General features: G+C 39.1%; 2 protein-coding genes and 1 pseudogene across 2 annotated transcripts; all 3 read right to left on the reverse strand.

The window, feature by feature from the left end:
* Positions 1 to 21673: 21673 nt before the first annotated feature.
* On the reverse strand, positions 21674 to 23115 carry LOC139187144 (forkhead box protein N3 pseudogene; annotated as a pseudogene).
* A 12451-nt stretch (positions 23116 to 35566) lies between these two features.
* LOC139187145 (olfactory receptor 6B9-like) lies at positions 35567 to 36888 on the reverse strand. The gene has a single exon (XM_070803149.1). It carries the CDS (start codon positions 36886 to 36888, stop codon positions 35929 to 35931), a length of 960 nt encoding a protein of 319 aa, XP_070659250.1. The 3' UTR covers positions 35567 to 35928.
* Positions 36889 to 49104: 12216 nt separating this feature from the next.
* On the reverse strand, positions 49105 to 50234 carry LOC139187146 (olfactory receptor 226). The gene has a single exon (XM_070803150.1). It carries the CDS (start codon positions 50105 to 50107, stop codon positions 49130 to 49132), a length of 978 nt encoding a protein of 325 aa, XP_070659251.1. The 5' UTR covers positions 50108 to 50234; the 3' UTR covers positions 49105 to 49129.
* Between the last annotated feature and the right edge of the window lie 21855 nt (positions 50235 to 72089).

Genomic DNA, 72089 nt, shown 5'->3' on the forward strand with positions numbered 1-72089 from the left:
TGTGCTGTATACAGTAGGTGCTGTTGGTTATCCATTTAAATATAGCAATGTGTACACGTCCATCCCGAACCAGTGATGGAATCTGCGTCTCCTGTGTCTCTGCATTGGCACACGAATTTTTTACCACTGAGCCAATCAAGACACCTGGATTCAAATTCTGGCCTCATCATTTATTAGCCCTACAATGTTAAACAAGTTATTTAACCTCTCTGGCATCAGTTTCTTTCTATTACAAAAGAGATAAAGACAGTGCTTACGAGTTGTTGTTTTAAGGTATAAGTGAGCTAATACTTCTAATACTCTTTGAATGCTTGGTATACAGTGTGTAAGAGATATATGCCATTGTTATTGTTGTTGCTATTATTATTATTACCATTACAATTACCAACTGAAAAAAATTAAAATAAATGTACATATTAATCTCACTTATAAATAATTGGATCAATATTCGAGTTCCAGTTAGCAAATAGAATCCATAAAAATTACAAAATAAAATACATAATACCAAGTAAGTCTTGTTCACTATTAGAAAATCTACTATCTTCTCCATGGATATAGAAAATGCATTTAATAAAAACATATATCCATTTATGGCTAAAATTTTTAATAAAGTAGGTATAGATAGATACTTCTATTGTATAGTAAAAATACATCCCTCAAATAAGAACCCATGTCATTTTTAATGGCAAAAAAACAAAAATATTTTCACTAAAGCTAAGAAAAGATACTCACCACTTTACTATGATACTATATCCACTTTATTTAACATTTTTATATCTGTTCAAATTAATAAGATGTGATAAGAGCAAAAAGACTAACAAATTGAGAAAGTGGGTGCCAACTTGTTTGCAAATGATAAAATATCAAACCTGGGAATTCAATGTAATCAACTGAGAATAAGAAAGTAAGTAAAATTATTCCATTATTTGGTTATGAGATTAATAATAAAAGGTCAATGTTTTAAAAGCTTTTTATCAATATCAATGATCGAAATCAATATCAATTATCAATAAATTTTTATATGTACAATTTGGAGATAGTTGGATAGTATTATCAACTCAATGGACATGAGTTTGAGCAAATTCCAGGAGATAGTGAAGGACAGGGAAGCCTGGCGTCCTGCAGTCCACGGGGTTGCAAAGAGTCAAACACAACTAAGTGACTGAACAACAACAACAATGTACAAATAATATGTGGTCAGTAAATACAATAGAAAAGATGATTTCATATGCAGTGGCAACTAGAAAGAGGTAACACATTGGATTAGATTTAATAGCCAATGTATACATGATCTCAAGAAAATTCTAAAGCCTTTGTGTGGTACATAAAAGACTTGAAAAGCTGAGAGGATGCATTTTATTGAGGAAGCTTTATTTCTATAAAGAAATATATTGTTCATACATTTAAATATATTCAAGTCAATCTCAGTAAATATAACTTTCTGTTTAGAATTAGTCAATGAGATATATTCAGAAAAATACATGTATGAATAGTCAAGAAAATTTTAAAATAGAAGATATGAGCTTGTACTATTTTTTTTAAGACACACAAAAATAAAAGGAACTTCATATTTAAAAAAGATTTTGGTTCTGGTTTGTAAATAGGAAGACTTAAAAGTCCATAATAGGAAGTCATATTAACTCTGTCTATGATTAAAATGTTATTTAAATCAGTGACAAAAACATAGTAATAAAAACTAATAGCTGTAAGAAAATAATATTTTTTCTTTCCCTTATTTATTTTACCAAAATAATTTGTGGAAGGGTACAATTTCAAACAAGTAAAAAATTGATAAATGTACTAGAAGAAAATGAAATCTGTTATTATTATTCTTATTGATGGTATTATTACTGATATAGAGAATGCCGTTCTAAGCAAGAAACAGCCATACTCCAGAAAGAAAAAATTCTGCACATGTGACTACATAAAACTCATTTCTGTAAGTTAATAAATGCTTTACACAAAGTCAAAAAATATATATATGAACTGTAAAATAAGTATCTGCAAACTTTATGTGAGACAGAGTTCTTAACATGTGAAAGGTCTTACAAATAAATAATTAAAAAAAAACAATTCAATAGAAAAAGAAACAAATGACACCCGCAGTCAGCAGAAAGATTGGTGGTGGTTGGTGGCTTAGTCACTCAGTTGTGTCCAACTCTTGCAACTGCATGGACTGCAGCACGCTGGGCTTCTCTGTCCATGAGATTTCCCAGACAAGAATACTGGAGAGAGTTGTGCTTTCCTACTTCCTGGATCTTCCTGACACAGGGGTCAAGGATGCATCTCCTGTGTCTCCTGCATTAGCAGGCAGATTCTTCACCACTGAGCTACCTGGGAAGCCCCATTTTTGCTATAAAAATTTTAAATTTATTTAAAATCAGATATGTCAATATTTTCCTTAATTATTGCCTGATTTAGGTTTTATTACAAGGTATTTCTCACTGAAATAGTATAAGCTACTGAAAATATTTGTCAATTCTATGGGATTTTTCTACATTTGGATTTTTATTTTATGCAAATTTCTAACAAATATTTTTCTAAATGATATATATCATTTTTTCCAGTCAGATTCATTGAACACTGCTCCTTTCTGTACTTACCTAAAATTCTACTTTATATTATAGCGAATTTCTGTTTTTGTTCTTTTTTTAATTGAAGTTTTTGATTTTTCTAATTTTTGCTTAATAGCCTTTTAGTTGCAGGTGCTCTGTAAATAAGTGTGAAAAGCAAAAGTATTAGTTTCTCAGTCTTGTCCAAGTCTTTGCGACACCATGGACAGTAGTCCACCAGGCTCCTTTGTCCATGGAATTCTCCAGGCAAGAATACTAGTGTGTGTAGCCATTCCCTTCTCCAGAGGATCTTCCTGAGCCTGGGATCAAACCCAGGTGCCCCCATTGCAGGCAAGATTCTTTACCAATCTGAGCCACAGGGAAGCCCCATAAATAATATAGCATAAAATGTGAGCAATCTTCTCAACATTTTTAACCTTTTGATCATCATTTAATCGATATTCTTATATAATTAACCTTTCAGATGATCATTATAATTATTTGGTCAAATTCTCTTATGAATTCTGAATATAATTTTTAGTATCTTCTTCTAGCCTACGATTCACTTGTAGGGAACTATTTAAATATCTCTCTTTCTGTCTCTGATCTGAGCTCTCTTTTTGATGACTTTATATGCGGCTATGTGAATTTTTTTTCTTTTTTAGTGATTTTTGTTTGTTTGTCTTCCCTTTGTCACGCCTACTAAGGGTGCAATGCTCTTGTATTCATTTACATTCTATTTGCAGTTGGCAGAACTCTTGGATTATAATTTGTGGTCAGGAGATAATTTCTGAATGAACTGATAATTTTTCTCTCTGTTCTTCACTAAACTGAAGTTTCTGCAACTGTACAGGGTGAGGGGTGGGATAACAGCAAGCAGTGTCTTCTTTAAAGGAAACAAATAGAATAACAAACTTAATGGGCTTAGCAGAGGACTCTATGAAACAGTTAAGCTTTGCTTTTTGTTTCTGTCTCCTTCCCTGTGACAGCATCATGGTAAGAAAAGAATGAGGATTTTTCAGCCAGACTTACTTAGCTTTGTTATTGAACCTCTCTGGTTAACTTCAATGGGTTAATGCAGATATATCCCTCATTTTATGGTCTATATCTTAGCCTATACTCAAACCAGGTTGTAATCCTGAAGATCAAATCTGGGCAGATAGGATCTCTTGTCTTCCATTTGTCATTTGAACTTCTCTGACCCTCTGGAAGGAAAAGACAACTTAACTTGTTCGTGCCTTTCAGGCTCTTCTTCACTAACTTGCACTTAATTTTGTTTCAGTTTGTGAATATGTCCTTGTTGTCCCTCTGTGCTAGGAGGATGCAGGAGTGGGACCAGAGCAGATTTTGCCCTGCTTCTCATTTTCCCAAAGTGAAACTATACCCTGACTTTGCAAGTAATGTTTTTTGTCTCAATCATTTAAATCATTTAATGGAGAAAATAACCATAGATTCTAAAAGAGTCTTACACACATATTCACATTTCATTAATCATTGTAGATTTTCTGTTTTATTTTTCAATTTCTGGAAATAAGCTGATTCTACTCTCAGTAGGACTTTTTGCTAGAGCAGAAAACACTTGTCTAAAACATAGCTTTGACTGAATAGATGTTTTACTCTGTTTCCTTCCCAATTGAAAAAACCCAGACCATCTGTGAGAAGGACACTTTCAAACATTGATTCAGTGACAGTTGCCTCAAGTTAGAGTTTGGAAAGATGAAGTCTACAACATTTGAAAAGGTGAAGGTTACCTGTTTTATCTAAATATAAAATATAGAAATTGTGATATTTGAGTCACCAGTCTACTCATTTCCCATTTGTAGTATTTGATGTCAGAAAGCTACAACAATGAGCTGTCTCCTGATTAAGTTCTCTGGATGTTCACCTGTCTCTCTTCCTCTATCGTCTCCCCCATCTTTTGCCAGGATGTTGGGGAATAGGAGATTGTGTTGGGGAGAAGATAGAATTCACTTGCGCAATTCCAGACTCCAGGCTTTCTGAGCAAGGGAGCACATTCTTCGTGTCTAGGTTGTCATCAAATTTCTGACTCAGCTGATTCTCTTGTGCAGGCTTGTGTAGGAGTGAATCTATTCATCTTCTATGAGCAGCTTGAGCTGTGGTTCTTACCCTGCCCTGCTATTTCCATTATCAGTCTTCCAACCATTTTCAAAATCTCCTATCCCTTCACAGACCCTCTTCTGTTCTCACCATTATAAATTTATGTTAAAGAGGTTTTTGTGTTTATTTTTTACTATTGTTTTAGCAGAAACTCTGAGGGGAAAGGGAATATGTATGTAAGTTCAATCTGCCATCTTTCCCTGGAACCCTATTGGCTATCAAACAAGCTAACATCAGGAAGTCCCTGGCCATCCAGTGATTAGGATTTAGCACTTCCACTGCCGAGGGCCTGGGGTTCATTCCCTGGTTGGATATCTTAGGGAAGTAAGATCTCATAAGCCATACAGCACAGCCTATATGTATGTATGTATGTATGTATATATATATATATATGTTGTTGCTGTTGTTTAGTCACTAAGTCATGTCTGACTCTGTGCAACCCCATGGACTATAATCCACAAGACTCCTCTATCCTTGGGACTTCCCAAGCGAGAATACTGGAGTGGGTTGCTATTTCCTACTCCAGGGGATCTTCCTGACCCAGGGATCAAACCGATGTCTCCTGCTTTTCCTGCACTGGCAAGCAGATTCTTTACCACTGCCCCACCTGGAAAGCCTTATACATAAATATTCAGATATATGTATATATACATGCACACACAGGCTAACATCTCTCTCTTTTTAAAAAATCTGTTCACCTGCCACTTCATATACTTTCATCTATTGCTCTGCCTTCATCCTTGACTTCTCAGAAACTTTGTGAAAGAATTATCTATGCTAATTCTCTTTACTTTCTCACATTCTATTCTCTCCTTCCCATCCCTGGCTGATATGTGTCAGTGTACTTAAACAACTCTGGATAAGGCCATCAGTAGCTTTCATATTGCTCAAGAAAGCATTTAAAATTTTTTTTTGTAGTGTTCTCCTTATACTTAGGAACTGTTAAAAACAAAATTCAACCGAATAAATTTTAAAGATCCCTTAGGTTTTATTCAATGATTCATGTATGGGTCAGAGTCCAATCTAGTAGACAGAAGGGATCTCTGAAGAGCTATACAGTGAAGTAATTTAAAGACAGAGGGGAAAAGAAACAAAGAAGCTGAACTAGGCAAAAAACCAGATTGGTTATTATGGTCAATTTCCTTATAGGGAATGGCAAAGATTATCAGGCAGATTGCCTAACCAATGCTGATCAGACAATTCCTAATTGACTGGTATTAGACTAAGTTCTGGGAAAGCCAAAACTATAATTAAGTCTCAGTTTTCTATGTGAGGTTAACATGACTGACTCAATTTGGGGCCTGTTGTTTGATTTTTAACAGAGCCTATGATGATGTTCCTGCTTCTTGAAAACATCACTGACTTTCGTGACAGAGTACTTTTCTAGTTTTCCTCCTTTGAAAATCTGGCTGTACTTCTGTTGGTTTTGCAGACTCATCATACTCTGAATAGTTGCACTGCTATAATTCATTACTGTCTCTTTATAAGATCTTCCTCATCTACTCTGTACTCTCACTTTAAATGACCCCTTGGCTTCACTAGTTGAGCATGTGTAAATTATTTTGTGATTTATCTATCAAGCATTGTATCAGAGTTCTATACAAGAAACAGAACTGTTACACTGATAATATGAAATGTAAAATTTGTTACAGGGATTTGGTCTCATGTAATAATATGACTGTTCTGTGATTAGTTCTGGGCCTGAAGTCATCAGGACAGATATTTAGGGAGGAAAGAGGAACATGTATAGAGAAGCTCTACATAATCAGCAAAAACAAGACCAGGACCTGACTGTGGCTCAGATCATGAATTCCTTACTGCAAAATTCAGACTTAAATTGAATAAAGTAGGGAAAACCAATAGACCATTCTGCTGCTGCTGCTGCTAAGTCGCTTCAGTCGTGTCCGACTCTGTGAGACCCCAGAGACGGCAGCCCACCAGGCTCCCCCGTCCCTGGGATTCTTCAAGCAAGGACACTGGAGTGGGCTGCCATTTCCTTCTCCAATGCATGAAAGTGAAAAGTGAAAGTGAAGTCGCTTCAGTCGTGTCCGACTCTTAGCGACCCCATAGACTGCAGCCTACCAGGCTTCTCTGTCCGTGGGATTTTCCAAGCAAAAGTACTGGTGTGGGTTGCCATTTCCTTCTGGTATGACCTAAATCAAATCCCTTACGATTATACAGTGAAAGTGACAAATAGTTTCAAGGGATTAGATCTGATAGATATAGTGTCTGAAGAACTATGGACAGAGGTTCATGACATTGTACAGGAGGCAGGCATCAAGACCATGCCCAAGAAAAAGAAATGAAAAAAAGCAAAATGGTTGTCTGAGGAGGCCTTACGAACAGCTGAAAAAGAAGAGAAGCTAAAGGCAAAGGAGAAAAGGAAAGATATACCCATTTGAATGCAGAATTCCAAAGAACAGCAAGGAGAGAGAAGAAAGTCTTCCTCAGAGATCAATGCAAAGAAATAGAGGAAAACAATAGGATGGGAAAGACTAGAGATCTCTTCAAGAAAATTAAAGATATCAAGGGAACATTTCATGCAAAGATGGGCAAAATAAAGGACAGAAATGGTATGGGCCTAACAGAAGTAGGAGATACTAAGACGAGGTGGTAAGAATTACACAGAAGAACTATACAAAAAAGATCTTCATGACCCAGATAATCACGATGCTGTGATCACTCACCTAGAGCCAGACATCCTGGAGTGTGAAGTCAAGTGGGCCTTAGGAAGCATCACTATGAACAAAGCTAGTAGAGGTGATGGAATTCCAGTTGAGCTATTTCAAATCCTGAAAGATGATGCTATGAAAGTGCTGCACTCAATATGCCAGCAAATTTGGAAAATTCAGCAGTGGCCACAAGGACTGGAAAAGGTCAGTTTTCATTCCAATCCCAAAGAAAGGCAATGCCAAAGAATGCTCAAACTACCTCACAATTGCACTCATCTCACACGCTAGCAAAGTAATGCTCAAAATTCTCCAAGTGAGGCTTCAAAAGTATGTGAACTGAGAACTTCCAGATGTTCAAGCTGGATTTAGAAAAGACAGAGGAACCAGAGATCAAATTGTCAACATCCACTGGATCATAAAAAAAGCAAAAGAATACCAGTAAAACATCTACTTCTGCTTTTTGATTACTCCAAAACCTTTGACTATGTAGATCACAATAAACTGTGGAAAATTCTTCAAGAGATGGGAATACCAGACCACCTGACCTGCCTCCTGAGAAACCTGTATGCAGGTCAAGAAACAACAGTTAGAACCAGACATGGAACAACAGACTGGTTCCAAATTGGGAAAAGGTATATATCAAGGCTGTATATTGTCACCCTGTTTATTTAACTTATATGCAGACCACATCATGTGAGATGCTGGACTGGATGAAGCATAAACTGGAATTAAGATTGCCTGGAGAAATATCAATAACCTCAGATATGCAGATGACACCACCCTTATGGAAGAAAGTGAAGATGAACTAAAGAGCCTCTTGATGAAAGTGAAAGAAGAGAGTGAAAAGCTGGTTTTAAACTCAACATTCAAAAAACTATCATGGCATCCAATCCCATCACCTCATGGCAAATAGATGAGGAAACAATGGAAGCAGTGAGAGACTTCATTTTCTTGGGCTCCAAAATCACTGCAGATGGTGACCGCAGCCATGAAATTAAAAGATACTTGCTCCTTGGAAGAAAAGCTAGGACCAACCTAGACAGCTTATTAAAAAGCAGAGACATTACTTTGCCAACAAAGGTCCATCTAGGCAAAGCTATGGTTTTTCCAGTAGTCATGTATGAATGTGAGAGTTGGACCATAAAGAAAGCTGAGCACTGAAGAATTGATGCTTTTGAACTGTGGTGTTGGAGAAGAATCTTCAGAATCCCTTGGACTGCAAGGAGATCCAACCAGTCAATCCTAAAGGAAATCAGTTCTGAATATTCATTGGAAGGACTGATGCTGAAGCTGAAGCTCCAATACTTTGGTCACCTGATGCAAAGAACTGACTCATTTGAAAAGACCCAGATGCTGGGAAGGCTCGAAGGCAGAGGAGAAGAGTCTAGACGACAGAGGATGAGATGGTTGGATGGCATCATCGATTTGATGGACATGAGATTGAGCAAGCTTCAGGAATTGGTGATGAACAGGGAAGCCTGGCAAGCTGCAGTCCATGGGGTCGCAAAGAGTTTTATACAACTGAGCAAATGAAATGAACTGAACTGAAGAGGAACATGACATGAAGGTGGATGATGATAAACTGGAATCCACAAGGATGAGCTGAAGACTACGTTGGTCTCTTATGGCCTCTAATCATCCAATCATTTAACTTTGAAAATTTAAATGATATGCAAAAGAAGCTGATGTCTTTCATCATTAAACTCCCACCTAGTCCAATAGTCAGAGAAGATGAAGGGGAGCTGATAGAGTTATTGATTCAACAGCTACCCCACATCTACAAGGTCTGGGATCTATGTGCTTGTGGTCAGCATGCAGTTTACTTCTACCTGGTGGTGGTTTCCATATCTGCAAAAGAGCTTAAGGTTATGTCTCAGAATATTATATATAGGTTTTGAAAGAATGTTTTATTTATAGGCTGTATAATATTATGGTCCAATTCTCACATCATACATGACTACTGGAAAAACCATAGCTTTGACTATTCACATCTTTATTGGCAAGATGATGTCTCTGCTTTTGAATACATTGTCTTGGTTTGTCATAACTTTTCTTCCAAAAAGCAAGCATCTTTTTTTTAATATTTATTTTTATTGATTTGTTTAGCTGTGTTGGGTCTTAGTTGCAGCACACAGGATCTTTTAGTGGTGACATGTGGGATCTAGTTCCCTGACCAGGGTTGGTACCTGGGCCCCCTGCATTGGAAGCACAAAGTCTCAGCCACTGGACCACCAGGGAAGTACCAAAGGAGCAATCGTCTTTTAATTTTGTGGCTGTAGTCACTGTCTGCAGTGATTTTGGAGCCTAAGAAAATAAAATTTGTCACTGCTGGTATATGATGCTTTTAATGAGTTGTTGGATTCTGTTTGCTAGCATTTTGTTTTGAGGATTTTTCTTTCTATGTACATCAGGAATATTGCCTTGTAATTTTCTTTTTTGTGATATCTTTTTCTGGTTTTGGTATCAGCATGATGGTGGCCTTGTAAAAGGAGTTTGGGAATGTTCTTCCCTCTGCAATTTTTTGGGAAGATTTTCAGAATGATAGGTGTTAGCTCTCCTATAAATGTTTGATAAAATTCAACTGTGAAGCCAACTGGTCCTAAACTTACGTTTGTTGGAAGATTTTTAATTGTGGTTTCAATTTCCATACTAGTGAACAATCTGTTCATATTTTCTACTTCTTCCTTGTTCATTCTTCAAAGGTTGTACCTTCTACAAATTTGTCCATTTCTTCCAGGTTGTCCATTTTATTGGTATATAGTTGATTGAAGTAGTCTTTTATGATCCTTTGTATTTTGTGGGTGTTAGTTGTAATTTATTGTTTTTTATTTCTAATTTTATTGATTTTAGTCCTCTCCATTTTTTTCATGATGAGTCTGGCTAAAGGTTTATTAATTTTGCTTATCTTCTCAAAGAACCAGCTTTTAGTTTAATTGATCTTTGCTATTGTTTTGTTTTTATTTCGCTTATTTCTGCTCTGATTTTTATGATTTCTTTCATGATTTCTTTCCTTCAATTTCTGATAGCTCAGTTGGTAGAGAATCAGCCTGCAATGCAGGAGACCCTGGTTTGATTCCTGGGTCTGGATGATCCACTGCAGAAGGGATAGATTACTACTCTATTATTTTTGGGCTTCCCTTTTGGCTCAGCTGGTAAAGAATCTGCCTGCAATGCAGGAGACCTGGGTTCAATTCCTGGGTTGGGAAGATCCCCTGGAGAAGGGAAAGGCTACCCACTCCAGTATTCTGGCCTAGAGAATTCCACAGACTGTATAGTCCATGGGGTCACAAAGAGTTGGACATGACTGAGCAACTTTCACTTTTCTTCAACTACCTTTGGGGTTTCTTTTGTTTGTTTGGTTTTCTCTCTCTAGTTGCTTTAGGTGTAAGGTTACTGTTTATTTGAGATTTTTCTTGTTTCTTGAAGTAGGATTGAATTGATAGAAATTTCCCTCTTAGGACTGCTTTTGCTGCATTCCATAGGTTTGGGGTCATTGTGTTTTCACCATCATTTGTTTGTAGGCATTTCTTTATTTCCTCCTTGATTTCTTCAGTGATCTCTTGCTTATTTAGTAGCATATTGTTTAGTCTCCATGTATTTGTGCTTTTTATAATTTTTTTCCTCTGTAATTGATATCTTTTCTCATAGTGTTATGGCCATAAAAGATGCTTGACATTATTTCAGTTTTCTTAACATTACCAAGACTTGATTTGTGACCCAAGATATGACCTATCCTGGAGAATGTTCCATGCGCACTTGAGAAGAAAATGTATTCTGCTGCTTTCAGATGGAACATCCTATCAATATCAATGAATTCTATCTAGTCTATTGAGACATTTAAAACTTTGATTTTGTTATTTATCTTTTCTCTGGATGATCTGTCCACTGGTGTAACTGGGATGTTGAAGTGCCTCACTACTATTGTGTTACTCTCAATTTCCCCTTTTATGAGTATTAACATTTGTCCCACCTCCACTTTTCTTCCCTCCCTCCCTCTTGTGTCCTACATGTTCATGTGAGGTTTCCTCCCATCCCCTTAGGTGTCTGAGGACCCCCTCCAGCATCTAGTAGGTGCCCTGGATGTGAGGATATGTGAACTCTGCATCCTCTTCCTTTGCCATCTTGACCCCCACAAATAATTTATACATACTCAAAGATTTCATTTTCATCAATCAGGCTGATAATTCTTACCTCCTTGGAGCACCATGAGTCTAATACTTAAATCTTTCCAAACTTTTTCTTAACAATTTATTAGTAGACATTTAGTTCAGAGAGTTTTATTAGTGAAATGTAGATTGTTCCCACATCCTTGTAGAAAGCACTAAAGGTAAATATTTCTAGCAGGCTTTTTGGTTGGAAACTTTTTTCCCCTTTTAATCACCATCAGCATCATTGTAATCACTATCATCATTGTTATTGCTGTCCTCCTCATCATCATCACTTGATTTCTTCATCAGTTTCATCATCCTCATCCTCATCTTCATCTGTTTCATCATCATCCTCATCTGTTTCACCATCATCTTTCTGTTCTTTATATATTCACTTTTTGCTGGAAAATTAGACTTACAAAACATCTTATTTTATAACCCTTCTTAAATACTACCACTCTCATTGAGGAAGAAATAAGTTCAGGTGCAAAAGGGACATCTGTAATCCAAATACAGTAATCTCATAGCCTTGAACTTTGTGCCTGACCCTGATTCTTACCACCATTCTTACTCTAATCATAATCTATCACAAATTCATTCTTCTTTGGGCTCCTGTGTATGCCCTTCATTTTGTCTCTACATGTCTCTACATGATACCACCACATTCCCCAAACCATTTTTTATTCTGTATTTTCTTAAAGAGGTGTTCCTTAGTTATTTCTATTACTAATTAAATTACTAACAATGTGTAAAATTATACAATTTATTTAGAAACAAATTGTAATTATAGATACAGCCTTGAGGACAATTTACCATTTAAAATGGATGATAATTGAAAAGTCTAGGCTAATATAATAAACATTTAATCAAAGTTTTTTTTTTTTTTGAAGCAGTCTTTGTTCTATGTGGGCTTCCCTTGTGGCTCAGCTGGTAAAGAATCTGCCTACAATGTGGGAGACCTGGGTTCGATCTCTGGGTTGGGAAGATCCCCTGGAGAAGGGAAAGGCTACCCACTCCAGTATTCTGGCCTGGAGAATTCCATGGACTATACAGTCCATGGGGTCACAAAGAGTCGGACACGACTGGGTGACTTTCACTTTCACTTTTGTTCTATGTGATGAGATATAAAAAGCTACAGTGCTTTGGTGAGTAGATGAAACTAAGTTAGGGGCAATTTAATGAGACAATAGCAAGAGTTGCAGAAAATCTGGGGCTCTGACTCACCTTTGAGGAATTCCTCTAAAAGCATCTCAGTCATACATCTGTGATGAATATTTTTCAGGATTTTTGTGGTAACTGTTACAACATCATCTGGCACATAATGAGCAGGATCTTCAGTATCAGCTTCCATAATTTTCCCCCTGGGAATATTCTTAAAATTTTTTTTTCAAACCAATATATGTGAGTTTACTCTTAAACTTCTTCAATTCTTCATCAAGAAGTTCTTGCAGAGAATTTGTCAATTGCTCACGTGTCAACTTCTTTGAAGACATTGGGCCGAATCTATTAGTGATTTAAAAGCCAAGTAGAATAGGAAAGATTAGTGGCTGAAAGTTAGAAAAAGCTAGAAATTTTGTCTCAAATAATATTGAGACAATATTATTATATAAAGCAATGTGTATAATATATAAAATTAAAATTATATATAAAATTGCTTTATATAATAACGATCAGGTAAAAATAAGAAATACTTAATGATTAGAATAATCCAAGAAATGGAGGCAACCAAATAAGAAACAGCCTAACATTAGAAGACCCCTGATTGAATCAAAAATTGAACCTGTAGTCCATGAATGGAACCAACACACAGAGGAAAATTTCCAATAAGTGGTCTATTCTATAGTATGATTAAGAAACATGTTAGGAATAAGAAGTAATATCTTTACATAGCATTGAGAAGTAGGAAACTTAAATTATAATAAAATACCATTATGAGTTTTTAGAAGTATAAATTATTAGAATGATAAATATTAAAATTAAAATGTAGTTTAAACAATTGATATTCTGAAACCTAAAACTGGAGAGGTCTGATTCCTACCTCTGTGGTCAGGATCCCCAGAATAAACTTGGTCTCCACATACATGGAGTAGAACTTTCTATACTCCTGGCCCCCATGCCTTCCTTCATCTACAGGAGTAAAGAAGGAATACCAGAACTCTGTGTTATCTTGGAACTATCTCTTTACCTCTCCTTAGCTTCCCAAATTCACATTGCCATCATTATCTGCCTTAAACATGAAAAGATTAATCTCAATGTTCTTTATCTCTGCTAATACTCATTACAACAAGAAGCACCTGAGTGCAGTTGAACACAATACCTCTACACATTAACTCTCATACAATTGAAAAGCCTCCTTTTGACTCTATCCCTTATTGCTCTCCAACTTTGAATCCTTTCTGTCTTGCCCTGTGGAACATTAAGTCAGACAATAAAGTGAAATCAGGTTCTTCCCTAAAATTATTGCTTCCTCTATAAACATTTGGCATCTCTCCCAAGGGATTTTAGACTTGCTATTAACTTTGTCTAGAATGCCCTTTATTTAGACAACTAAAAGGCTCCCTCTTTCAACTGCTTTAGGTCTTTCTTCAAATATAGCTTTCTTAGCAAGGTCTTTTTAATCATCTCATTAAAATTGCCAACCCATGTTTGATATTACCTTTTTTTGCTTCCCTTTCTTAATTTTTTACCTTAGCACTTTTTACTATGTAATGTGATAGATAACATATTTATTTTGTTTGGAAGAAAAGATTCAATAAGGTATAGTGTAAAAATGATGAAAATACCTAACAAATAGCACATGGATTAATAAAAATAATAATTTCTGAAATTAGAAAGAATTTACTAGAAAACTATGCTTTCCAAATTAATCTTTTATTTTTAAAATGTCGTTGTTAACCATTATATCAGATCCATTATGTTTGATAAAGGCAGAAATATATAATCGATAAGTAACTTGTTTTAATCAAAGAACTGAGTCTCTTCTGTTACACGTAGAGGTGGCAGAAGTGTAGAATTCATAACAACATAGTTATAATATGGCAGATTTATCAAACATTATTGACTATTTGATGTTGCTTCAAATTCAAGTATCTAATTACTTACCATATTATTTTTCTAGATCTTATCCAACCTGGTGTTTCTACGAATATATGAATCCAATAAAATGACATGCTATCCAATTTGGCAAATGACACAAATCTAGGAAAGAAAGCTAAAACTGGATCACAAGATAAGATTTGAAGGAAAAGTTCCCTTGTTGGTAATGATGAGCAAAGACTAAAAGTATAAATTGAACCAATGTTTATTAAAATATCAAGTATATGATATATAGTAGATTACAGCTTTTTTGTGTGATAGAATTTCTTTGTAAATATCCAGAGACATATAGGAACCACCCTGGTTCCTATATGTCTGGTTCAACCAGGGTGTATATGGATTTACACCCTGAAGCGTATGGATAAAGATATCTCTGGAATGCGTGTGTGTGTGTGTTCATATTGTGGTAAGAAAACATGAGATCTACTCTCTAACAAATTTTTATGTATATTATGCAGCATTATGAACTGCAGGCACAATGTTGAATGGCAGATCTCTAGGACTTATTCATCTTGCCTAAGTTAAATCTTAAACTTGAACAGTAATTCTCCATTTTCTCTTCCCTTTCCCCTGAAAATCATTATCCTGTTCTCTGTTTCTATGAGTTTGTCTATTTTAATTACTTCATATATATATGGGATCATGCAACATTATTTGCAGTAGCAAAGATATGGAAGCAACCTAAATGTCCATCAATAGATAAATGGGTAAAGAAGATATGGTATATGTATACAGTGGAATATTATTCAGCCTTAAAAATGTGGGAAACCTGCCAGAGGTGACAGCATGGATATTATGCTGAGCGAAAGAAGCCAATCACAGAAGGATGAATGCTGTGTGATCCCACTTTTGAGGTATTTAAAATGGAAGGTGTTTTATAGGCAAAAGAAGAACACAGAGATGGAGGATATTAGGACAAGAACAAGGATGTTACTCACCAAAGAATGAGTCCTGGGACTTTATTTAGGTAGGAAAGTATTTCAGGTTAGGTGTTGATGATCAAAATTATTCTCAGAAAGCCAGATTTGGAGCAGCTCTCCAAATTACCTGTGGAGTTTGGGGCTGTTTATATAGCCACTTAAAAAAAATAGCTTGAACTCATATAACCTGTTAAATGTTGATGCTGAAAATTGGAGGTTCTGTATCCCAAAGAAATTAGATTAACAAATGTAATCAGAAGAAATAGAATAAAATGGAGTCAGTTTTGCCTAGAGGCTATAGAGATAATGAAGAAATCTAGCAACTGATACTCCTGATGGTAGAAAGATAAAGGTGGGTAAGAGCAATAATTTAGTTACTTAAATACACACCTTTGAGAAAGAGAGAGATACTAGGTTTGTTTGATATGTGGATAAGAGTGAAAAGATTATGATTTTTTTTAAAATCATTGAACACTTACTATTAGACATAGGAAAAAAATTGTGAACAGAAAAGACTTGTTCCAGCATTTGTGAAACTTAATCTAATGGAAAAACTGACATTAAACAAAATAAATTTCATAAGTAATTGCAACTGAGATAATAGGAATCAAGTCAAACATAGGGAGTGGTATAATAGCATACACCAAAAATAGTCAGAAAATATGAATTTAATTGGATTTATATTGCTTACAAACTGGCAGACATTGAACAAAATACCCATGGTTACATGCATGAATAACAGAGTGTCTCAAAATCTTAATTTCACTTATTCTTGGTCATATGCATACTCCCCTATATAATCAATCACTATCCCTTGAACTTTCACACAAAATGAAAAACAATAATATTCGAACTGTCACAGATTATGGTGTGATGAAATTCCCTTTCTCTAATAAACATTTTTCTCAGTGATTATAGTCAAGTATATTGATTATCTACTTCTACTGTACGCCAAGTGTAGGTACTGGGACAGATAAAAAGAACTACAAAATACAGTGCTTCTCCTGAGCTGCTTACAGTCCAGAGAAAAACATAATAGTAACTAAAATACCATAATGTAATGTGTGAGTACTATTCTTAAGCCAACCATGAAATGTTAAGGTGCTATTGTGGCACAGAGAAAATTGTGTATTTCTTCTGGTGTTTCAATATGGTTTGGCTGTGTCAATGAAACATGTAGATGATGAAGGGCTGGAGTTGCACTGATTTCTCTTAGGATTAGATGGATTGGGAGGTAAAGATACTTATAGAAGGAGATCAGGGGCTACAAAGGCCTTTTTGAGAGTTCGGGAAATCAGAAGGTAGCTGATAGCTGAGTTTCTCTCACAGCATTTCATTTTTTGTTTTTCAGTTGTGCTGGGTCTTCACTGCTGTGCCAGCTTTTGTCTGGTTATGGAGAGTGGGTGCCGCTCTTTAGTTGCAGTGCAGTGGCTTCTCATTGTGGTGGCTTCTCTTATCTTACTGCGGGGCATGGCCTCTAGGGTACAGGGCCTTCAGTAGTTGTGGCACACGGGCTCAGCAGCTGTGGCTCCCGGGCTCCAGAGCACAGGCTCAGGAGTTGTAGCACACAGTCTTAGTTGCTCTGTGGTTTGTGGGATCTTCCCTGACCAGGTATTGAACCTGTGTCTTCCTCATTGGCAGGCAGATTCTTTACCACTAAGCCACCAAAGAAGCCCTCTCATTAGCATTTTAAAATTTTCATCAGACATATCTTTGCCATGGTTTGTTAGATTAATATGTATTTTGTTTTCCTTTGGGACAATTGCGAATGACATTTTATTTTAGATTTCAGATTATACTTGTTTCTTATACATATATAGAAGTAAAATTAATTTCTACTTGATGATTTCCTATAACTGTACTGAACTCATTTATTCTAAGAGGATTTTCTTTTTGTAGATTCTTTCAGATTTCTTGTGTAGATAATCATGTTATCTACACATGTCTATCTACAATAGACACAGTTTTACTTTTCCTTTATAGTTAATATGTTTTTTCTTTCTTCTTTTTTGTTTTGCCTTATTCCAGTGGCTAGAACTTCTAGTAAAAGTTGAATAAAAATGGTTGGAGTGAACATCCTGATCTTGTTTCTGATGTTGGAAGGAATATAATCAGTTTTTTACCACTGGTCATGAGGTTAGCTGTAGATTTTTTTGTAGATGCTTTTTATAAGTTTGAGGACTTCCCCTCTTTTTTTACAATATTGATTTTTTTTTAATGAATGAGGATTTAATTTGTCAAATGCTTTTTGTGTATCAACTGATAAGATTATATAATTTTTCTTTATTGACTTATTCATATGGCAGATTACATTATGGTATATTACTCTTTTATATGCATTATTGGATTTGATTTGCTAAAACTTTGTGGAGTTTTTTTTTTTTGCTTCTAAGCTAATAGAAGATATTGGTATGGAGTTTCCTTTTTATGTGTATGTTTCTGGTTTTATCAGGGTAATATTAACTTCATAAAATGAGAAGTATTCCTTCATCTTCTATTTTCTAAAGACAGTTTGTGAAATTGTTGTTAATTCTTCACTGAATGGTTCTTATTTGTCATATTTTGCTTTATAAATTCATTTAAAACTTATTAGACTATTCAGGTTTTCTAGTTCATCTTTTTAGAGCTTTAGTAGTTCTTAATTTTGGAAGAATTGGTCCATTTCTTCTAAGTTGTCAAATTCATGACAATAAAGCCTTTTCTGTGCTACAAGATCTATTGTGATATCCTATTTCATTCCTGATATTAGTGATTTGTGTCTTCTGTTTTCTATCCTTGTCAATCTTGTTAAATTTTATCAATTTTATTGATTTTTCAAAGAGCCAAATTTTGTTTTATTAATGTAATTTTCTATTGTTCAGTCTTTTACATGCCATTGTTTTTTGCTCTTATTTTATTTTTTCCCTCCTTGTGCTTGGCTTAAGTTTATTTTGAAGTGAAGTGAAGTGAAGTGAAGTTGCTCAGTCATGTCGGATTCTTTGCGACCCCATGGACTGTAGCCTACCAGGCTCCTCCGTCCATGGGATTTTCCGGGCAAGAGAACTGGAGTGGGTTGCCATTTCCTTCTCCAGGGGATCTTCCTGACCCAGGGATTGAACCCGGGTCTTCCGCATTGTAGGCAGACACTTTACTGTCTGAGCCACCATTTACTTTTCTTTTTCTAGTTTCTTAAGAAAGGAAGTTAGATAAATTATTTTAGATATTTTTTCTTTTCTTTATGAGCATTTAGTGCTTTGAATTTCCCTCTGAGAACTGCTTTAGTTATATCTTACAAATTTATATACATTCTGTTTTCAGTTTTATTCTATATATTTTTAAATTTTCTCTGAGATGTCCTCTGCATTCATGCTGTGCATGCTAAGTTGCTTCAGTCATGTCCAACTCTCTGCAACCCTATGGACTGTAGCCAGCCAGGCTCTTCTATTCATGGGATTCTCCATGCAAGAATACTGGAGTGGGTTGTCATGCCCTTCTCCAGGGGATCTTCCTGACGCAGGGATCAAGCCTGGGTCTCTTTATGTCTCCTGCATTGGCAGGTGGGTTCTTTACCACTAGCGCCATCAAGGGAGCCCTCTGATCCATGAGTAATTGCAAAATGTGCTGTTTAATTTCAAAAGGTTTTGATATTTTTCTGATTTCTTTCTATCATTGATTTTTTAGTTTGATTCCATTTTGTACTGTATGACTTGAATTATTATAAATGTTTTAAAGATTGCTTTATGACACGGGATATGGTCTATCTAAATGTTCTATTGGTGCCTAAAAGCTTAATGTATTCTACTGTTGTTTGGTCTTCTATAAATGTCTATAAGATATTGTTGGTTAAATTATTCCATTTTATTGTAGAGTTATTCTATATTATTGATGATTTTCTATCTAGTTATTTCATATACTATCTTCCAGTTAAGAGAGAACCATTGAAAATTTCCAACCTAAATTGTATATTTGTCTACTGGTCCTTTCAACTCTACTACTTTTTCTATAATGATGCTCTGTTTTGAGCATACACATTTAGAATTGCTGTTATCTTCTTGGTTGGCCTTTAGTTCTTATATAATTTCTTTGTTGCATAGTAAATTTTATTATAAATTCAAGTTTCAGTAGTTCAGTCACTTAGTTGCGTCTGACTCTTTGCAACCCCATGGACTGCAGCACGCTGGGCTTCCTTGTCCATCACCAGTTCCCAGAACTTGTTCAAATTCATGTCCATTGAGTCAGTGATGCCATCCAACCATCTCATCCTCTGTCATCCCTCTTCTCCTCCTGCCTTCAATCTTTCCCAACAAAAGGGTCTTTTCCAATGAGTCAGTTCTTTGCATCTGGTGGCCAAAGTATTGGAGCTTCAGCTTCAGCATCAGTCCTTCCAATGAATATTCAGAACTGATTTCCTTTAGGAGAGACTGGTTGGATCTCCTGTCGGGCCAAGGGACTCTCAAGAGCCTTCTCCAACACCACAGTTCAAAAGCATCAGTTCTTCGGCACTCAGCTTTCTTTATAGTCCAACTCTCACATCCATACATGACTACTGGAAAAGCCATAGCTTTGACTAGATGGACCTTTCTCGGCAAAGTAATGTCTCTGCTTTTTACATTATTTTAATATAGACATTCCTACTTTAAAAACATTTAATTCTTACATAATTTATTTTTTTCATCTTTTCTATTTTCAAATTAATTCTGCTGTTATGTTGGGATGAGTTTCTTGTAAACAATATAGTTCTTGCTGTTGTTTTAACTCACATTGCTAATCTCTTTTATTTTTTTTCTTTTCTCTATTTTCTATATTTATATAAAATAATTCATGCTTCATGCTAAATACATTATTTACCTTACAAGAACTTCGTTATTTTTGAGTAAAAAAAAGTTTGTGTTTTTGTGATTTTTTTTTTTTTTTCTTTTTCTTTTTTCAAAGGTATTCCATGCATTGTGGATCAGAAATTTCTTCTGGCTACACGGCTGAATGTGGAAATCATTTTGATTTTTGCAAAGATGAATATTGACTGACGTTAATTGCAAACTCCATTTTGAGGGCAGTAGAGGAGTTTCGTTTTTCTTTTTTTGCCATGTTTTACTTTAGTTTGTCCATCAATGTGCCTTTCATCTTTTAAAAATACACCACAATACTAATGGCAGGTCCGCAGCTTTTTGTTTTCACTTGGATCAAATGATTTTGACAGACAGAAAAAGTTTTGTAACATTATTTCCTTAAAAGCTATGGTAATTTCTTGGAACTTGATTTTCACTTAGGCAGTTAAGAAGACATAGCTTGTTTTTTGCATCAGTTCCGCCCCCGCCCCCCGCCCCTCTTTCGTGTGTGTGGTGTGTATGTGTGTGCACATGTGCATATAAGCAGGACCAACCTTCGGGCTTATGGCTTGTGTAACCTGCTTTTCATTTAATACAGAACAGAATCCAATGATCAGCAACATCATTAAAAACTGACCCAGTTTCTTCTCATGAGTCACTGAGACCCGGTGAACAAGAGCGGTCCAGTGTTCGCCTGCAGAGATGCTACTGGGCTTCGTGGTTAAGAAGCACAGAGGACTGGTGACCGCCCTGCTCTCACCTCACACTGCATGCGTGGAGCCACGCCAAGGCTTCTCCTGGCATCATCTGATGCCACAGTGCCACGAGCCTGGGTCTGCTCCTAGGGGGACCAGGGGTCCTTCCGTCTCCTCAGTTGCCTTACGTGGGCTCACTCACTGACCCCAGCTGGGTGCACACCCTGACCTCTTAAACCTAAGGGTTGGGCCTGATCGATGGTGACCTTGCACACGTGCCTTCTAGTGCTGGGTGTGTGTCCCCACGGCATTACCGCTGAGTCCCTGTGGATTCAGCCGCGGGATTCTGAGACAAGCTGGAGGAAGCAATGGTCATTTTGGCTTTTTCGATTTTGACTTCAGGTAATGAAAACCTTTAGTAAAACGGCTGAGTGTCAATATGAGTTCTATGGCTTCAATCTCCTTTAAACATAAAATTCTTAAGGGTCCAAAACCAGGGGGGGGGGTGCAAATTTTAAAAAAAAAAGGAAAGAAAAGAAAGAAAACCAAACCAAAGGAAAAAGAAAAAAAAATAATAAATTGCTGATATTGCCACAAATCATTAGAAATCTCCTGACATGCTGAAACCAAATGGCCGTTAAGTTCAAAACAAATCAGTGACTTTTTGTTAATTTTTCGCGGTTTCCTTTTGCTCCTTCTGCCCCTTTGCCGTCCGATTGGTGATGTTGTTCAGGCAGGACCAGACGCCCGCCAGGTGCAGGAGCGAGCCCGCCGTCTCCTTCATCTCCTCGTCGTCGCTCTCGGGGGGCTTCTCCGTGCGTCTCTTTTTGAGGGGCAGCGTGTCGCTGGGCACCTTCCGCGTCTTGGCCGCGGGCGGCCGCTTCTTGTGTGCCGGGCAGCCGTCGCCCGGGGCCTCCCGGGGGCCGCGCGGCCGGCCGTCCTCCTCCGGCTCGCTGTGGCTCTCGCGGCTGGGGCAGCTGCCCTCGCTGCCCTCCGGGCCCCCTTGGCGGCGACCCCGTCGGGCTCGTCGGCCGAGGAGGACGAGGCGCACTCACTGGCTGGCGAGGCGCTGCGGGCGGCGGCGGCCTTGGCGCTGCTGTAGGTGTGGTCCTCTTTGGGGTCCCCGCTGACCACCGGGGAGTCGCACCCGGCTTGCTCTCAGTCCGCAGGCGGCAGCCGGGGAGGCCGTTCCTCACAGCCGCTGTCATCCCAATGGGCGTGACTGGCAGCGGCCGGACCCCGGGGAACAGGCCTCGGCTCAGAACCCACGTTCCGTTCTGTATCACTCCTGGAGGAAAATCTGCTTGTATCTCAGGGGGAGTGTTCAAAAGCATCATGGCAGTGGCAGCGTCAATGTCAGGATATTGCAGGAGGGCTCCGTTCCTCTTGAAGAAGGTTCTGCCTGGCCAGAGAGGGGGACCTGATGTACTTTGGTATGCCTGAGGAGCGGCGGGAGCTGTATTGAACACATTTGAGTGTGGGTGATAAGGTGTCTTTTTCAAAGCCTGAATTAGACTTTGTCTATACTCCGGGTCTATGCACCACAATGACCCTTTCCCGATACTCTGACTCCTCTCTTTGTCCACTTTCTTAAAACACTTATTCAAGGACAAATTGTGTCTCACTGAGTTTTTCCACCCAGTAGGTGCGTTTGCAAAATACGGAAAGTGTTGCAAGATCCAGTTGTAGATATCCTTGACGGGCAGGCGCTTGGTGGGCGAGTCCTCGATGGCCATGAATATGTGGCAGCTGAAGGAGTAAGGGGGGCTTGCAGTTGGGGTTCTGCCTGGCGTCGTAGGGCACGTCGGAGTGGGCGGGCGACGGCGGCGGGTCGTCGTCCGGGTCCTGGACCGGGCTGACGCTGCGCAGGACCGAGTCCCCGAAGCTCTTCAGCAGGTTCTTGCTCTCGTGCAGCCAGTTCAGGTTGGTCAGCTCCTCATCTTCCATGGCCTGCTCCTCTAGTCGGATGTCCGGCAAGGGGAAGTCGAGGTCATCGTCTTCCTGCAGGGCCTTGGAGAAACCGCTTCCCCGGTAACACTGACTCAGCCCGCTGGAGACACTAACTCCTGAGCTTTCTGGTTTCTTGCTGGGAGGCATGACTGGACCCATTTACATGAAGGCTCCTGGCCGGAGCGGGGTGCGGGGGCGCCGCGGCCCTTCAGCGGGAGCCCACAAACTTTGGCGGGAGCGCGGCGGGCATGGCTCGGGAGCCCAGCCGAGGGCGCGCGGGCGCGGCGCTGCGAGCGCGGGGCAGCGGGCGGCGCGGCCGTGGGCGCGGGCGGCAGGGGCGCGGGAGTCGCGGCGCGGCACGGGACCTGCGGTTTCCGCCGTGCGCGCCGCGTGTCCTCCCGCCCGCCCGCCCGCCCGCCGCTCTCCCCGCATCGTCCCGCCTCCCGCTCGCCTCCGCCGCTGCTAATCTCTTTTAATTGGTTTATTTAGACTATTCACATTTAATGCAGCTATCGATATGTAGAGCATAAGTTTGCCATTTTATTTTTTGTTTTCTATTTGTTTCCTCTCTTTTTTAATCCTGGTTATCTTCTGTTAGAACTGGACATGGAACAACAAACTGGAATCAAGATTGCTGGGAGAAATATCAATAACCTCAGATATGCAGATGACACCACCCTTATGGCAGAAAGTGAAGAGGAACTAAAAAGCCTCTTGATGAAAGTGAAAGTGGAGAGTGAAAAAGTTGGCTTAAAGCTCAACGTTCAGAAAATGAAGATCATGGCATCTGGTCCCATCACTTCATGGAAAATAGATGCTGAAACAGTGGAAACAGTGTCAGACTTTATTTTTCTGGGCTCCAAAATCACTGCAGATGGTGACTGCAGCCACGAAATTAAAAGACGCTTACTCCTTGGAAGGAAAGTTAAGACCAACCTAGATAGCATATTCAAAAGCAGAGACATTACTTTGCCAACAAAGGTCCGTCTAGTCAAGGCTAAACCATAGCCTGTGGTCATGTATGGATGTGAGAGTTGGACTGTGAAGAAGGCTGAGCGCCAAAGAATTGATGCTTTTGAACTGTGGTGTTGGAGAAGACTCTTGAGAGTCCCTTGGACTGCAAGGAAATCCAACCAGTCCATTCTGAAGGAGATCAGCCCTGAGATTTCTTTGGAAGGAATGATGCTAAAGCTGAAACTCCTGTATTTGGCCACCTCATGCGAAGAGTTGACTCATTGGAAAAGACTCTGATGCTGGGAGGGATTGGGGGCAGGAGGAGAAGGGGACGACAGATGATGAGATGGTTGGATGGCATCACTGACTCCATGGACGTGAGTCTGAGTGAACTCCGGGAGTTGGTGATGGACAGGGAGGCCTGGCTTGCTGTGATTCATGGGGTTGCAAAGAGTCAGACACGACTGAGTGACTGATCTGATTTGATCTGATTATGATTCATGTAAGAGTTGCTATGTTAAACTTTTGCTAAATCCTTTATTCCTGGAAAGCAGGGGTTGTTGAAGAAATCCATTCATACTTTTGTATTCTGAGAAACAACTTGCCTCAAAGAACCACCATAACTTAGATAAGACTCACCTTAAATAAGTCTCCCTTTTTTACTTAAAATGGAGGCAGACACAGACCCTTTAAATTCCCATTCATTGCCTCACAAAACATTATCTGAGATGCTTTCCCCACTGACCAATTAAAAAGTGCTTGAAACTAAACATTAGTTAAGCTTCTCTCCTTTCTACAGTCCCTGGAACTTTGACCCACCCACTTCCTGATGCAGCATAAAACTCTTCCTTAATGATCCCTCCTAAGAATAAAACATTCCACAATGCTAAGTTCTTGTTGACCCTTTCCCATAAAAGAAAATTTCTTTCTGCCTGACCTTTGAGATGCTTGCAGTTCAGAGTTTGGATTGTTTTCTCTATTTACAATAGTCTGTTTCCCCTTATTGCAATAATCCTTTCAAATAAAGTTTCTTTTTACTTAAGTCTAGATTTACTTTTTTTTGTCAACAGAAATTGCCAAATTGTTTAATTGTTTCGATAATGTACTACCTTTCTCCCATTTTGGGAGCTGTTTATTGTAGCAATGAGAATGTTAGATTCATATTGGTGTTCTTAGCATACCTTAACCTGCTTGTGTCTCTGGTTCTTCCCATGCTTCTTTTCATCAATTTTTGTTTCTATTTTAGAGTCTCAGTATGTTGTTGTTTCTCTCTGTGTACCCCATTTCTCTCCTGTCTCCTTGAAGTCAAGCTCCTGTCTTTGGTTTGCTCCAATGATATTAAGAAGAAAGTAGAGTAGATTTCTTCCCTAAGTCTGTAGTTTGCTGTCTGAATCTTCAGCTTAGACTTCAGCCGCCTCTGTGGTAAAAGACCTGATTTTATACTTCAAACAGAAAGTAAAACACTGGTTTCACTTCTATATTGGCTTTTGTCTTTAGAAAATTTCTACTGATTTAAAGAAATACTGCTTGCTTGCTTATTTATTGATATTGCATTTCCTGGGTGTTAAAATTACTGAGATGGAAGACATGTTCATGAGTGTGTGTTAGGAATGAGATGCCGTGTAGTTGTTTAGTCACTGAGTTGAGTCTGACCCTTTGGGACGCCATGGCCTGTAGCCCTCCAGGCTCCTCTGTCCGTGGGATTTCCTAGGCAAGAATACTGGAATGGGTTGCCATTTTCTTCTCCAAGGGATCTTCCAGACCCAGGGATGGAATCTGTGTCTCCTGAATTGGCAGGCAGTTTCTTTACCACTGAGCCGCCAGGGAAGAGTGCTAGGAAGTGAACAGAACAGAACAGGAAAGGGAAAGAATTCGGGAGGAGACAAGGGCACAGTAGAGTATTTGTTCAACTGCTTTCTTTCTCTAGTTCCTAAGTCACTCAAGGACAAAAGAGAGAAGCATCTTCCCAGTGCTAATTAAACTTGTTATTTTTATTTCCCATAAAAGACCTTTTTTCCCCTGAATTAGCTGTTTTTAACTGAGAAAAAAAAATTACAACATAAATGTTGGAAGTTATGTTTTATTTGGTGGCTAAAACTGAGGACTTAAGCTTAGGACACAGCCTCTCAGATAACTCTAAGAGACTGCTCTGGAGAGGTAAGGATGGAGCCAGAATTATACAGGAATTTTTTCCACAGAGACCATGTAGTCAAAACATCAAAAGATTACTGTTAATTCAAAAAAACCCAGACATCCCAAGTTAGTGAATTTTGTGCTTTTCTTTGTATAAAAAGACCAAGAGTCTACACTCATTGAAATAATTCCTTTAATAAGCACCTCAGTGACTGAGGGCCTGTATGCTGCTTTTCTCCGTCCTGAATCCTTTCAGGGTGCACGGTTGGGGGTTACTGCAATGACTGCTGGCTGGATGGCCACAACATTTGTTTCCTGTTTCAACATTGTTCCTTCACACACCTGTCTGTGCTGGTGTCTCAGGGAACTTGCTCCACTCTGACGATGCTCCTGAAGCAATCTGCTGCAATGGTAGCTGTTGCTTGTCTACCTCATTTCTCCCATCCCCCAAACCTCATACATCCCACCTCTCTGTGTTCCTTCCAGTCGTGGGAGATTTGTCTTATTCATCTTCACATCTCAGACATAGTGCATGAAGCATATAGACGAACAAAATGTGTGATGCTTGAATAAGGAAATTACCTATCTATCTGAGTTTGTTTCCCCAGTTGTATGTGAGAATATTAGTAGCTATTTCAGTGAGTTGACATGAGACACAAAGGAGGTATAAGAGATGCTGGTATGAAGTATTTCTAATAAGACATCTTTCCTTAATTTTAGAATAAAACTGTAGGTGTTTTCTAGTAAGCAAAATTAAAATGTCAGTCATTAGTTTCAGTCCAGGATCCAACAGTTTCTAGCTATACTTGCTTATATCTTGAGTGTGGAGAGGGTGACCTACGTGGAGAGAAGCAGGTGAGTGGTGGAATGAATTTGCGCCAGTAGCACCATCCACTCACATAACATTGATGAGGATAAAATAAGGTAGGTTAGGGATTTCCCTAGTGGTTCCGTGCCTGGGACTCTGGGCTCCCAATGCAGGAGGCCCAGGTTCAATCCCTGATCAGGGAACAATGAGTTTGAGCAAGCTCCAGGAGTTGGTGAAGGACAGGGAAGCCTGGCATGCTGCAGTCCATGGGGTCGCAAAGAGTCAGACATGACTAAGTGACTGAACTGAACTGAACTGAACATACTATTTATTTGCTTGTTTATTTATTCTCTTTTCACTAGAATGTAAGTTTTCTGAAAATAAGAACTTGATCTCTTTTACTCTGGAGTCACTACCTTTTAAAACAGTAGCTAGAACAGAGAATGTGGTTCAATGACTACTGAACATATAAAATAGTAATAGTTTATATTACATACAAATGGATCCTATTATATACATCTATTTCAACTTCCTTTGTTTTTTCAATATGTTTTCATATTTTTCTATGTACATGTGCAAGGAATTTGCCTCTTTTTTCTTAACTTCTGTATTAAGTTCTATTGAAGAGATAGACCACTTTTCTTCTTAGCATCCTCAAATTTACAGATTTTTAAATGGTTTTCACACTTTGTTTAATGTGCAATTCTATGACAAGCACTTTTCCATAACTATGTTATGTTTATATATTTGCTTAAAATACATTCCTAGAACTAAAATTATTAGTGCATGTCCTTTACTAAGGCTTTTGATACATGTTATGAAACAGTTTTCCAGTGTACTAGTTTATATTTCTACCCGCACTACCTAGACTTTTCCATTTCCACACAGGCTGGTTAACAGTGGCACACTTACTTATTTATTTTAACCTTTGTTAACTTTGTTTTTATTTTGTTTCACTTTAAAGTTACTTGAATATTATGATATCTAAGATTTATTTATACATTTATTTATATTTTTTGCTTCAGCTGTTTGGATATGCATTTTAATCATCTACCCATTTTCCTTTTGTTGTGCATATTTTTTATGTTTACTTACATGTTTTTAAATAAACTCATTATGTAAAAGGGATGGCCAATGTTTATCTTTTATATATTGCAGATATTATTTCTTTTCTGTCATATCTTTAAATGGAAGGGTTTGTTTTCCTTTATTTTTGCTGTATAAGAGTTTGAAATTTAAATGAAATCAGATCTGTCAATATTTGCCTTAATAGTGTCTTATTTTGGTTGTATTACAAGGTCTTTCTCACTAAAATAGTATAAGTTACTCAAAATATTTGCACTTCTATGAGATTTTTGTACATTTCAATTTTTATTTTATGTAAAGCATATGTAATTATATAACAAATATTTTTCTAAATGAATTACCATTTTTTCCAGCATGTTTGTTGAACATGCCTCCATTCTGCACTTACATGAAGTGCTACCTTTGTCTATATCAAATGCCTGTTTTTATTTTTTTCATTGAATATTTTGTTCTTTAAATTTTTGCTTCATAGCATACTATTTTAGTTGCTGATACTCTATAAGTAAGTGTAATATAGCACAAAATGTGAGCAATTTTCTCATTATTTTTAATCTTTTAATTGCTATTTAACTCATATTCTTATAAAATTATTCTTTCAGGTGATCATTACAATTATTTGGTCAAATGCTCTTATGAATTCTGAATATAATTTTTAGTATCTTCTTCCAGCCAACAATCCACCTGTAGGAAACTGCTGAAGATCCCTCTCTTTCTGCCTGTGATCTGAGCTCATCTTTTTGATAAGTTTATAAGTGGCTGTGTGATTCTTTTAATAATTTTTATTTATCTGTCTTCACTTTGTCACTCCTACTAAGTGTGTGATGCTCTTCGATTAATTTTTATTCTGCTTGCAGTTGCAGAACTCTTGGATTATAATATGTGGTCAGGAGATAATTTCTGAATGAATTGATGATTTTTCTCTCTGTCTTTTTCTAAACTGAAGTATGTACAGCTATACAGGGGCAGAGTGGAGAGGTGACTAATAACAGACTGTGGCTTCACCAAAGAACACAAACAGAGTAACAAGCTTATTGGGCCTAGCACAGAGCCCTAACAAACATTTAAGCTTTGCTTTTTGTTTCCCTCTCCTTCTTTGTGACAGAATCATGGTGAGAAAAAAATGAGGATTTTTTTCCAGCCAGACTTATTTAGATTCATGATTGAACCTCTCTTGCTCAGTACTGTATTGGTTAGTGTATATATATCCTTTATTTTATGGTCTATTTCTTATTCTATACTCAAACCAGATTGTAATCCTGAAGATAAAATCTGGGCAAATAGGATCCCTTTTCTTCTATTTGTAATTTGAACTTGTATGACCCTCCAGAAGGAAAAGACCACATAACATGTTCTGTGCCTTTCAGGCTTTCCTTCACTACCTTGTGCTTACCTTTGCTCCAAATTGTGAATATGTCTTTGCTGTCCCTCTGTGCTGCAGGAGTGGGACCAGACCAAATTTTGCCCTGCTTCTCATTTCCCCAAAGTGAATCTATACCATGACTTTGCAAGTAATGTTTTTTGTCTCAATCATTTAAATGGAGTATTCAAAAAGAGTCTTACACAGATATTTACATTTCTTACTTGGCTTCTTCTTCATTAATCATTGCAGATTTTCTGTTTCATTTTTCAATTGCCAGAAATAGGCCAACTTTTACTGTTAGTAGGAATTTTGGCTAGAGCACGAAACATTTGTCTAATGGCTTTGAGTGACTGTGAATAGATGTTGTACTCTGTTCTTTCCTTCACAATTGATCGACCTCAGAACATCTCTGAGAAGGACACAAACTTTCAAACACCGATCCAGTGACAGCTGTCTTTCAACCAAGTTAGAATTGGGGAAGATAAAGGCTATAGCATTTGAACAGATAAAATTTACCTGTTTTATCTTAATAAAAAATAAATAAACTATGATATATAAGTCACCAATAGTCTACATTTCCCATTTGTAGTATTTGGTGATATTAAGGCTGCAACAGTAAGCTGTCTCCTGATGAGGTTCCCTGGATTTTCTCCTTTCTCTTCCTCTATCATCCCTTCCACTCTCCGCCATCCCAAGGGTTTTGGAGATTAGAAGACTGTGTTAGACAGGTGATAGAATTCCCATTGCAGGATTCCTGGATCCAGGCTTTCTGAGTAGGGGAGCACATTCTTCTTTGTATAGGTTGTCATTGAACCTCTGACTCATTGAAAATAGTTGATTCTCTTGTGCATATTTGTGGAGAGGTGAATCTGCTCATCTTCCATGAGCAACATGGGCTGTGGCTTACCATATCTGTTCTATCCATTATTCATCTTCCATCCATTTTCAAAATCTCCCATCTTCTCACAGAACTTCTGTTCTTACCATTATAAATTTACATTAAAAATGTTTTTGTGTTCTTTTACTATTATTTTAGCAGACTCTCTGAAGGGAAAGGGAATAATATGTGCGTTCAGTCTGCCATCTTTCTTTGGAACGCTATTGGCTTACATCAGGAATTCCCTGGTGGTTCAGTGGTTAGGACTCGGTACTTTGATTGCCACTGGGAGGGGTTCACATACACACACACACACACACAGGCTAACATCTCCCTCTTTTTCAAAACTATGCTCATCTGCCACCTTATATAGCTTCATCTATTGCTCTCCCTTCGTCCTTGGCTTCCCAGACACTTTGTGAAGGAATTATCTATGCTCATTCCCTTTACTTCAGTCAGTTCAGTTCAGTTCAGTCGCTCAGTCGTGTCCGACTCTTTGCGACCCCATGAATCACAGCACGCCAGGCCTCTCTGTCCATCACCAACTCCCGGAGTTCACTCAGACTCACGTCCATCAAGTCGGTGATGCCATCCAGCCATCTCATCCTCTGTCATCCCCTTCTCCTCCTGCCCCCAATCCCTCCCAGCATCAGAGTCTTTTCCAATGAGTCAACTCTTCGCATGAGGTGGCCAAAGTACTGGAGTTTCAGCTTTGGCATCATTCCTTCCAAAGAAATCCCAGGGCTGATCTCCTTCAGAATGGACTTGTTGGATCTCCTTGCAGTCCAAGGGACTCTCAAGAGTCTTCTCCAACACCACAGTTCAAAAGCATCAATTCTTTGGCACTCAGATTTCTTCACAGTCCAACTCTCACATCCATACATGACCACAGGAAAAACCATAGCCTTGACTAGATGGACCTTTGTTGGCAAAGTAATGTCTCTGCTTTTGAATATGCTATCTAGGTTGGTCATAACTTTCCTTCCAAGGAGGGAAGGAAGGTCTTTTAATTTCATGTATGCAATCACTATCTGCAAGTGATTTTGGAGCCCATAAAAATAAAGTCTGACACTGTTTCCCCATCTATTTCCCATGAAGTGATGGGACCAGATGCCATGATCTTCATTTTCTGAATGTTGAGCTTTAAGCCAACTTTTTCACTCTCCACTTTCACTTTCATCAAGAGGCTTTTTAGTTCCTCTTCACTTTCTTCCATAAGGGTGGTGAACAAAGCTAGTGGAGGTGATGGAATTCCAGTTGAGCTATTTCAAATCCTGGAAGATGATGCTGTGAAAGTGCTGCACTCAATATGCCAGCAAATTTGGAAAACTCAGCAGTGGCCACAGGACTGGAAAAGGTCAGTTTTCATTCCAATCCCAAAGAAAGGCAATGCCAAAGAATGCTCAAACTACTGCACAATTGCACTCATCTCACATGCTAGTAAAGTAATGCTCAAAATTCTCCAAGCCAGGCTTCAGCAATATGTGAACCATGAACTTCCAGATGTTCAAGCTGGTTTTAGTAAAGGCAGAGGAACCAGAGATCAAATTGCCAACATCCGCTGGATCTTCAAAAAAGCAAGAGAGTTCCAGAAAAACATCTATTTCTGCTTTATTGACTATGCCAAAGCCTTTGACTGTGTGGATCACAATAAACTGTAGAAAATTCTGAAAGAGATGGGGATACTAGACCACCTGACCTGCCTCTTGAGAGACGTATATGCAGGTTAGGAAGCAACAGTTAGAACTGGACATGGAACAACAGACTGGTTCCAAATAGGAAAAGGAGTACGTCAAGGCTGTATATTGTCACCCTGCTTATTTAACTTATATGCAGAGTACATCATGAGAAGTGTTGGGCTGGATGAAGCACAAGCTGGAATCAAGATTGCCGGGAGAAATATCAATAACCTCCTTACACTTATGAATTGTTAAAAACAAAAGTCAACTGAGTAAATTTTAAACATCCCTTAGGTTTTATTCAGTGATTCATGTATGGGTCAGAGTCCAACCTAGTAGACAGAAGGGATCTCTGAAGTGCTATACAGTGAAGTAATTTTATAGACAGAAGGGAAAAGGAACAAGGAAGCTGAACTAGGCAAAAAAGCAGATAATGTTATTACAGGTCACTTTCCTTATAGGGAATGGCAAAAATTATTAGGCAGATTGCCTAACCAGTGCTGATCAGGCAATTCCTGATTGACTGGTATTAAACTCATTTTTGTGAAAGCCAAAACTATAATTAAATCTCAATTTTCTGTGTAGGATTAGCATGAATGAATCAATCTGGGATCTGTTATCTTGTTTTTAACTGAGCCTGTGACAATATTCCTGCTTCTTCAAAATACCATTGACTTTCATAAGAGAGCAGTTTTCTAGTTTCCCTTCTTTGCAAACCTGGGTGCACTCCTCTTCTGTTGGCTTTGCATGCTCATCAAACCTTATGTATACATGCATACTGTAATTCATTATGGCATTGTTGTACAACCTTCCTCATCTACTTCGTTCTTTTACTCTAAATGACCTCTTGGTTTCACTGGTCAACCATATGTGAATTATTGTCTTGTCTATCAAGCATTGTATCAGAGTTCTATCTAAGAAACAGAACTGTTATTTTGTTATGGAATATGGAATTTATTATTTTATAGGCATTTGATCTCATGAAGCAATATGACTATTTCCTCTGTGATTAGCAATGGGTCTAAGTCATGGGGACAGGCACTTGGGGAGGTAAGACAAACATGATATGGGGGAGGATAATAATAAACTGGAATCCATCAGGATGAGCCAAAGACTGTTTTGGTCTTTTATAGCCTCCAATCATCCAATTACCTGACTTTGATAATTCAAATAATCTGCAAAGGAAGCCGGTGCCCTTGATTACAATAGAAAACTCCTTCCTGGCCCATGAGTTAGAGAAGATGAAGGAAGGGAGCTGGATGGGAGTTGATGGAGTTGTCGACTGAACCACTGCCCCACATCTACAAGGTGAGTCAGTGATAACATCTGTAAGTTACAATAGTGTCCCTAATCAACTTCCTACATGGAAGAATAATACAAGGGATATAGCTACTGCTTCCACTCTGCCTTCTAAATCTCACACAAAATATCTCTGTGGTCTACACTAAACTTGAATTATTAATACACAGGAAAGGAAGTTCTAGAAAATGTAGTTTCAATTTAACTAAGTAGACACAGGACAACTCCATTACAAATCTTGAGTTCCAGGTCCATAAAACTAGGGTGACCACATAATTTGCTTTTAAAAGATGGCACTTTAGAGAGTGAAAGGTGATGGGGCAAATGCTAAAACCTTCATGCAATCCAGGCCATCTATTTGGGAACATATACTCTAAACCTGCAAATTACCTACTTTAGATTGTACCTCTCGAAGTATTTCCTCCAAGTTCAGTTTCTGATGCTAGTCAAGTTTACTCTTAGCATCATGCTAAATTGTGTTAGCATGAGAGACACATTTCTGTGTCAACCAAAATTTCTTTCCTGGCCTTTAGAATTTTTTGTCATGATCAGTTCAGTCACTCAGTTGTGTCCGAATCTTTGTGACCCCATGGACTGCAGCATGCCAGGCCTCCCTGTCCATCACCAACTCCCGGAGTTTACTCAAACTCATGTCCATTGAGTCAGTGATGCCATCCAACCATCTCATCCTCTGTCGTCCCCTTCTCCTCCCACCTTCAATCTTTCCCAGCATCAGGGTCTTTTCAAATGAGTCAATTCTTCACATCAGGTGGCCAAGTATTGGAGTTTCAGTTTCAGTCCTTCCAATGAACATTCAGGACTGATTTCCTTTAGGATGAACTGGTTGGATCTCCTTACAGTCCAAGGGACTCTCAAGAGTCTTCTCCAATATCACAGTTCAAAAGCATCAATTCAAAAGCATCAGTTCGTCAAGATGGTCTCTATAATAATGAGCTTTAAATATATTGTTTTCCTATTATCCTGTTTTCCATTTATTTCTATTTCTCCCCCCATGGAATTGTCTCAGTTTAAGTGAGTCTTTGTCTTTAAATCAATATATGGGCTTAGTGTACCTACAAATGGCCTTGTAGTTTAATTTGGAGGCACCATAATTTCTGGAGTTTATCTAAATTGCATCAATTCATTTGGTGATTAAAAGCTTATTTTTTTTCAAATTCACATTTGAAAGTTTTTAATTATATTTTGATCTCAGAGTAGCATCCAGCTCTAAAAAATTTTTCAGAACAGAGATCAAGGGTTGGAAATCTTTAAGTTCAGTAGATCTTTCTTTGCTAAACAAGATTGTCCTCTCTTTCTCTTCAAAAAGTTCTCATTGATGAGTCAATATTCTATTGAATATTGACTTTTCACTCATATTCAATTTCCGTTCTCAGGAAAATGGGAAAAACTTTAAAAGGAAATAAAAGCCAGATCAGAAAGCATAGATTCATGGTTGAATGCTAGAAAGTTTATCTCAAATGACTGTTTTATGTTTATAGTGATCATTTAAGAAATATGGATACCTAAAAACTTGGATAAAAATTCAAAAAGAGAAGGAAACCAGATCAGGAAAAGACTGATGTAATGTGAGCCTTGGTCTGAAATAGAAAACAGTTGAATTGGTATCTCATGCATGTGTTAAAAGAAATGTTTAGTAGTCATGATACACAGGCTTAGTTGCTCCATGCATGCATCTTGCAGGATGAGGGATCAAACGCCTGTACCCTGAACCGGCAGACAGATTCTTTACCGCTGACCATCAGTGAAACCCAATGAGGCAAATTTTATTTGGGCAAAATGAAGTCTGCAGCTGGGAGACAGCATTTCAGATAGCTCTGAGAGTGTTCTGAGGAGATAAGGGGTAGAGCTAGGATATACAGGAGTTTTGCAACAAAGGTCAGGCAGTGGGAAACACCAAAGGGTTACTGTTAATTAAAGAAACCAGATATGTCAAATTAAGGAATATTGGTACTTTTCTAAGCAGGGGAAGATGTAAGTGTCTAGGATCACGGAAATCATTCCTTGGATATGCACCTCCCGTCAGATCAGCAGCAGCATAAGATTCTCACAGGAGTGCAAACTCTACTGTGAACTACGTGTGTGAGGAATCAAGGTCAAGTGCTCCTTATGAGAATCTAACGTCTGAGAATCTGAGGCGGAGCCAAGGCAGTGATGCTAGGTCTGGAGAGTGGTGGAAAGCACAGATTATCATTAGCAGTGAGGTTTGACTGCACACAGATTATAATAAATCAGTCATTTGCAGACTCAAATCAAAACCCTCTCAGTGAGTGACAAGTGACAATTAAGCTGCATCTGGTGGTAGGTTCTACAGTGCAAGTGAGTTGACATACTTCAATTGTACAGCTGCATATAGAGGCAGGCTTTAAGTCAGAATCCAGACTAATTGTTCAAAGTATACATTTCAAATATGTGGTTTCTACTTTTAAGACTTTTTGAAACGTACGAATAGCCAGTCCAGGTTCGATGCAGGATACAGGATGCTTGCGGCTGGTGCAGTGGGATGTCCCAAGGGATGGTACGGGGAGGGAGGTGGGAGGGGGGTTCAGAATGGGGAACACGTGTACACCCGTGGCAGATCCATGTTGATGTATGGCAAAACCAATACAATATTGTAAAGTAATTAGCCTCCAATTAAAATATATAAATTTATATTTAAAAAAAAAGAAAAAAAAAGATTTCTGATCTATAGAGCAACCTAAAAACACAGAATGATAAGTGTCATGGGAATGACCTCCTGTCTGGAACAGTCTCCTCCTCAAGGCAGCAGGCCACAGCTGAGCAGGAAGCACTGGCCAACACCCACTGTCTTTTTGATAGCATTCTTGACTTCCTGGTTCCTCAGACAGTAGATGAATGGATTTAGCATGGGAGTGAGGACTGCATACACAGCTGAGATTAGCTTGTTGGAGTTAAATGAAGCAATAGCTCTGGGCCGAACATACATGAAAATCATGGCTGTGTAATAAATTATGACTACTGTGAGGTGGGATGCCCAGGTGGAGAAGGCCTTCTTCCTTCCCTGGGTGGAGGGTATACGCAGAATGGTGGAGACAATGTAGACATAGGAGAGGATGGTAGTGGTGAGAGGGAAGACAAGAATGACGATAGCCAAAGCAAAGTCCACTAGCTCAGCTGTGGACATGTCTTTGCAGGCCAGTTTGAGGATTGGTGAGATGTCACAGAAAAAGTGGTTCATGACATTGGAGCCACAGAAAGTGACATGTGAAATAAAATAGACCTTGAATACAGTGATCATGAAACCAGTTATATAAGAGAAAGCCACCAGCTGCACACAATGACCTGTGGTCATGATGACCGGGTATCTGAGAGGGTGGCAGATGGCCACATAGCGGTCATAGGCCATGGCTGCCAGAAGTACACACTCCGTGCAGGCAAGCGAGATAAAGAAGTACAGCTGGGTCATGCAGCCTATGAAGGAGATACGCCGTCTCTGCAGGAGGAATCCATCCAGCATCTTGGGGACGGTGACAGAGACATACCAGACCTCCAGGAAGGACAGGCTACTCAGGAAATAGTACATGGGCTTATGGAGGGAGCCAGTGACCCAGACAGTGAACATGATGGCAAGATTTTCTACTACCACCAGCAAGTAGACCACAAGGAAGAGGGAGAAGAGCAGGACCTGCAGCCAGGGGGCGGTGGGGAAGCCCACCAGGATGAACTCACTCACCAGAGTGATGTTTCTCCCCAGCATGACCAAGAGCTCTGAGAGGCAGGAAGTCATCACAAATAATGAAGGTGACTATGAGGAGACCAGTATGTTAGCAAATCAGTCTTCCTGAGAATGAGACTCATAAAATAACCTCTGTCAGTCTGAAGTAATCTTCCAATGGGAAGCATACATTTCCATCAAAAAAATGTGGTGTGTTTGTTATGAAAAACTCCTGGAATCAAAGTGCACTCCCATCCCTTACTCTCACTCACCTGATGAAATATTTGAATGTCACTCCCCATGTCATTCCTTACTCCTTTGTCCATGAACATGGACCAGTGGTGTCTCACTTGCTGGTTTCAAATCTCAATTTAATTAGAAAGCCACAGCACACAGACATTTTTACTGCCTGGAAGAAAATGTTTAAGATAACATCAGAAAAAGCTCCAGGATTTAATATTGGGGTGATCTATTGATCCACCACTGTTCTTCAGAGTAGAGTCTGTGGAAATTTTAAAAAATGATAACTCTTGGACAATCCATTAATGACTCTCCATTGCTCTTAGGTAAAAGTTCTTCATATTTTGACCCCTAAGTATGTCTCCAGCCTCTCTCGGCACCCTCCAAATTTTTTCCATGCTTGAGATATACTCAAATAGTTCTGCTCCTCAAGCTCACAGTAATCATTCTTGCATCTTAATGCACTCATCCCTCTTCCTTTTATGCCTTTCTCCCATTTTTATCTGTTGATTCAAGATTCCATCTAGGAGATAGACCCACCAAAGCAGAGTGAAATACTTCAGTAACATTTTCTTCCAATGCACAACCTTCTCATGCATTGAGATTTCTCTCCTTTACACTGTATCTTTCAAAACTCAGGGAGATATTGGTCAAAGGGTTTAATATTCTGGTTATATGATGAATAAGCTCTGGCGTTCTATTGTACAGCCTAGTGACTACTGTTATTAATGCTACATTATATCCTTGCAAGTTGCTAAAAGAATAGATCTTATATGTTCTAATCACACGCAAAGAAATCAAAATTATGTTACATAATAGAGGTGTTAACTAACCTTATTGTGGTAAGTTTTTCAAAATATATATGTGTATGAAGTCATCACATTATACTGCTTAATCTTACACAATGTTATACGTTGATTATATCTCAAAAAAACTGGGAAAAAAAGACTGTCCTTCAAGACTATGAACCCAAGGCCTAGAATAGTGACTGGAAAACATAAATATTATCAAATATGTATTAACAAGTGAATTAATCCCTTAAGCTGGTGGCAGGAGGCACGTACCTATCAGGCTACACGTCTTTGGACATATGTCCATCTTGCATACTGAGGGTGTGTGCTGTGCTTAGTCACTCAGCTGTGTCCAACTCGTTGTGACCCCATGGACTGTAGCCCACCAGGTTCCTCTGTCCATGGGGATTCTCCAGGCAAGAACACTGGAGTGGGTTGCCATACCTTCTTCCAAGGGATCTTCCCAACCCAGGGAACAAACCCAGGTCTCCCACCTTGCAGGCAGGTTCTTTACCATCTGAACCCCCAGGGAAGCCCATATACCCAGGGTACTTTCATGATAAGTATATCCACCCTATTTGAGAACACTGGATATGATCCTTTGTCTCAGGTCACCTGGTGGGTCGGAGTCTCTGTCAGCCATTGTGGCAAGCTCTACCTAGAGGGGTAGGGAAAAGGGAGGCCAGAGCATACATGAACACAATACAAGAATAGGCCACCTTGCAAGGCTGGAAGGAAGGGTCGTTTGTGAAGTAGTCCAATTACTTTAATCTGTGGCTAAGGAAAGAGGTTACCACAGGTTTATCTCTTGAAAAGTAGGTAAATGAATATATATTTCCACTAAATATCACATTCATCCATAAAGACTGAGGTTAGGTCCCACCTTCAGAATATGGTTCACTCTTTTGGCCAAACAATTTGTCCACCCTACTGTCCACTTAACACACAGAGGGTGGGAGATCAATCAAGGATCATCTTGATAACCTTTTGGATAGAGATCTTCTGGCCATGGCTCATGGCAAGGGACAGAAAGATGAGAGGCAAAAATACATGTTATTTTTGCCACTGCCTCCTTTCCACAGCAGCACGTGTCAGCAGACTTCTGCACTGCTCGCTGGATAGAAAGGGATTATGTCTCATCCCAGGGCCTCCAATCAACACCTTTCACCAGTGATGTAGTTCATTTGTAAGCAGTTCTCAGCCTGTCTCTCAATGCCTTTGACCTAATGTTTTACTTTGGGAAAAACAACTGGCTCTGATAACAGAAAGGAGTGATATTTCCCACACTCTTCAGTATGTAGACATTTTCCTTCAGGGCGTGTGTTAGTGTAACCGTCTGCATTTTTACTATATGCCAAATAATTTCCCACACTTCCCTTTGCAGATGAGTTATCAGCACTGACTTTAGAGTCAGAATAAGGCTACCAACTATGTCATCCTAAACAGAATATTCGGAGAAGGCGATGGCACCCCACTCCAGTACTCTTGCCTGGAAAATCCCACAGACAGAGGAGCCTGGTAGGCTGCAGTCCATGGGGTCATTAAGAGTCGGACACGACTGAGCGACTTCACTTTCACTTTTCACTTTCAAGCATTGGAGAAAGAAATGGCAACCCACTCCAGTGTTCTTGCCTGGAGAATCCCAGGGATGGGGGAGCCTGGTGGGCTGCCGTCTATGGGGTCATGCAGAGTCAGACACGACTGAAGCGACTTGGCAGCAAACAGAATATTTAACAATCAGGTACTTCAACACCCACTGTTGTAAAAGAATGTAATGTTAATAATGCCCACCTTACTGGTTTGTTGTGAGGATAAATGTGATCATGCATGGATAAGGCACTAGACTCATACATGCTACTTACGTGTGTTTGTTTAAACATGCAGCCTTTTTCATTTTCACTTTAATTCTTACTTGCTTTTTTTTTATGTTTTATTCTGGGGGAATGAGGTAAGCCAATTTCCTGGGGAATAGGATTATAGCATCTTTGAAAAGCTCTGAGTTGCAGATCACTCATGCCTCCTTTCTTATCTTCTTATCCTATGTTACTTTCATATATTTAATCATATCGCTGTTACTTCATATTCTCCTCCACGTATTTGCCACAAATGCACCTCTCAGCAGACTGTACTTTGTATCATAGAGAAATGCAGAATTCTATTTTCCTTGTTTTCAGAATTAATAGCCCTGAGCTCTAGAATCTCTGCAGTACCTGAGGAAAAAAATCCTTTCATTAAAGTATAGAATTTGTTTTCAGTCTTTTGTATGCTCATTTTCAAGAAAAAACACAGACACCAACAGACTTTTTCTGGAAACAAAAACATATCTTTTTTGCCCTGGTCCAACATCCAAACAATCTCTCAGCTGCCCAAATTTCCCCACCTTGGGTAAATGTGTACTGGATCTTCGTTTCCCCACTCATTCCCCCATAATACCCTTTCCCCCATCCAAAAATGACGCCTGCAGTCATTTCCCTAAGCCTTTCCTCATCTTCCCTGGAACTTTCTTCAGGGATCAACAAATCTCACCTGGTACCTTCCACTTCTCACCAGGATCCACCTTCCCTATCTTCAAGAGTGAAAAATTCTGCACACATTTGCACTAATCTTGAGAAAGCAGGCTGGCTTGCATATTTTTGTACTCCCGGATATCCATGTCTGGTCTCTGCTTAGACTGCCTGATCAGTATTGCAGCACTGAGACCAGAAGACTAGAGCTGAGGCAGAATATATTTAACACTCAGCCTCTCTTCTTCCCACAGGACTCACCCACATAGTCTCTCTTGGCTCCAGGGAAACTCTCAAGATTATGTCCAGGGAACCTGGACAGGGAGGTTGACTCTCCATCCACCTATCTATTCCTCTTCATGCTCAAATATATTTAACTATACCTATAGAGAGAGTGTGGCCCTTTTTACTTACTACTATATGCAAAGTAGTGCAGCACCAAATTACTCAAAAATCAGGATAAGAACTCTGAGTCAGTTAATAAGGTAATTAATACATTCATTTGTTCACATCCTGCTTTTATTGTGCTCTTTTTATGTACAAGTCAATGTGCTATACATTTTTTGGAGTAAAATTATGTAGATCATGGCTTCTGCCCTCTAGGAACTTCTAATATTCTAATTGAAGTTAGAAGTACATACTGTAATGAATGTAGTATGTGATGTGTGACAAAAGAGAGGTGCAAACAAAGTGTTCTAGGTACACCAATGAGAGAGAAATGGTTTCCAACATAGGAATCTAGAAAAGGTTTCATCTAAGAGGTGTCATTCCAGACTCATTGCAGGAAAGTAGCATGAAAATAACGCAATGAGAAATAATTTTGGTCCATCAGTCAGAAGATCTGGTTTTAACGTAGATTCCATCATTTTAAAGATATTTGACCTTAAAAAATTATCTTTATTCCTCAGAATTTTATCCCACAAACCATGGTAATAATAATTCTAATCATATTATTAATGTTAGTTTCAGAAGTAATACTAATATGAGTATGTGTATGAAACAGAGAAGGCAATGGCAGCCCACTCCAGTACTCTTGCCTGGAAAATCCCATGGACGGAGGAGCCTGGTAGGCTGCAGTCCATGGGATCGCTAAGTCGGACACAACTGAGTGACTTCCTTTTCACTTTTAACTTTCATGCATTGGAGAAGGAAATGGCAACCCACTCCAGTGTTCTTGCCTGGAGAATTGCAGGGACGGGGGAGCCTGGTGGGCTGCCATCTATGGGGTCGCACAGAGTCAGACACGACTGAAGTGACTTAGCAGCAGCAGCAGCATGTATATGAAAACAGCTCTAAAACTGCTTTGTGGTAAGTATACAAAAGTAAATATTACCTATGTTGGAATATGAACCACAGCCATGATTTGATCAGAGGAAATGATGTGAGAAGGCTTTCAGTGTAGAGAGACAAGCACAAGAGAATGCAGCGTGAGGATGGCAGAAGGTAAACAGATGGCTATAGAGTCCTCGGCCTTGGATTGCAGGAAGCCCTCAGTCATTTGATGAGCATTTGAAAAGTATATACTGTGTGTTAGTTCAGTTCAGTTCAGTTCAGTCGCTCAGTCGTGTCCGACTCTTTGCGACCCCATGAATTGCAGCATGCAACTCCCTGTCCATCAACAACTCCTGGAGTTCACTCAAACTTACGTCCATCGAGTCGGTGATGCCATCCAGCCATCTCATCCTCTGTTGTCCCCTTCTCCTCCTGCCCCCATCCCTCCCAGCATCAGAGTCTTTCCCAATGAGTCAGCTCTTCAAGAACAGTGCAAAATGACAATCCCTTTTGTCTGTCAGGGCTTCCCTTGTGGCTCAGCTGGTGAAGAGTCCACAGCAATGAGGGAGACCTGGGTTCGATCCCTGGGTTGGGAAGATTCCTGGAGAAGGAAAAGGCTACCCACTCCAGTATTCTGTCCTGGAGAATTCCATGGACTGTATAGTCCAAGGGGTCATGAAGAATTAGACAGGACTGAGTGACTTTCACTTTCACTTTTGTCTGCCAAGTTATCCACAGAAGAGTGAGCCCACAGAATCTCTGCCCTTAATTGTGCCTCAGTAGTGGAGAAGATCCCCTGGAGAAGGAAATAGCAACCCACTCCAGTATTCTTGCCTGGGAAACCCTATGAATGGAGAAGCCTGGAAGACTACAGTTCATGGGGTCACAAAGAGTTGGACACAACTGAGTAACTTCACTTTAACTGTAAAGTTGAAGATCAAGTGCTAGAAGCTTTGCAAGAACAAAGGCCCAGGAGATACATTTGTATGTCTGTGAATAGGTGGATGAAGGGAATGAAACAATGACCTGAAAAAATGAGAAGTTCTAGAGAAATAAACTCCTAAAGATCCTAGAGGATAACATCTAGGCATCATCTGTCTATTGTAACTTATTGTCTTTTAAGGTAATACTAGTGACTTGTTCTAAATAGGAAATATAACTTGTTCCAAATTACTCTTTTCCATCCTGCCTGAGAAGAATTCAAATGAATCTGTGATATAGCAACCCTTCCTAGGTATATTGGCAGGTATATGTGTGATCTCAGAATACACAGATAACATGGATACGATGTGACAACTAGCAGTGCTGGATCCATTTACACTGTTTACACTTCTGTGACTAGGCCTTAAGGGGAAATCAGTTTCCCTTGCGTACAAACCAAGCACAGTAGTGTCTTCCTGTGCCCAGTCGCTCAGTCATGTCTGACTCTTTGCAACCCCATGGGCCACAGGCTGCCAGATTCTTCTGTCCATGGGATTTTCCAGACAAGAATACTGGAGTCAGTTGCCATTTCCTACTCCAGAGTGTTTTCCTACCTATCTCCAAATACAAGTCAAAAATGATGGATGTTTGTAGTTTAACTTTGTTTTTGCCCAGTAACACAGTCAGAAAAGAGTTTGTTTCCAAAGGACTCACTGAGCAGTGTCAGCATTTTACTTCAAATAAAAATTACTTGTATTATTTATCATTTATACTATCTACTCATAACACACTACCTTCTATATCAGGAAGTCCAATAGAAACATACCTGTTTTGTTCTTTAAAAAAACTAAGGCTGGGCCTAGCCCTTCCCATATTCCATCCATTCATATTCTTTGTCTAAAGGCATGTGGTGAGTTGGCACTATTCTAGAAATCTATGCTGGTTTGAGAAATGTAAGGAAACTGTTCGTTTTCTTTTTTCTTTTTCTTCAACCTCCTGAGTCATGTGGTTCTGCAAACGAATACCTTCAACTAGGATTTAGACCACTAAGAACTTGCACAGAAAAACACACACTGAATGTGTGTTAAACCTCTACATTGTGATGAAGTTGCACTATGTACCATACTCTAAATGAAATGAGAACTGTGTGTGTATGTGGGGTGGGTGCGTGCGTGTGTGTGTCTCTGCACATGTGGGTAGTATGAGTGGCATTTTCTCTGGCTTTAAAATTTTAAAAGAAAAAAAAAAAGCCATAGAGAGCAGTACTTGCCGAGGGTCATTTATTGCCCAAGTTTACAACAGTAGCGATACAAGTTTTTGCAAATTGAATTTGCCTCAGATTTCTCTGTCCTAATGCTTACTTTGCACAAGTATTTAAGCTATGGTATTGAGTATCCCTCTTTGTCGGAAATACCGCTCTTGCTTGACCATTGACTATGACACGGTTTCTTATTTATGTAAATACTTGCATCCCAACAGCCGACGGGCATTGGATGCAGAACCTAGAGCCAGTTTTCAGGAACAACTGCAAACCTGACTTGGTACTGTGCATCTATTCATAAAACACTTAAAACTGTGAAAATATGGTTTACACTTAACTGTACATAAAGGTAAATGGAGAACTCAGTTCAGTACCAGTTCATTTGTACATTTTTTGGGGGGGGGCTTTTCACATTAACTGCCCATCTGTGTAATTTATAGTTTGACATGATGTGTTTGTTTAAAAAAATTACATAGTATAAACCCATTAAGGATCTGAGGGAAAAGAAGCTTAATGTAGAACTAAGCTTTTAAAGTATGTTTTGTTTTTTTTAATCCTGGTCTTGGTGCAAATGTTAGTTATGCCTTATTCATATCACAGTTAGGTCACTATGCTGTGACATGGTCTGTATTCATGCTGCCCTAGATACTTTTGTAATTATTTGTTGCAGACTTGTGACTGTCCCTCTTAACTTTCTTTTATGTAAGTAATTTGTAAAAAGTTTCTTAAAAATTTTGCTTTTGCTTATTTAATTTTGAATAAAAGCTAAATTCATAATAAAAAAAAATAGAAATCTAGATCACTGGTGTTCAAGAAATGAGACTATGGAACATGAAAATCAGGAAGGCATTATCCCCTAAGGAATGACTGTAAGAGAAAATGAGAACATCTGTGCTGTAAGCCCTCGCTCGTCTCTGCTTGCCTGCCGCAAACAGTGGCAACTAAAAGAGCCAGTGTCATTAGTTAGAGCTGCTAAATATGTAAAGCAAAAACAGTGTCGTTTATATTTTATTTTAACTCTCCCTTATCAATCAGCTAAATTAAAACAGCATCAATGCATGAATTTCATGAGAATTAAAAATCCAGAAAATTGTGGAAAAAGTTAACATGGAGTCACTGAAATCAACTGAATCCTATTCAATTATTTAGTATGAAAAGACTGATAATGTATTCCTTTTTAAGTTAACTTTTTATTTTGGAATAATGTTGGATTTGCAGAAAAGTTTTAAAGAGACTTCTCATATTTTACTAGTTTGTTTCTCCTAATATTATCACCTGACCTTACAGTGTACACTTTCAAAACTAAGAAAGCAAGACTTGTACATTTTTTTGGTTACTAAACTCTAGGTTTTATTCATACTTTACCAGGTTTTCCATATTCTTTTTACATTCCAGGATCCAATCCAGGATCCAATGAGATATCACATTCCTTTTAGTTGCCCTGTCTCTTAGTCCCCAGGATTTGATAGTTTTAGTCTTTACTTGAATTTCACAACTGTAAGGGATTCTTAATGTAGCAGGATAGGGTATTTAGTACTATAGAAGGAGTTTATTCAAAATTGATGGGAACCAGGAGACATTTTTGAGGGCAAAAGCTGTCTACGTTGATCCTCATGTGCTGTGTAGATATTTGTTGCCCCTGGCCACTCTCAATATCTCTCCTATCTGAAAGATCCTATCTGGATCCAGTACTCCTATTTCCTATAATGATGAAGGAGACTGGAGACTTCCCCCAGACAACACCCTGGCCAAAGGAAATTACAAAAGAGCCACATCATTTATCAATATTTTGAAAAATCTGCAATTATAAAGATGATTTGAAATAAATAGGATCAAATGTAATAAGAATTTTTTAAAAAGTCCTCTATCTAGGTTTATGGACAAATAATTACATCAATGGATGATGAAGAATACTTATCTGATAATTAATAGTTCATTTGAAAATCTTAGGTTTGGAATATCAAATTCAATATCAGTCATGAGATCATATGACTGTGAACATATAGTCCAAGTCAGGAGAAGTGTCAATCCCACCAGAGTTAATACTGACTCACTCAAACATTTCAGTTTTGTAATCGAAAGATAAATAAGTGCAGGAGATTGTGCTCAACTTGTTTCCTACACCTAAAGTATTTGGTTTCAAATTTTGAAGTCAGAATTAGAGATATTTTTTAAAACTAAAAAAATTAAAAACACACACACTTTATTGTAAAAAGGTTGGAAGAGAAAGAAAAGTACAATAAAGGAAATCAACATCACAGGTGTTTCAGTTCAGTTCAGTTCAGTCGCTCAGTCATGTCCGACTCTTTGCAACCCCATGAATCGCAGCACGCCAGGCCTCCCTGTCCATCACCAACTCCCGGAGTTCACTCAGACTCACGTCCATCGAGTCGGTGATGCCATCCAGCCATCTCATCCTCTGTCATCCCCTTCTCCTCCTGCCCCCAATCCCTCCCAGCATCAGAGTCTTTTCCAATGAGTCAACTCTTCGCATGAGGTGGCCAAAGTACTGGAGTTTCAGCTTTAGCATCATTCCTTCCAAAGAAATCCCAGGGCTGATCTCCTTCAGAATGGACTGGTTGGATCTCCTTGCAGTCCAAGGGACTCTCAAGAGTCTTCTCCAACACCACAGTTCAAAAGCATCAATTCTTTGGCACTCAGCTTTCTTCACAGTCCAACTCTCACATCCACACATGACCACTGGAAAAACCATTAGCCTTGACTAGACAGACCTTTGTTGGCAAAGTAATGTCCTGCTTTTCAATATGCTATCTAGGTTGATCATAACTTTTCTTCCAAGGAGTAAGTGCGTATTAATTTCATGGCTCCAGTCACCATATGCAGTGATTTTGGAGCCCAAAACAATAAAATCTGACACTGTTTCCCCATCTATTTCCCATGAAGTGATGGGACCAGATGCCATGATCTTCGTTTTCTGAATGTTGAGCTTTAAGCCAACTTTTTCACTTTCATCAAGAGGCTTTTTAATCACAGGTGTTTACTTTCTGCTAATTGGAGTTCACTGATAAGGAGGCTCATAAAATAGCTACACTACTAATGCCCAGAAGAGGACATTCCCTTCCCAGACGACTACCCAATTTCAGATACTTCTTCGACGGCAGAGGCAGAAGATAGATTTTTGGTGAACTGCATATACAGTCATTTATCAATTGTCATAGCAAGACACTTATAAGTTTACGTAACTGTTTTGGCACAAATAGATGTGAATATTAAAATTTTTAATAAGTAGAGACTAGCTAATAATGCCAAATAATAACATTGCCAGTAGCTTTTCATATACTTTTTAAAATCAAAATATAGTTGATTTACAATATTATATTAGTTTCAGGTATACAATACAGTGATTCAATATTTTTATATAAATTATAGCTTTTCATATGCTTTATTAAGCTGTAGACAAATATAGGAAAGTAAATTGCAACAACACAAGGCCCTTACACTTGCAGAGAGAAGTAGCCTAGTGTTCTGAGTCTTGGGTGATTGTAAGGAGTTACAATCCCAAAAATAACACACTGACATACCCTCTAACCATCTCTCTGTCCAGATGAATAAAGTTGCATATTTTATTGGCCAAGAAATGTTTATTTAAATAAATATGCTGGTAATAATACCTTTGCCCAGAATGCAGTTTACAAGAACAAGGGGTTCATTACATAATACTGCTAAGATTTCAGTCAAATTCCTTCTAGTCATATTTAAACAAATGAACAAGTAAGACCGATTCTATTTGGTACAGTGTAGTATTTTGATACTATTCATAACCTAATATTTGCATTTATTATATTAAGAATATTTTTCTGTCATTACCTCTATTTAGATTATAGTATTTTAATGTCTGCATGATATTGCACTTAATGTATAGACTAAAAATTGATTAATCAGTCTTCTGTGGAAGTTTAATATATTTCCATAGTTTTCTTTTGGTAAATATAAATGTCTGTATTTACTATTAAGAAATTTGATATTTCTTAATCAAATATTTCTGTTTCAAATGTTTTCAATATTGTTAGCATTTATGATACATACTGCCAACTTTTCTTCCAGCGAGGCTGTGCCACTTTGTACCGACTTGTATCCTAGCAAGATGTGCAAGGTTTAGTTTCTGAAACCTGCGAAAACTGCCTATAGATGTTACACACATGCTTTGCCCACATGGCTCCACATTATATTCCTTTACTATATTTCTTTATAGGCGTAATGTGCTAAACACTATCCTGAGCCCTGCTAATAAAGTGATGAACAAACAAATGTGATCTCTGGTTCCCTGGAGCTTACAGTCTAATTAGGGAGACTGAGTATTAAATAAACAACTGCACCCAGTCACTAGTTCAGTGTGGGCACTGACCTTGATAAATCAGGGAATGAAGCTCTGAACCCCTGTAGGCCAAGGGGTGATATATTGCCAATACAAAAATTCACAGTTTTCTGTCTCCCTGCCTTGTAATTCACACTAGCATGATCAGTTATGGTCCCACTACTTCACGGGCTAAATCGGTATCCTCCAACTAGAAGAGGTCTCATCCAGAAGTCTCCTGCTGCTTTTCCATAATGAAGCCTATGCTTCCTTGAATGGCTTTTCTCCTTCTGCTTCCCTTTTTTGTATCTTCTGTCTCAGAACTAAAATTCAGTAACAAATCCAGGAAGAGCCACTTAGAAAAATGCTAGTTTTACATTTTTTTTTGCCTTAAATATTGGAGTTCAGTCATGTTTTATGCTCATAGTCATCCCTTTCCACCCCACCAGGATACATGCTTCATGAACGTGTTCTATGTAAATTACAGTAGAGCAGACAACATGAGATCAAGTTCTAGCCTGTATGCTAAGACCTTGTCTTGAAGAAATCCAACTTCTAGCTTGTAATTCACCTCTCTTCCTTGTCCTGAATTACTTCCTTGGTGGTGCCTTGGAAACTCTAGTCCCTAATTTAGGCTTGAAGAGCTCCTCTGCACTTCTTAGAAGACACAGATCCTAAGTTTAAGAGCACTGGTGGTGGTGGTTTAGTCACTAGTCTTGTCTCACTCTTGTACCCCATGGACTGTAGCCCCCCAGTCTTCTCTGTCCATGGGATTCTCCAGGCAGAGTACTGGAAGGGGTTGCCATTCCCATTTCCTCCTCCAGGGGATCTTCCCAACCCAGGGATCAAACCACTTCTCCTGCCCTGCAGGTGGTCTCCTGCATTGTAGGTGGAATTTTTACCGCTGAACCACCAGGGAAACCCAGTTATTTATCTAAGATTTAATACCTCCCTTCTACTTGTGCTAGCTCTCCCAGGCTTAGTTAGCGTCATGGCCCTGGTGCAGGTGTAGAGTATGGCGTAAGGCTCTCTTTACTTCTTGGTTGCGCAGGCAGTAAATGATGGGGTTGAGCAGTGGTACAATGACAGCGTAAAGTACAGACACCAGCTTGTTGGTGTCAAAAGCTGAGAGTGCCTTTGGGCGGGCATAGATGAAGATACTGGCTGCATAGAAGATGACCACCACAGTAAGGTGAGAGGCACAGGTGGAAAAGGCTTTATGGCGCCCAGCAGCTGAGGGAATGCGCATCACAGCACTGGTGATGGCCATGTAGGAGGCTCCAGTGACAGAGAGTGGCCCCAGTAGGATAAAAATGGCCAGGACAAAGTCTGTAAGCTCTGCCGTGGACATGTCAGTGCACGAAAGGTTGAGCAATGGAGAGACATCACAGAAAAAGTGATTGATGATGTTGGGGCCACAGTAAGAGAGGCGAGAAATGAGAAAAACTTTGACCATTGAAATGCCAAAACCTCCTGCCCAGGAGCCAGCTGCCAGCTGCACACACAGCTGGCCACTGACAATGACAGGGTAGTGGAGAGGATGGCAGATGGCCACATAGCGATCGTAAGCCATAACTGCAAGGAGGACACACTCAGTGCAGCCCAGGCCCAGGAAAAAGCAGAGCTGTGTCATGCAGCCCTCAAAGGAGATTAGCTGTCCATGGCCCCGTTTGGACCCAACAAAGCCAGCTAGCATCTTGGGAATAGTGACTGTCACGTACCAAATCTCCAGGAAGGACATATTAGCCAGAAAGAAATACATGGGTTTGTGGAGGCTGGGGTGGCTCCTGATTGCCACAATGATGAGTATGTTCTCAATCAGCACCAACACATAGGCTAACAGAGAAAGGGCAAATAACAGTGCCCGCAGTGGTACCGGAGCTGGGAAGCCCAGCAACACAAACTCACTCACTCTCCCACTCTGGTTCTTCCTCTCCATGGTGCCGGTCATGCCCATTGCTTTTCAGGGGAGAATAGAGTGTGTTCAGGAGGCAGCAGCAGAAACTCAATCTTTCTCCTGATGGGTTTATAGTGGCAGAAGGCAATGTGAGTAGTGCATGTAATTCATCACTGAACTGAAGCCATTGTTTTCTTCTGTAATCTGGAAATGAGCAGAGACAAAAGCAGACAAAAATAAACTATCTTGTATTGGAATAGGATGAGAGTGTATTCTGGCTCTTGGAGAAGCATGGGTTGATAAGCATCAATTGGTCCCTGAAAAATATAGATCAAACCCAGAAATATTAAGAGTCTTAGCTGCTCTGAAGTGAGAGTTTGTCTATGAGCTACATCATGACTCCGTTTTGAAGAAATAATTTATATCTTAAAGGCATTATGATAAGTAAAATAAACCAGAGAGAGAAAGACAAATACTCTGTGTCTCTGTTTTATATGGAATCTGAAAACATCAAAACTGGTAATCAGTTTATACCCGAGTTTCTCTTTTCTTTATGCTTTGTGAGCAGTACTTGAGCATTTCTCAGTGTTTGAGCCACTTGTCAGGCTCCTTGTCCATGGAGTTTTCCAGGCAAGAATACTTGGATGGGTGCTTTTATGCAATTACAAAATGTCATATCCCTGGCTTACATTGCCCGTCACTCCCATTCTTACCATCCACACCCACCATTTATTTATTTCAAAAGTATTGGTGGATCAAATACATTCCAGACTATAGGCTGAGTTGAGGTAGAGAAAGGGTAAATAAAACATGTGCCTAGTCTGCAAGGAGCTCATAATCTGGTGGTGGAGACATGTCTTCATCTCCTCATTCCTGAAAGTTTAATCTTCCACCTATTCTCGTACTATATACTAGCTTCATAAATGGGAACTTCTAAATTATAATCGTCATCAGAACCTTAACTTTGATCCGTTATTCTCAATACCCACCTCATGTGTGATTAACTGTGCATTTGACCCTTTGGGCCTTAGATATTCCTGTGTATCTGTCAGTCTCTTCTGCCTCCACCTTTGATGCTCTGCACATTTGAAAATAAGCAAATAAATTAAAAAGATTAGGCTCCTAATTGACCTTACTGCCTATAGTCTCTCCCCTAAAGCTTAAATCTGAGCATTTCATCCCCCTGCTTAAAACCTTCCGCGGTACCACCCTGTCTACACAATCAAGTTCAAACTATTTAACAAGGTGTCACCAAACAAGGTGTTATCTCTTGTCAAGGCCTGCACTGTTTTTTATACCCTGCAGCTCTTGGCATCCAGCACCTAATGTATCACCTAATTCCTACTTAACTTTCAATTTTTGACTCATGTGGCATCTCCTCATAGAACCGTTAGCTGTCCTTTCTTTCTTTTCTTTTTCACTGATTCATTAAGGTTCCTCTCATTACTCTTTCTCTAATAGTAGAGCCTGGGAAATCCCATATGTCACTGTTACTAGTGGTGTCAGTGCTGCTACTGCTTAGCTAGATATAAAATAAAAGAGGAACCACATGCCAAAGTGGCCATATATATCCTTATGGTATAGCAAAGAGTGGGTATAATTCCCTTGATGTCACATAGGCCGCTCAAGCATAACATGTCTGGAAAATTTTTCCTAAGTCTATTTTCCTCTATCACAATGAATGATATTAGTTTCTCTGCAGTGTGTACCACACCAGAGATCTGAAGGTTTCTTATATCTTCTATACCTATTCTACCCACCCCAACCCCACAACTAATCCAAGTTTTATCTAAACTTCCTCTTTAATTAATCTCCTAAATTTGTCCCATTTCTACTGTCTTCTCCTTAGTCCTTTATGCCAATCAGGTCCTTGTTATTTCTTGACTTATTTTTCAATAGCCTATTACCTGGTCTTTTTTCTTCCAACCTCAGCTCTTATCAATCTAATTTCTACTTGTTTCTGAAGCTGCTGCTAAGTCACTTCAGTCGTGTCCGACTCTGTGCGACCCCATAGACGGCAGCCCACCAGGCTCCCCCGTCCCTGGGATTCTCCAGGCAAGAACACTGGAGTGGGTTGACATTTCCTTCTCCAATGCATGAAAGTGAAAGGTTAAGGTGAAGTCGCTCAGTTGTGTTCAACTCTCAGCGACCCCATGGACTGCAGCCTATCAGCCTCCTCCACCCATGGGATTTTCCAGGCAAGAGTACTGGAGTGGGTTGCCATTGCCTTCTCCGTACTTGTTTCTAGAGTGAAACTTTATATAGATATCTCATCCCAAGAGCTTATGATTTGGGGAAAAACATACAAAATCCCTCAACAGTGTGTCAAAATGTATTTCCTTTAACTGTCCTGCAGTAATGTCATTGAACACTATTTTTCTTTTTCTAAACATATTGTGCTATTCTCTCTAATTCTGTGATTTGCATATATTCTTCTCTGTCAAAATTGCTCCCAGGAACAAAAAAAGAAAGAAAGAAAAAATAAACTGTTCTTAGGCATTATTTACTTTTCACGTTTTAGTTTCTCAATTGTCATCTTCCAAAACTACCCATATTTCTACAAGTAAAGATTATTTACAGGAATTTTTGTCTCTTGTTTTGACAGTGATTCTCATTTTAGGGTCTGCTTAAGAACTGAATAGTAAAGGTATTATAATGGTTGTATGGACACATGGATGGAGGGGGAAATGAAAGGAAAGATACGGATAGAACAGATGAATTGGAAATGATAGGAATCAAATATAAAGAAACAAAATGGATGGAAATGATTGAACAGAGAATTTAAATGAATTACCAGAAAATCTGACAGAATTGGAATAACATGTAATGAAAACAGACATTGAATATAGAAGAATGAGTAGATCTACAGAGACAAGATAGAATATAAGGAAGTTAGATTAAGAGCAGAGAACTTGTACCTTCTGTTGATAAAAAGGATGGTATTTAGGTAAAATAAATGTGCTATAATAGATAAGAGATCCAATGAGAGAAGATTAGGTGAAGATAAGTATAATATAGAAAGAATTAGGAATGAGAGATCATAAAAGTTATAGGGAGGCTAGGCAGAGTGTGAATAAATACAAAGACAGCCTATGTGTGGAAAAGATAAAGAGAATTACATTGGTCTAAGTATCAGAATGGACCAGATGTGAGAAATGCTGATAAGGGTTTGGGTTTTATTAGATGTAGAGGCAACTAGGAAGATGGATGTATTGAGTAGAAAGAAAACATGGGAGACTTGACTACTAAAGAGGAATCAGAAGATAACAAAATCCACTTACTTTATTCAGATGTCTTTGATTCAGTGTCTTCCCAAGATGACCAGCTGGCTAGGAAACCACTTAAAGAGCACATATGAAGGAAAATTAAAGCATCAGGACAAAGAAAGATGCTACAGAGACTCCACCTTCTCTTCCTCCCATGGTCAGAGAGCACTGCCACCAGGAAAGGTTCTTTTATCTTGCACCTCCCTCCTGTAGTCTCCACTTGCCCTCCTCCTTCTGATGTTTGGGATGACTTTAAAGCCAGACCCCAAGAGACCAGTAGAGATACAAGGGGAAAAAAAAAAAGCGAAAGAGAGAGAGAGACTGGGATAGAAGACAGGAAAAGGGTGTGTTTAAGAAACAAGAAATAGAAGTTTATCAGAAAAGTTTATCAGAATAGCAGACGGTGTTCACAATACTCCTACAACCTCGTAGCTTCTCCCCTTGCCCTCCCCTTCCTTCTTTCTATCCTGCCACTTTCCTGCTTTGGCTTTAGGCCAGGCCAGTCTGGGCTTATATCCTAGCTCAAGTATGTAATATCGGGCAATTTACTTAAACTGTGTGAGCCTTAGATTCCTAACCTAAAAAATGAGAATAATACACCTCACAAAGTTGTTAAGAGAAATAAATGTCATGATATATAGACAACGCTTGGAACATGAGAGGGTCTCAACAATGTTACAAAATTTCTTCCTTATCTTCTGAACGCATATGGGTGACATCTCTTATTAATAGTTCCATGATGTCATAGAACAAGCACTGAATTGAGAGTTTCTGGGTTTTAGTTCAATGTTTGTAATTTATATTCTTTTTAATAAGGATTTTTTATATATCAGTTGATTTGCCATAAAATGATAATAACATTTTACAGATGTTTTGAGGATTAAATAAAACAAAATTTGTGAAAAGGTTTGTCACAATCTCAGTCCCTAGGAACAGTGTAAGTAGAGATTAATAATGTGGTCTCCATCATCACACTGCTTGTTTTCAACTATGTGACTTGAAAAAATTATTTAACATCTCTCTGCCTCTTTTTTCTTACCTGTGAAATGGAAATGATTCTAATATCCATCTCACAGAATTATGAAGATTAAATATATGGATGGAAGTTTCTTAGAACACCTGGAACATAGTTTTTCTCAAAAAAATGTTAGCTAGGGTTCAAGAAATATTTGTTGAATTTCAGCCTGTTGAAACTAGAGAAGAATTATTAGTGGGAACATTTGAGATTAAGAAAAGGGTCTTTGAGATTCTGAGTTTGAGAGATTCTTTTAAGTAATTGGGAGGAAGCAGTTCCCAATGTTTGAATAATCAGGACAAAATAAGTATGATTGGACGTTATCATTTTCTAGTTTAGTGTGCCATCCATAAGCCTGACTAAGTCCATGATAGGAACAAGACTCGTTCTCCAGGAACAGAAAAAATGCTGAGAAAGTCAAGAGGAAGTAATCACAAGAACATGATGCAGCAGTGAGGAGAGAAAGAACGTCTACAAATACTCTTAAAATGAAAACCTACTTTTGAGTGCCATAGACATTGTATTAAACCCCATTTTGCATAAAGGAAAATATGTATGCACATAAATATTATTGCCATGCTTACTGCCATGCTGTTAGTTGAAAACTGTCAAAACCAACAGCTGCTTGAATTAGCATTGATTTGGTGGATATGGTAGTATTACTTAAATGAGGAATGTTTGCAAACCTCATTAAGACTTAGAAGTTGATGTCAGTTTGCCTTTGGTGATTATTATCAGCCAACAGACCACACCAATAGGTTAAATAAAACAGCCATAATCATTTCAATATATGTACTATTTTTAAACATACTTTTATTTATTGATTTACTTTTGACTGTGTTGGGTCTTCGTTGCTGCGTGGACTTCTAGTTGCAGTGAGCAGGAGCTACTCTCCAGTTGCAGTGCGCAGGCTTTCACTGCAGTGGCTTCTCTCGTAGAGCGTGGGCTCCACAGTTGTGGTGCAGGGGCTTAGTTGCTCTGTGGCCAGTGGAATCTTCCTGGATCGGGGATTAAACTTGTGTCTCCTGCACTGGCAAATGTATTCTTTACCTCTGAGCCACCAGGGAAGTCCCAATATATATTTACTATGAAATCTATTTGATAAACACTCATGAGGACAAAGGGGATACATCTTTAAGATTAAAAAAAAAAAGTACAGATTTAAATTTCTTCATTCAAAAGAAATGGGGCTCTTGAACTTTTCAGGTTTTAGAAAAATAATATGCTGCATACACCATATGTTTCCTATCACTTCCAAAGAGTTCTATAATCAAATGCATCAACATATCTACACTTCCCTGGTGGACACGACTGAGTGACTTCACTTTCACTTTCCACTTTCATGCATTGAAGAAGGAAATGGCAACCCACTCCGGTGTTCTTGCCTGGAGAATCCCAGGGATGGAGGAGCCTTGGGGGCTGCCATCTATGGGGTCGCACAGAGTTGGACACGACTGAAGCAGCAGCAGCAGCTGGTGGCTCAGCTGGTAGAGAGTCTGCCTGCAATGCGGGAGACCTGGATTCGATCCCTGGGCTGGGAAGATCCCCTAGAGAAGAGAACAGCTACCCACTCCAGTATTTTGGCCTGGAGAATTCCATGGATTGTACAGTCCATGGGGTCACAAAGAGTCGGACATGACTGACTTTCATTTCACTTCAATATATCTACAGCAAAATATATGACTATACAATGTGAATTATGTAAATAAATAATCAGTTTATAACAGATTTTTTAATCCAATGTCTTAAGACCCCAAACTTAGGAAAAACTGCTCAGTTTCAAAGCTGCTTGGAGTTTTGAATTGCAGATAAAGGCTTATGAAATCTATCCCTATTTAATGAAATACGTGTGCCAAGTGGAAAAATGCCAGGTATGTTCTTATGAAAAAATAAGATGGCAAAAATATTCTTATTCCCCATTATTTCATGTTGCTTTGGCAATTTTGGTAATAAAATATAACCTGAAAAAGTGAATAATAAATATTGATAAGATAGATATAAAATATTATTTGCATGTATGATTATACTTAAGAAAAATAAGATTACTTAATGAAAAACTATTAAATAACTGTAAGAAATACTACAGAAAGATTCCATGTACCCTTTGCCTGTTTTCTCATTTGAAACTATAGTACATTATCACAAACAGGGTATCCACATGGTAATATGTAGGGCTTTTGTCGTTGTTCAGTCATTCAGTCATGTCCAACTCTATGCGACCCCATGGACTGCAGCATGCCAGGCTTCCCTGTCCTTCATTAACTCCCGGAGCTTGCTCAAACTCATGCTCATTGAGTCAGTGATGCCATCCAATCATTTCTACCTCAATCGGCCCCTTCTCCTCCTGCCTTCAGTCTTTCCCAGCATCAGGGTGTTTTCCAATGAGTTGGCTTTTCATATCAGGTAACCAGAGTATTGGAGCTTCAGCTTCAGCATCAGTCTTTCCAATGAATATTCAGGGTTGATTTCCCTTAGGATTGACTGGTTTGATCTCCTTGCACTCCAAGGGACTCTCAAGAGTCTTCTCCAGCGCCACAATTTGAAAGCATCAATTCTTTGACATTCAGCCTTCTTTATGGTCCAACTCTCACATCCATACATGATTACTGGAAAAACCATAGCTTTGAGTGTAAGGAGGATACAGAATATCTTCATCACAAGAGTCTTCCTATTGCCCTTTGCAGGCAGACCCATTTCTCTTCTGACCTCTACTCCTTCCTTAAGCCCTGGTAACTGCTATCAGTTTTCCATTTCTATAATTTACCATTTCATAAATATTATATAAATGGATTCATATATTATATAATTATTTGAAATGAACTTTTTTCCTTAGCATAATTCTCTGGAGATTCATTCAGATTGTGTGTATTCATAATTCATTCTTTTTTTTTTTTTTTAATTGCTGAGTAGTGCTACATGCTGTATATACTTCAGTTTGTTTAAACATGCAGCAGTTGAAGACATCTGGGTTGTTTCCAGTTTATTTTATTATGAATAAGGCTGCTAAAAACATTTATGTAGAAGTTTTTATGGGACAATAATTTTACTCTGATTTTGAGATAAATAGCATTAAACTTGTATACCAATTTGGGGAGAATTGAGCATCATACTACTTCAATATCCCAGTCCATGAACACAGTATGTTTCTCCTTTTATTTAGATCTTCATTCATTTCCTTCATCAGTATTTTATACATTTCAGCACAAAAGTCTTGTAAATATGTTTTTATATTTATATAACTTAAATATTTCTAAATATTATTATTAATTTCAATGTCTATGTGTTCATTGCAATTGCATAGAAATAAACATGATTTTAAAAAATATTTTATTTTATTTATTTATTGGACACACAGCATGTGGGATCTTAGTTCCCCAACCAGGGCCTGAACCCATGCTCCTTCCCTCCATTGGGAGCTCAGAGTCTTAACATTGAACCACGAGGGAAGTCCCCACACTTAATTTATTTATATGTTTATTTTGTATCCTATGGTCTTTTTGAACCCACTTCTAGTACTAAGCTTTTTTGTTGATTCTGATTTCCAAGTCTTGATTCTCTGCATTTTCTGACACAAAGTTAGTATGGGATTTCCCAAGCAAGATTAGTAGAGTGGGTTGCCATTTCCTTCTTCAGGGGATCTTTCCAACCCAGGGCTGCAACCCGCATCTCCTACATTGGCAGGTGGATTCTTTGCTATTGAGCCACTGCTGCGGCTGCTGCTGCTAAGTCATTTCAGTCGTGTCCGATTCTGTGTGACCCCAGAGACAGCAGCCCACCAGGCTCCCCCGTCCCTGGGATTCTCCAGGCAAGAACACTAGGAAAGCCCATTAAGGAAAAACTGCACCTTGTCACTGCTCAATGGGTATAGTAGTCTGGGCTCTCCACTGACACCTGGTGGCAGGGGGATGAAATTCCTGGCTCCTACCCACCATGGTGAGGATGAAAGTAGTCTCCCCTGCCTTTGACCACAGTTTTTCCTATTGCATTTGGAATAAGTAGAGTAATTATCATCTAAAACATTTCTGTGTTACTAAGTTGCACCCTTTCTGGGTCGTTTGGCTAGAGAGAGCACATTTTGGCTGGGGCCTTTGTGTGTGAAAAAGGGGATAAAGTGAAAGTCCCTCAGTAGTGTCCAACTCTTTGCAACCCCATAGACTGTAGCCTGCCAGGTTCCCCTGTGCATGGAATTCTCTAGGCATGAATACTGTAGTGGGTAGACATTCCCTCTTCAGGGGATCTTCTTGACCCAGGGATCTAATCAGGATTCGATTGCAGGCAGATTCGTTACCAACAGAGCCACCAGTACAGCCTTGATTACATTGACACAGCAATCGTTATGGTAGAAGGCAAAGAGGAACTAAAGAGCCTCTTAATGAAAGTGAAAGAAAAAATGAGAAAGCTGGCTTCAATCAACATTCAAAAAACTAAGATCATGACATCTGGTCCCATCAGTTCATGGCAAATAGATGGGGAAACAATGGAAACAGTGACAGAATTATTTTCTTGGACTCCAAAATCACAGCAGATGGTGACTGCAGCCATGAAATTAAAAGACACTTGTTTGCTCCTTGGAAGAAAATCTATGACCAACCTAGACAGCATATTAAAAACCAGAGACATTACTTTACCCACAAAGTTCCATATAGTCAAAGATATGGTTTTTCTGGCTCTATGGTGAGTTAATGGTGACCTCCTCCAAGAAGGCTTATGCCGTACCCAGGTCTGCTGCACCCAGAGCCCCTGCCCCCGCAGCAGCCCACTGCTGACCTCCTCAGGAGACACCCAAACACAGTTCTGTCTCAGTCTCTGTGAGGTCTCTGGGTCCTGGTGCACATAAGGTATATTTGAGCCCTCTGGGCGTCTCTGGAGGGTATGGGGTTTGATTCTAAATGTGATTTTACCTACTGTCTTGCTGGGGCTTCTCCTTTGCCCTTGAACATGGGGTATCTCCTCAAAGTCGCTCCAGCACCGCCCAGCTGCCGCTCCAGCTGGAGCTGGAGCAGACGGGAAGCTGACTGTGCTTGGATCATGGACTTCTTACTGCCAAATTCAGACTTAAATTAAAAAAAGTAGAGGAAACCAATAGACCATTCAGGTATGACCTAAATCAAATCCCTTACAACTATACAGTGCAAGTGAAAAATAGATTCAAGGGATTAGATCTGAAAGATAGAGTGCCTGAAGAACTATGGACAGAGGTTCATGACATTGTACAGGAGGCAGGGATCAAAACCATGCCCAAGAAGAAGAAATGCAAAAAGGCAAAATGGTTGTCTGCGGAGGCCTTACAAACAGTTATGAAAAAAAAGAGAAGAGTAAGGCAAAGGAGAAAAGGAAAGGTATACCCATCTGAATGCAGAGTTCCAAAGAACAGCAAGGAGAGAGCAGAAAGCCTTCCTCAGTGATCAGTGCAAAGAAATAGAGGAAAACAATAGAATAGGAAAGACTAGAGATCTCTTGAAGAAAATTAGAGAAACCAAGGGAACTTTTCATGCAAAGATGGGCACAAGAAAGGACAGAAATAGGATGGACCTAACAGAAGCAGAAGATATTAAGAAGAGGTGGCAAGAATACACAGAACTATACAAAAAAGATCTTCATGACCCAGATAATCATCAAGGTGTGATCACTCACCTACAGCCAGGCATTCAGGAATGGAAAGTCAAGTGGGCCTTAGGAACCATCACTATGAACAAATCTGGTGGAGGTGATGGACTTCCAGTTGACCTATTTCAAATCCTAAAAGATGATGCTGTGAAAGTGCTGCACTCAATATGCCAGAAAATTTGGAAACCTCAGCAGTGGCCACAGGACTGGAGAAGGTCAGTTTTCATTCCAATCCCAAAGAAAGTCAATGCCAAAGAATGCTCAAACTACTGCACAATTGCACACATCTCACATGCTAGCAAAGTAATGCTCAAAATTCTCTAAGCCAGGCTTCAACAGTACATGAACTGTGAACTTCCAGATGTTCAAGCTGTGTTTAAAAAGGCAGAGGAATCAGAGATCAAATTGCCAACATCCGTTGGATCCTCGAAAAAAAAAAAAGAGAGATCCAGAATAAACATCTATTTCTGCTTTATTGACTATGCCAAAGCCTTTGCCTGTGTGGATCACAACAAACTCTGGAAAATTCTTAAAGAGATGGGAATACCAGATCGCCTTACCTGCCTCTTGAGAAACCTGTATGCAGGTCAAGAACCAACAGTTAGAACTGAACATAAAACAACACACTGGTTGCAGATTGGGAAAGGAGTAAGTCAAGGTTGTATATTGTTACCTTGCTTATTTAACTTATATTCAGACTACATCATGAGAAATGCTGTACTGGATGAAGCACAAGCTGGAATCAGGATTGCCGGGAGAAATATCAATAACCTCAGATATGAGGATGACACCCTTATGGCAGAAAGTGAAGAAGAACTAAAGAGCCTCTTGTGAAAGAGGAGAGTAAAAGAGGAGAATGAAAGGGTTGGCTTAAAAATCATCATTCAGAAAACTAAGATCATGGCATCTGGTCCTATCACTTCATGGCAAATAGATAGGGAAACAGTGGGAACAGTGGTAGACTTTATTTTCTTGGGCTCCAAAATCACTGCAGATGGTGACTGCAGCCATGAAATTAAAAGGGGTTTGCTCCTTGGAAGAAAAGTTATGACCAACCTAGACAGCTTATTAAAAACCAGAGACATTACTTTGCCAACAGAGATCTGTCTAGTCAAGGCTATGGTTTTTCCAGTGGTCATGTATGGATGTGACAGTTGGGTTACAAAGAAGGTTGAGTGCTGAAAAATTGATGCTTTTGAACTGTGGTGTTGGAGAAGACTCTTGAGAGTCCTTGGATAGCAAGGAGATCAAACCAGTCCATCCTAAAGGAAATCAGTCCTGAATATTAACTGGAAGGACTGATGCTGAAGCTGAAGCTCCAATACTTTGGCCACCTGATGGGAAGAACTGACTCATTAGAAAAGATTCTGATGCTGGGAAAGATTGAAAGCAGTAGGAGAAGGGGACGACAGAGGATGAGACGGTTGGATGGCATCACCTACTCAATGGACATGAGATTGAGCAAGCTTCAGGAGTTGGTGATAGACAGTGAAGCCTGGTTCCAAAGAGTGGGACACAACTGAGCAACTGAACTGACTGACGAACAACCCTAAATTCGAGTGCCTCTATAATCACAGCTTCAGGATACACGAATCCAAAATGACAGAATTTAAAAGATAAATAGAAAATTCTTAGAAGCCAGGAGGAAATTTGTCTAATTCTCTCTCAGTAATTGTTATAGTAGCTAGAAAAACTCAGTAAGGACACAAAAGATTTGAGCATAATGTGTATTTTTTCTGTATAGAGATAAGTGAGTATGCTAAAATAAAAAATCTAAATCTCTATTATCATTGCTTGGCCAGTCAAATTTAATATTTCATGTTATAGTTCATATTATTTTCCTTTTGCTTAAGAATAGAATTTCTGAGTTCTCAACTTTAATCTACAAGTATTTTTATCTGATATGCATCATAATATTATACTATCATTCATTTATCATCAATAATCCACAGAGTAAATTTTGTAGACATGAAGATATTACACAATGATTCCTTAATTATGAGATAATAATTATTTATTTTTGTGGAATTATGTCAGTAAAAAAACCAACTTTTGTTACAATTTGTGATTTGTCACATATACATTATTTGAACATGTGTAACTTCAGATATAAAATACTAAGAGGTTAAATTTATTTCCAGATGTTAGATATGAATTTTAGTAAAGTATCAGTACTTGAAAAGAAAATATTTACAGGAGAAAATGAAAAGCTATTGGCTTATCAAATATATTTTTAGAGAAAATAGATGCAATGTTAAAAAAAAGAAAAGAAAAACAGAGCTCTTAGTTTCAATGAATGTAGCACAAATATATCATTGATGTAATAGTACTTCCTGCCTCTCAGTAAAATCATACTGATGCAACAGCAAAGACAAGTGAAACAGACTCAGAAATCTATTACAAATGAACGTACTTTCTGCCAATCTAGTTACATGACTATATTATCCATATATTAAACAATAAGACATTTGTTGAAAAACACCATTTCAATGAAGAAATTTTAACTTTCTAGAAGACAATACAGAGAGTAGGACATATTACATTACAATGTACAGTTCTTTTCTCTGTGGACCATTTATATATTCCTGCACTGCAAGGGTCCAACTTGACCTTGTGACTTGCTGTACCTCTCCTCTGTGCAAGAATTTTACATCTCTCTCTGCTAAATTTTGCCCATGTGACCTCCTTTGTTCTGTGAATGTGGGTTTGAAGTGTTTGTCCTTTCAGAGCTGAAACTTTTAACAATTATTTTGTGATTTACCAACTCTGTATTCTTCCTCAGCCATGAAACAATATTTGAGATAGAGAATGCTCCATTCACACAGGTCTCCTGTGAAAAGAACATGGAGTAAGACTGCAATAAACCCACACTGAAAATGTAGCATAAGTAAAATATAAATTAATGTTGATGAAAGAGATTTTAAAGAATGAAGTACATCACCACCTATGCTATCACTACTATCCTGACTTACAGCTAGATGACAGATACTCCTATGGACAAACGTGTTGCTGCCACTTCAGTAAACAAAAGATGTTGCCTGCTATCAAGCCACCAGCCACTCCAGCCAAACCTGTCAGTGAGGAGAGTTCAGGGGGGAGAAAAGCAGGATATTTTTGGCCTTTGATGAGCTTCCCTCATAGCTCAGCTGGTAAATGCATATCAAAGGAATATTTCAATGAGCCCAGACTCTTGCAACTTCTCATACATAGAAAAACACTAAAATCATTAACTTGAAATGTCTATTTCTAATGATTAGCTGTAATCTTGATCTTCAACTACATGGTGGGTTTTTTTGTTGTTGTTTATTTTGTTTTGTTTTCCACGAAAAACTCCCGTATTTCCTAGCTCCTCCCTTACCTCTTTGGAACAGTTCCTCAGAGGTATCCGTGAGGCTGCATCCTGGGCTATAGTCCTCAGTAAGGTCCTGCTGCTGCTGCTGCTAAATCTCTTCAGTCGTGTCCGACTCTGTGTGACCCCAGAGATGGCAGCCCACCAGGCTCCCCCGTCCCTGGGATTCTCCAGGCAGGAACACTGGAGTGGGTCAGTAAGGTGCTGAACAAAGCATAATTCTAAACTTTTAGGTTGTGCATTTTCTTTTCAGTTGATGCTTCCGTAACAAATACTCTGAAAATTCTCTCCTTTGGGACAAAATGTCCCCTGCAATGTGGGAGACCTGGGTCTGATTCCTAGGTAGGTAAGATCCCCTGGAGGAGGGCATAGCAACCCTCTCTAGTATTCTTTCCTGGAGAAAGAGAATCCCTATGGACAGAGGAGACTGGCAGGCTACAGTCCATGGGGTCACAAAGTCAGACACAACTGAGAGACTAAGCACTGCATAGCACAAAGCTTTGACCTAAAAGTCAGGCTTCTAATGAAATACAAATTTAAGGGGCAACTGTGATCCTCTTCACAGACCTTCGAGGGCAGGCACTATCTTTACACTCTCCATCCACCACACTCCAGATGGCCAGTATCTCCCAGAAAGGATTGAGAAATGGACTACTTCCTGCCATATCAGGAAACACGGATGTCACAGTCATCAGGGATTGCAGCGTTCCAATGTGAGCTCCAGAACCCTCAGGGCACTCAAGAAGGAGAAGAATACCTGCTATATGATAGCCATTAGACTGTCATACTCATAATTCCCTAGGATGAGCTCCAAGGAAGCTCAGAATGTGAAAAAAAAAAACACAGGACACTGGCCCAGGATAGCTGAGATGCATATGAAAGGAATGATTTCATTGAGCCCAGACTCTTATACCTTTGCATACATAAAAAAGTGCTAAATTCCAGAGCTTGGAATATCTGGTTTTCTTTCATTAACAATAATCTGTTGATGTTCAGACAACCTGCATTTGTTGCAAAACTTCTATATAACCTGGCTCCTCCCCTACCCTCACCTTCTCAGGGTCATTTGAGATGCTGTCTCCTGGGCTTGAAGTCCCACCAAATAAAACATAGCTCTCAACTTTTAGTGTTTTTTTAAGTTGACAGGAGTCTGTGTGAAAGTCTTGTGTCCCGCCCAGTTGCTGTGGCTGCCACCCAGGGAATGCCCCTGGATTGCCTGGCTCTGGTGGCCGATAGTTCTTATGTTCATGAGTCCCCTAGAGAAACATTTTAAACTAGATATTGCCCCCAGAACATAGCACAAAGATAGCAGGATGAAATATACCTCTGTCTTTCTGGGAAAGAGACCAATAAACTTATTTTCATAGCTGTGGCTTAAGGAACAAGATTCTAATTAAATATATATTGAAATGTATATAATTCTCTCCAGAGATTAAGGAAGCTAGTGGGTGCCATCTTTGCCTTCTCCCTTTGTCCCTCCCCCAGGTATCAGTGTCTCCGAGAAAAGAACTTGTACATAAAGCTCATACATTGACATTGTGACTGCCATCCTTGATAACCTTGCTCTGGTGGCCAGTGAGATTTGTATACATGGGTTCATGGGATGGTAGTAAACAAAAACAGCTCTGAATTGATTATAGCCTCAAACAGTGCAGAAGGAACAGATAGAAATGTTCATTCCCAGTTGTCTCCTGAAAGAGGTATATTTGAATACTTCAAACCTTGCTGCCTATGGGTCTGACTTCCAATTAACCCGAATCTAGGTGCTAACAGGGATCTTCCCCTTTGGGACACTGATAACTCTTAGCATACCCTCAACTACTGGGAGCCCACTAACAATAAAGCAGGTTACCTGGACAATCACAAGAGTCTGAGAGACAACCAAGGGCTAGGGCAACATTGAACAAGAAGTTTTATCTCATATACGGGGCCACTCCTTCTAGACTGAGCAAGGTGGCTGTTTTATCTAGTGTTAAAAAACCCGCACTGAGTCAAGGAAAATGAAACAGAGGGATATGTTCCAAATGAAGAGCAAGCTAAAACCTCAGGGGGGGGAAAAAAAAAAAAACTTATGAAATGAGATGTTATTTACCTAATGAAGTTAAAAATAGTCATAAAGATGCTCACTAAGTTCAGGAGAACAATGGATGAACAAAGTGAGAATTTTAATAAAGAGACAATATAAGGAAGTAGCAAACAAAAGTCACAGAACTGAAGAATACAATAACTGAAGTGAAAAATATACTAGAGGGGTGCAAAAACAGACTAGATGAACTGTAAAAAGGATCAGTGAGCTCAAAGATAGGTTAGTGGAACTCATCTAATTACAGCAGCAAAAAGAAAAGAGAATGAAAAAGAATGGAGATATCTTAAGGAACTTACAGGACACATCGAGCAGAATAACATTTACATTAAAGGAATCCCCCAGGAGAGAGAGAAAGAGGTATGAATATAATGAGACATTTAAAAAGTTATCATATAATGATAAAAGGGTCAAATCCAATAGCATTTGTAAATATTTATGTACTCAAATAGGACCACCAGAATATATAAAGCAAAAATTAAAAGACCTTAAGAGAGAAATAAATAGCTATACAATAATACTAGGGGACTTTAATACCACAATTTCATCAATGGATATATCACTTAGAAAAATCAATAAGGAACATTGCCGTTAAATAACATGATAGACCAGATTGCCTTAACAAACATATAGAGAACATTCTATCCAAAACCAACAAAATACACAGACTTCTTAAGTGCACAAGGAACATTCTCCAGGATACTTCATAGGCTAGGGCACAAAACAAGTCTTAATAAATATAAGACTGAGATTATATCAAGCATCTTTTCTGACCACAATTGTATGAAACTAAAAACCAACTACAAGAGGAAAACTGGAAAATTCACAAATATATGGAGATTAAACAAACATCATCCTACTGAATGGGTCAAAAAAGAAATATAAAGGAAAAAAAATACCTTGATACAAGTGGGAATGGAAATACAACATAAAAAAACTTATGAAATGCAGCAAAAGGATTTCTAAGTGAGAAGATCATAGCAATAAATAGTGATAATAAAAAAAAAGATTTCTTATTGATCTAAGTAATTTATTTGAGATAAATAACCTAACTTTAAATCTAACCTAACTTTAAATCTCAAGAAACCAGAAAAAGAAAAATAAACAAAGCACAGAGTTAGTAGAAGTAGGGAAATAACAAAGATCAGAGTAGAAATAAATGAAATAGAGACAAAAAGACCATAGAAAAGATTAAAAAAAAAAAAAAAACAAAACTATGAGCTGTTTTCTTGAAAAGAAAAACTAAGTAAATCTTTAAAGAACCCAAAGACTCAATATCAGAAATGAAAGAGAAAACACTACAACTGATATTACAGAAATACAAAGGCTCATGAGGGATTACTACAAATGATCACATATCAACAAACTGGACAATCTAGAAGACATAGATAAATTTCCAGAAACATACAATTTTCCAAGCTTGGATAATGAAGTTGCAGAAAATCTAAACAGATCAGTTTCCAGCTAGGAGCTTGAATCACTAATCAAAAATCTCAAAAAACAAAAGTTCAGGACCAGACAGCTTCACCGGTGAATTCTACCAAACATTTAAAAAAGAATCAATACCAATCCTTCTCAGCCTCTTCCAAAACATATGAGGAGGGAACACATCCCAACTCATTATGTGAGGTCAGTGTTACCCTGACACCAAAACCAAAAGAAAAAAAAAAAAGCAGTTTCTGAATAAGGACAAGAGAAGTAAAAAATTACCTGTACAGGCAAGAAAAGGTCAGACCATTCAGAACTTCTTTTTAATCGTGTTATAGAGTTTAAATATTAATCTAAATGACATGGACCACCATTGAAGCATATTAGCAAGGGGCAATTATTAAAAAAAATAACTATGTCTCTTGTGTGGAGAATTTATTGTAGGTGGCAAGAATGTAAATAGAGAGACTAGTATGAAATGGCAGTAGAACAGAGCTGATAATGATTTAGTATTGGGAAGATGCCAAGGACTATACTCAAATTTCTTACATAATGAATCATATTGATAGAGACACTTTTTATTGAAATGGAAAAGTAAGAAGAAAGAACATATATGGCTACAGGGACATGGCTGTGGGAGAGAGGTCAAGAATTTAGTTTCTAATTTCTCAGAGAGAATACAATACAGTATGTATTTAAAATAATATAATAAATACTAAAAGATTCAGTTAAGACCACAGTAATGTTTGGCTTCCTTGGTGGCTCAGATGGTAAAGAATTTGCCTGTAATACAGGAGACACAGGCTCCATCCTTGGGTAGGGAAAATCCCCTGGAGAAGGAAATGGCAACCCACTCCAGTATTCTTGCCTGGAGAATTCCATGGACAGAGGAGCCTGGCAGACTACAGTCCATGAGGTCAAAAAGGACACGACTTAGCGACTAACACTTTCCCGGTAATGATTACTGAGCCCAGCTCAGTCCAAGTGCAAGAACTTTCAGTCCAAAGGGGAGCAGGCTGACATATAAACATTAGGACAATAGGTAATAACACATGCATAACGATTAGAAGTGGTAGCAATGTAAGAAGTGTAAGAAGGAGTCAAGGTTTAAAATTGTATGCGAGATAGGCATTCCAAGACAAATGAGAAGTAAGTGCAAAAGGTAACAGAAGCAAGTATTCCTAGGTGTAAAAGCATAAACTCAGAAGCCTAAATGCCTGGATTGTAATCCTGCCTCTCTTCCTGAGTAGCTGTAAGATATTGGACAAGTTACACTGCATATCTTGACTCCGTGTCATCTATTGTTGCTGTTTAGTCGCTTTCATGTCCAACTCTTTGTGACCCCATGGACGGCAGCACACCAGGCTTCCCTGTCCATCACCAGCTCCCGGAGCTGGCTCAACTCATGTCCATCGAGTCAGTGATGCCATCCGACCATCTCATTCTCTGTTGTCCCCTTCTTCTCCTGCCTTCAATCTTTCCCAGCATCAGTGTCTTTTCTAGTGAGTTGGCTCATCGCATCAGATGGCCAAAGTATTGGAGCTTCAGCATCAGTCCTTCCAATGAAAATTCAGGACTGGTTTCCATTACAATTGACTGGTTTGATCTCCTTGCAGTCCAAGGGACTCTCAAGACTCTTCTCTTTTCTGAAATATCACCAGATATTTTCAGAAGCACCAATTCTTCAGCACACAGCCTTCTTTATGGTCCAACTCTCACATCTGTTCATGATTACTGGAAAAACCGTAGCTTTGACTAGATGGACCTTTGTTGGCAAAGAAATTTCTCTGTTTTTGAATAGTCTGTCTAGGTTTTTCATAGCTTTTCTTCCAAGGAGAAAGCATCTTTGAATTTCATGGCTGTAGTCACTGTCTGCAGTGATTTTGGAGCCCAAGAAAATAAATTCTGTCACTGTTTCCATTGTTTCCCCATCTATTTGCCATGAAGTGATGGAACCAGATGCCATGATCTTAGTTTTTTGAATGTTGAGTTTTAAGCCAGCTTTTTCACTCTCCTCTTTCACCTTCATCAAGAGGCTCTTTAGTTGCTCTTTGCTTTCCACCATAAGGGTGGTGGTGTGTCATCTGCATATCTGAGGCTATTGATATTTCTCCTAGCAATCTTGATTCCATCTTGTGCCTCACCCAACCTGGCATTTCGCATGAGGTACTCTGTGTGTAAGTTAAATAAGCAGGGTAACAATATACAGCAGTGACGTACTCCTTCCCCAATTTTGAATTAGTCCATTGTTCCATATCCGGTTCTAACTGTTGCTTCTTGACCTGTATACAGGTTTCCCAGGAAGCAGGTAAGGTGGTCTGGTATTCCCATCTCCTTAAGATTTTTCCATAGCTTTTTGTGATCCACACAGTCAAAGGCTTAGCATAGTCAATGAAGCAAAAGTAGATGTTTTCCTGTAATTTTCTTGCTTTTTCCACGAGCCAATGGATGTTGGCAATTTGATCTAAAAAATGCAGATAATCACAGCACCTATTGCCTTGCATTGCTGTGAGATTTAAATGAATCAATACGTATAAAACACTGTTGAGCCCCTGCGGGCACGTGAGATAGCGCCCCCTGCCCGCCACGTGAGGTAGCGCCGCCAGCCGGGCCCGTGATGTGCCGGCCCCGTGAGGCAGCGCCCCCTGCTGGCCCCATCAGGTAGCGCCACCCGCCGACCCGCGCCCTGCACACTGGACGTGCTGCCTCTGAGCCTCCACTGGACCCCAGACCCGCTCTGCCATTCCCCCCGCAGCCCCGAGGCCGCACCTTCCCGCCTCCCCCAGGGAGACGCTAGCTATCCACATCCCCAACTTCGGACATTCCATGTAGACGACAGCCACCGCCCCAGGCAGAGCCGCTGTCAATGTAGCAAATAAAGTCGCCCTATTTTCCCGGCAGAAAAATAAAAAAATAATACACTGTTGAAGACTAAAAAGTGCTATGGAAATGTTAAGTATGCTGGTATAATCCTGACAATGATGATGGTGTTACCAGCAGTAATAATAATGAAAATGATAACATAGGAGAGAAGTCTAGAGGAGATTAGGGTGGGGAGATCAAATATTCAAGTTTTCTTTGCTAGGACTTTGAATCTTACTCTGTGAACCATCTCCACTAAGAAGTTTTGAGTATGAAGTAACAATCAGCTATGTGTTTGGAAAGACTGTCCTGGTTGTGGAGAATGGGTGGCAAAGGAACAAAGCCTATGAGACAATTATCCATGAGCCGTAAACTCAGGGCAACACAAAATTACTTCTTAATCTCAAATTTTGAAGCCCTCCATCAAAATGAGTCAGCAGAGGAAGCATTAAACAGACCTGACTGACAGAGGAAAATCACTGCTGCCCTGGATCCCACCCAACCCTGTAAGCCTGCAGGCTATTAGGGGCTTGAGCTTCAGAGCTGGCCTGCTTGGATTTCATTAGGTGTGAATCTGCAGCCTGAATTCATTACCCTCTCCCCAGATCTGATCCTGTCTCTTCATCTAAGATCTCCTTTCAGCCCCCCAGAGAGGCCACTGGGAGCCTCCCTCAGCTGTGCTCCCTGAACAGCGGTATGTCTCATTAACAACTTTTTAATGAGGTCACAGCCTGTGACTGCTCAATAATAGACTGGTTAGTCTGCAACCCCAGGGGTGGAAGAGACTGAAGATAGAAGCCAGTGAGAACAGAGCTCAGCCTATGGAGAGCTGAGGATAGGGAGAGAGAACTAACTTCCTTTTAGCAGAGATTCCAAGCTTTTACTCATAGGCCTCCAGGGTCCCTTCGAGCTCTCAGTAACTATGATTCTTCAAACTGAGGTCTGGACAGAGGGTGGGAGGAGTTCCAACAGAACCCAGTAATCCCAGACTTGGACCAGCTCTTGGTCTCGAGAGACTCTTACGGAAATCAAATGCTCCTCAAATTTTCTTTGATGCTTGTGTAAAAGGAATTTTGCTCTTGAAACTTTTTATCATCTTGCCTTACATAATCATGGATTCCTTTGCTATCTCCCTACATGTCTAAGTGGAGATTCTCTGTGCTATTTACCAAGTTCATTTAAACTGTACTTGTCCTGGGAGTTAAGTAGTTGGTCCTCTTCTATTTTTCTTGTGCACTATCTCTTAGAGATTCCACCATTGTCAAGATTTCAACAAATCACTCCTGTGGCAATGAAACCTGAGTGTTGGCTTGTATCTCCCATGAGAATTATTACTAGTAATAATTGGCCTCCTAACTGGTCTCCCAGCCTTTGGTCATACTAAGTGTGTGTGCTAAGTTGCTTCAGTCATGTCCGACTCTGTGCGACCCTATAGACTGTATCCCACCAGGCTCCTCTGTCCACGGGGTTTTTCAGGCAAGAATATTGGAATGGGTTGCCATTTTCTCCTCCAGGGAATCTTTCTAACTCAGGATCAAACCTACGTCTCTTGCGTCTCCTGCACTGGGAGGTGGGTTCTTTACCACTAGTGCCACCTGGGAAGCCAGTCATACTACAAAGACTTCTTTATAGGCTCCACCCTCGTTCATCCTTCTCACCATCTCCAGAGTTCTTTCTAAATATGCATGTAATGATCCATCAAAATGATGTCCTAAATCCTTACAATTCACCCTCATCTACAGAATGAAAGTATGTTCTTAGCATGTCATGAAAGCCTATGTGTAATCCAGCTCAAGCTTATCTTTCCAGTCTCCATCTTTCCATGAGTGCATATCCAACAGTTGTCACACTGGTCTATTTTCTTTCTCCTTATATCATGCATTTCTAGTTTTTCTAAGCATAGTCTTTTTTCATTCTCTTCAATAATATAGAATCTGAAAAACCTGTATTCAAATCTTGTGCCTGCTACTGAACAGCTTTAAATATCTATCCTTATATTTAATAATCTGTAAATGGGATACAATATAATAATATAGCATATGCATAACCAGATTTAATGTATTTTTATATACAATAGAATTAAAATTACATGAGCCAATTACTCCCATTCCTGGAACTGTTTGATTTTTCTATAGTATCTCTTTCGAGTCAAAGTGGATGATGGGTTGTATAGAATTCTCAAGGATGTTTGCTATAATTGTAACATGAGAAATCTAATAAATGCTGTCTCCTCCCAAGAAGCAAGGTGAATTAAGTAACTAACATTTATTGATAGGCAAATATGAGTTACACATTTTAAAATACAGTATCAGTTATTCCTCTCTGGTTTCATCACAATTTTTAAAATAGGATACTTGTTTCAAAAAAAAAAGCAAGTAACTTGTTCCATTGTCACAACTATTTAAGTATCAGACTAAAAGTTTTAATCTCGG

This window comes from Bos indicus, chromosome 15 (genome assembly GCF_029378745.1).
Source record: "Bos indicus isolate NIAB-ARS_2022 breed Sahiwal x Tharparkar chromosome 15, NIAB-ARS_B.indTharparkar_mat_pri_1.0, whole genome shotgun sequence".
NCBI lineage: Eukaryota > Metazoa > Chordata > Mammalia > Artiodactyla > Bovidae > Bos > Bos indicus.

What these genes read in the sequence shown, in the direction of transcription:
- LOC139187145 (XM_070803149.1), bottom strand. Translation starts at nt 36,888, where the DNA reads ATGCTGGGGAGAAACATCACTCTGGTGAGTGAGTTCATCCTGGTGGGC.
- LOC139187146 (XM_070803150.1), bottom strand. Translation starts at nt 50,107, where the DNA reads ATGGGCATGACCGGCACCATGGAGAGGAAGAACCAGAGTGGGAGAGTG.